The sequence below is a fragment of the Bos grunniens genome, chromosome 14 (genome assembly GCF_055505025.1).
Source record: "Bos grunniens cultivar Pamir isolate PY7600 chromosome 14, Bosgru_T2T1.0, whole genome shotgun sequence".
Taxonomy (NCBI): Eukaryota; Metazoa; Chordata; class Mammalia; order Artiodactyla; family Bovidae; genus Bos; species Bos grunniens.
The window spans coordinates 43,995,715-44,067,803 of record NC_141178.1 but is presented as its reverse complement, the minus strand read 5'-3'; the positions used below and the strand labels follow the sequence as shown (position 1 = coordinate 44,067,803).

Below are 72,089 nucleotides of genomic sequence, written 5' to 3'. Positions count from 1 at the left end.
CATGGTGCTGATTACCAATGGAAAGCAACCAAAGTCATGTAGACTTATGAATCAGTAAGTCATAATTACTGAGTATTCATGAAATGCTAAGACAGAGCTACTTCTGTTTAAGAATATTATATTCTCCCTTAGACAGCCACAGTAGTACACTGACGCCAGGGTTATGCCACAAACTGAGGATCAATAGCAAGGTATATTTTACCAAATTAAATAGCTAAAACAAATTCCAAAAAAAGGATTCTTAATTAAATGCATGTTTAAGATATAAACACTGTTAATATTAACAGTAAAATGAGACTTCACAAAAGAAGCTGACTTTTTATAAGAGACAGCAAAAATGGAATAGTGGATAGAATCATAAAAAGGAAAATGGTGAGAGAAAGGGTATATTGTATAACTTTGAATTATTTTTCTTCATGTTTGCATTCCTTTAATTCTATTCCTATCCTTTGGTTTAACAAAGCAAGCCAAGGACAGACTTAAAACAAACTGTAAGAAGCCAAAAGTGGAACAGGAAACCTGGTTTGATAAAGCAAAGGCAATTTGCTGAACATGTGGGAGCAGTGCTCCATTTTGTTAATAGATGGTCTGTGAGCTGAATTGTTACTAACAGATAAGCTATTAATTTAAAATAGAAATTGAATCTGTCTTATGGGATTTGCAGAAGTAATGGCTTTTCTTACATATGCCTTTCCAGATGTTCTTCTTATAACTACAGGCGATGTTAATTTTCAAATATTCCAAATGTATAATTAAAGTTACAGTTTCACCTCACATTTAAAGTATTAAATCTTGAATAAACTTGGAAAGACTCTGCTTTGGCAAAAGGAGAAACGTGTCTTGAATTCTTCTGATTCCTCCTTCAGCCGTCTTGCCTGCCATCTGGAGAACTGCCATTCTTCACCTCTCAAAACACGCACACCTACTTCTTCCTTCCTGGCACAAACATGACCCTACTTTTCAGAACATAACTTCCTTTATATAATATTGTTGAGGGCAGAAAGCCTTTGTATTTCATTTTCCCTTTTCCAGGATCAAGAAATATGCCTTACTTTGGATTTGAGCCTATACGCTTCCTGTTTTCATTCTTCATTCAAGTGAGTGTATTTTTTTCCATCATCAGACCCTTCCAAACTCAAGAAGCCCACTCAGGATTGAACCAGTCTTTCAAAGTTATTTTTCTATCAGGTACAAAACCATATTTTAAAAATATATACCATTATTATTTCTTAACATATAACATTACCGGGAGTTGACTAAAACAGAAATTTATCTAGCAAATTTTTAAATCAAGAAATTGTTTAGAGAAGTGATACAATTCTTCAAAGAAGGAGCAGTCTTTCATTTTAGATAATTGTAGAACATCATGATACAATCTTTCATCCTTGTTTACTTTTATTGGTTAGATATGCAGATGCCACTACTTATACGTATTTGCTATTAAGACGCAGAAGTCAGCATTTTGTCCAGGCTCACAAAAATGTTCTCAAATATTAAAAGTCACAAATAAGCAAGATTTAGAAACTTCAAAACGCTTGGCACACATGTTCTCTATTAGTTTGCTACTTCTTAACTCCTGTTCCCTACTTCTAATTTTTGCATTTTCTAAAGATTCTTTACCTGCACTGAAAAGAGGATGGAGCAGGGGGGTGGGGGCAGGAGTGGTCCCAGAGAGATGGATATCATGGCAAGCACATCAGCTTTGAGGAAAAGATTTACCATCAAATACTGTGCAGGTCACTTTATTCTGCATTTCAGTAATCTGTACTTCACAGCGTTACTATAATGTTGATATATTACATATAAAAGTATGTATCTGTCAGTCTCTTTCTGTGATAGTTTTGTGAAGCATTCAACATTGAAATCCAGAGGGATATAGAAATACTTATTGGGTGTTCAGGGATCTGACAAGTTGGTTCTGGTCTTGGCTGGCCTCAGCTGAACTAGGCTGGACTCCAGGATTTAGATTGCTTCATATCTACCTACAATAGCAATGGTTACCCAGACATACTCTCCTCATGGAAGAAGGCAGAAACTCCAAGAAGGTGTCTCCAAAAGTCTTAGCTTTCACTCATATTCTTTTGAGCAAAGCAAGTCTCATGGCCAATGTCAAAGTCAACGGCAAGAGAAAGATTTGTGAGCAAACACAGTTGACCCTTGAACAACTTGGGAGTTAAAGCTCCCCCAACTTCAGTCCATGCAGTCAAAACTCCTTTTGTAAATTTCCAGTCAGCCCTTCCAGTCCAGATTCAACCACTCCAATTGGGTGGTACTATAATACTTACTTATTGAAAAATTTCCATGTGTAAGTGGACCCGCACAGCTCAAACTCGTGTTGTTCAGGGTCAACTGTAACGCAATCTAACATTAGCTGGAATATGCGTGGTTTTCAAGGAATACTTTAAAAAATAAGAACCCATTTCTATTTTTGCACCTACACTCTAGAAAGTATATATTAAATTTAATTCTGCTTATTATAAGAGTCTTCTGAATATAGTTTGCTATGTATTTCTTTTATATAAAAGAGTTTATATTTTAAAAATATGAATATCTGGATCACCAGGGTAATTAGCCCTTCCATTTTAAGCATAGTGTCTTCTCAAATCTAAAAAGCATGTTCTTACATTCAACCTTGGCTTTCTTTCCATGTTTTAGGGTTTATGGAAATCTAAGAGTATGGAAAGAAAGCCAAGGTTGAATGTAAAAACATGCTTTTTAGATTTGAGAAGACACTATGCTTAAAATGGAAGGGCTAATTACCCTGGTGATTCAGATATTCATATTTTTAAAATATAAACTCTTTTATATAAAAGAAATACATAGCAAACTATATTCAGAAGACTCTTATAATAAGCAGAATTAAATTTAATACATACTTTCTAGAATATAGGTGCAAAAATAGAAATAGGTTCTTATTTAGATCTAAATAAGCTAGATCGTTTCTATTGTCATTTAGTCACTAAAATGTGTCCAACTCTTTTGCGACCCCAAGAACTGTAGTCCATCAGGCTCCTCTGTCCGTGAAGGATTTCTCAGGCAAGAATACTAGAGCTGGGTTGCCATTTCCTTCTCCAGGGGATCTTCCCAACCCAGGGACTGAAACTTGTGTCTCCTGAATTGGCAGGTGGATTCTTTACCACTGAGTCACCAGGGAAGGCCACTTCTATGTAAGGACAATTAGAACAATGTCATGTGAGAGTTAGGATTTGAGATGAAACCTTGGAAGGAAGGGGCAGAGAGATACATGCAGGAATTGAGGATAATATTATAATTTGGGGAAGAATTTGGGTCAAGGGCACAAAGAAAGAAACATTCAGGAGGCAGTGCAATGTCAAGAGTGGATAGCTCAGTTAAGTGAACAGCATGAGGCAAGACAGGGCAGAAGCAAAAGGCACCTCTATGAATAATGCAGTTACACAGTCCTGAGGTTATGAATGTTTCAGATCTATGTGTGAAAGCTGTTTGTTTAAGTATATTTCCTTTTCAAAGAATTATTGGAGTATAGTTGCTTTCCAATGTTGTGTTAAGTTTCTGCTGTCCAGCAAAGTGAATCAGGTATATGTATACATATATGCCTTTTTTTTTTTTTTCCCTCTCCATCTAGGTCACCAAAGAGCACTGACTAGAGTTCCCTGTGCTATATAGTCAGATCAGATCGGATCAGTCACTCAGTCGTGTCTGACTCTATGCAACCCCATGAATCGCAGCATGCCAGGCCTCCCTGTCCATCACCAACTCCCGGAGTTCACTGAGACTCACGTCCATCGAGTCAGTGATGCCATCCAGCCATCTCATCCTCTGTTGTCCCCTTCTCCTCCTGCCCCCAATCCCTCCCAGCATCAGAGTCTTTTCCAGTGAGTCAACTCTTCGCGTGAGGTGGCCAAAGTACTGGAGTTTCAGCTTCAGCATCATTCCTTCCAAAGAAATCCCAGGGCTGATCTCCTTCAGAATGGACTGGTTGGATCTCCTTGCAGTCCAAGGGACTCTCAAGAGTCTTCTCCAACACCACAGTTCAAAAGCATCAATTCTTCGGCGCTCAGCCTTCTTCACAGCCCAACTCTCACATCCATACATGACCACAGGAAAAACCATAGCCTTAACTAGATGGACCTTTGTTGGCCAAGTAATGTCTCTGCTTTTGAATATGCTATCTAGGTTGGTCGTTCTCATTAGTTACCTTTTTTATAGTATATTTATGGGCTTACCCAGTGACTCAGCAGTAAAGTACCGCCTGCAATGCAGGAGCTGCAGAAGACTCGGTTTTGATCCCCAGTCCAGAAAGATCTTCTGGAGGAAGACATGGCAACCCACTAGAGTATTCTTGCCTGCAGTATCCTGTGGACATAGGATCCTGGAGGGCTACAGCCCATAGGATCACAAAGAGTTGGACATGACTAAAGTGATTTAGCACTCACAGTGTATATATGTCAATCCCAATCTCCTAATGTGTCCCACCCCCGCCCCCCTTTCCTCCCTTACTGTCCATATGTTTCCTATTTGTCCATGTGATAGGGACAGAGTAAAGGGACAAAGTAGGTGACTAAATAGTTAGTCTCACTAGGGGGTTGTAAGTAGACAAAACATGGGAGACCCCTGTAAGTTAATGTTTACTCAAGAAAGCAGGTTTGCTTCACCACAAAACCAAACAAGCATGCTGAGCAACAAAACCATGCTACAGAAGCAAGAGACATGCCCAAAGCAATAAAACAATGGTGACATGAAACCTATGTCCTGCCCAGTGAGCTCAGGAAGTTCATGATTCCTAGGACATGTTATCTGCACACATAAAAAACGGTCATCTACAGACCTAGCTTGACCACATAGGGACAAGAAAACTCCCCTGCCCAACCTGAGGAGGAACAGATGATGGAAGCATGTTTACTCAAGAAAACAAAGAAATTCTTCTCTTCCTCCCCACTTTTCCTTTGATGATAAAACTGTAGCCCACTTCACAAGCAGCCTAGTCTAATAAATCACTTCTTATCTATCACTTTGTCTCTTGCTGAATTCTTTCTGTGCTGAGACAGAAAGGTCTCTGGTACCAGAGCTCTTTGGAGCCCCAGAAACAACATCCAAATAGTTTCACATGTGCTTCGTTTATTGTTTATAAAGTTATTATTTATAAATTATTTGGTAGTTGTTTCATTTTAATTCCAAAGCATTTCTAAAATCTGTTAATTCTTGTGCTTATTCTAGGAGAATACCTGGAGGTAACATATAACAGGTAAAAAGCGTGATTTTTCGTCCATTATTGCAATGTTTCCCTATAACTTATCTAACTAAAGTCAAATTTTCTTTAATCTCTCTCATTATCTAATGAAATATGTTTAACATTCAATGACTACTTACACATATACATGTATGTATGTAATTTTTATATTTTATAATTATATACAAATAATTTAATTATAGATGATATAAATTTTCAGGAAAAACATCAGAGATTTTCATTTTTTTCACTTTTGTTAAATATGCTTCTTTAAAATTGCCATTAAAAGTGGGCTGTGAGGCTTTTGCCAACTATTTCTTCATGGGTTAGTTAATGTTGAGAAAGTTTCCATCTTCCTTTTATTAGGATGAAAAGCCTGTCTCTGACATTAATGCTGTAGATGAAAGAGTACATACTTTTCCTTTTATAATGCGTGCCTTTCAACAGCCCTTCCAGGTAAACCTGAAAGGCAACCTCTAACCCAGGCATACTGTGAAGCACTTCTGCAGATCTAGAAAGAAAAGTGATCATCAAAAGATGAAGCTGCAGCCAGAGTTCTCATGTCACCCTGAATGTACTTCAGAGATACTTCTTCAACTTAAAAAGAGTTTAGCTTTACCTACTGGTGGCTCAGCAGTAAAGAATCCACCTACAAAAGCAAGAGATGCAAGTTCAGTTCCTGGGTTGGACGGATCCTCTGGAGATGGAAATGGCAACACATTTCAGTATTCTTGCCTGGGAAATTGCATGGACAGAGGAACCTGGCCACGGGGTCTTAAAAGAGTTGGATACGACTTAGCAACTAGACAACAATAACAGGAACTATTATGGATATTTTGATTTAAAGAAATTAAAATGCAGTGTTTCAACCACGATGGTCAGTTATATCTTTTCCGTTTTGCATCTACAGTTCCTGCTATGATCTGCAAGTTGCAGATGCTAACAATACATAGGTGCCAGATTGTCATAAAGAGGCTGACAGAATATAAGCCATCAATAGATAAAAGTGACAAAGCAGAACATGAATCGAGTAGTGTAATGCTCTCAAAAATACTGTTGGACAAATGTCTAACTTCTTTTTACTTTAGGAAATATCACTTTCCTATGAATTTAAAAATGATAAATTGAAAAGAATAAGTGGTTTAGAAGTGGGTTACATTTTTTAAAAAAATGTTCACACAAAAATTTTGTCAATAAATGGTGTAAGGCTGTACTCAAAGTCTCCACTGAAAAATCGTTAATGGTAATGGGCCTGGAGATATTGTAGAAAACACTTATGCCATGCCTGGTTTTCATTTTTAAATGAATCTGAATTGCCTGTCTACTTCTGAGATCATTTATGACATAAATGGCAAATGTTTTTTTCAATATTAGATACTTTCCCTCCAAAGAAAAGTCCCTAGGTGATGTTCATCTCTAGCATGATGTGGAGTTTTGTTTATTTTGTGGATTTTTGTGCTCCTGTCCACAAGTTTGTACATCTGGGCACACGGGTGCACTTTTCTGGGCAATATGGAATATTCCAGAAGTCCAAATTCAGTTGTTCATTTAACATATATTATCATATGTCATATGTATATATATATATATATATATGTATATGTTAGTATAAGTAACACAAAAGTCACATAAACATGATCTCTTTTCTCAAGGAGCTTTTAGCATTGTTGGAGAGATAAGGAAATATATGAATAGTTATAATTTATATAACTGAAATTGATAAGATTCAGAGGAAAATAGAAGAGAGAAAATGATTGACTGCATCAGTGAGAAAGTCTTTGTGGAGAAGAATGGTTAGAGTACGAATATGCAGAAAAGACTTTAACCAGTAAGAACTATGCCAAGAAAGGTACGAAAGCATATACAGAAGTTACGAACATTTTTTTTTCAAATGCATAGAGGTAGTATTGGTGGTAGTAGATAACTTAAAAATGAATCACTGCATTTAGTGATTGCAGAGCAAACTTTAAATGGATGACAAAAAAATAGATCCTCTGCAAATCTAAAAAGAAGCTTAAAATAATTACTTTCCTGACATCAGGAGACAGATTAAGGACTTTTCAGGTTATGGCATCAACATGGATCTCAGCATTTACATTTCTAAATAATCTGATTAAAGCATCATAACTCTGGATTAAAGAACAAAGACATTTATCTATCTCTTAATTCTGAAATTTATATTCTTTCCAGAACAAATTCATAGAGTTTTACAGTGATGCTTATAAGATATGCAGGCTTTTAATTTAATCACTCAAATATTTCTTTACAAATTCAATTACTTCCTGGTCATAACATAAAAGTCCATTCCAGATGGATCAAAGACCTGATTGTAAAATGTGAAATAATAAAGCTAGAAGATAACATAGAAGATTTTTCTTTATCACTTTGAGATAAGCAAATATTTATCCTATAGGTCACACATATCACTAACCATAAAGGAAAAGATTGAAAATTTGGACTTCATTAAAATTCAGACATTCTACTCATCAAGTTCTACTCTGAGCTATACAGCCAATAAAAAAAAGTGTGAATATGTGTTCAAAAGGCATGTACAGGAATGTCTTTAGCAGAATTATTTTAAAAGCCTAAACTGGACTATTAACATTCAGCAACCTAACCGGACCTCAGCCCGAGGTCCGGCTGAGCCACCCTCCAAGGAGACCCCAGGGGTGTCCTGGCTGGGCTGACTTGGAAGGACTCACCCGCTTCTGGAAGGTGCTTTGACAATGAGCCTTCTTGAAACAGGTCCGGGTGGAGAGCAGTACGCTCTTGGGGGCAGGGGACCACATGAACTATTCCATTACCGTTGGGTATTTTTATATATCTGTTCTGAGGTCTGCTTGTGGAACTGAACTGTTGAGACTGGAATTAAAGGCCGTTTTGCAAATTTAAAAAATTAGGGTTAGGGTTAGGGTTAGGGTTAGGGTTAGAATGGGTTTTAAAAAATGTAGAATCAAAATGCTTATCAAAAAAAAAAAAAAGAACAAAGTGTTGCTACATACAACAAAATGGATAAATCTTGCAGACATACTGAATAAAAGAAAAAGGACACAAAAGAAGCCAGACAATAAAATTGTCTACTACATGATTCCATGCATGAAAAGATGCAAAAAACAGGCAAAACTAATTTTGAATGAGAGATTAGAATATTACTTACCTTTGGGGAGAATGCACCAGGAAAAGGCACCAAGAAAGCTTTTGGGAGATGGCTATATTCTTCATCTAGATCTGAGTGGTTTTCATGTTGTGTGTTCAGTTCAGTTCAGTCGCTCAGTTGTGTCCGACTCTTTGCGACCCCATGAACTGCAGTGCGCCAGGCCTCCCTGTCCATCACCAACTCCCGGAGTCCACCCAAACCCAAGTACATTGAGTCGGTGAGGCCGTCATACCATCTCATCCTCTGTAGTCCCCTTCTCCTCCTGCCCTCAATCTTTCCCAGTATCAGGGTCTTTTCAAATGAGTCTCTGTAAAATTTCCTTGAGCTGTACACTTAAGATTTTTTACACTTCAATGCATGTATGTTACATTTAAAAAAATAAGGTTTAAATAATTAATTTCACATTTGTAGTTAGAGTAGAAAGACATATATGTAACTATCTTGAGATGGAGACAAGTTGCTACTTTGGATAAAAATGGGAACTGTGTCCTACCATAAACAGAACAGGATCCTTTATAACTTGTGAGAGGAAAATCCATGAGCATTGCCAGAGACACTACAGATAGTTTTCATCATGTTTATGACCAGTTATTTCAATCTTCTACTTAAAAATTAATCTCCTACATGGCACAGTACTTTGATTAAAGCCCAATGAGTTTATAAAATAGCAACTATAAATCCTCTACTTTAGTTCTTATAATAACAATAATATTTATCTTTTATTGAGCACTCTCTATGCATCTGTTTCAAGTGCTTCCATGTATTAATTCATTTTAATACACAAAGTGACAAAGTGAGATAGCTACCGTTATTTCTTCTCTTAAAGGGAAAAGGATCCAAGGCTGGTAGAGGCCAAGTAGCATAAACAAGTTCCAAGGACCCAGTGACACTTCATGAAACTAACTCAGGTATCTTAATTTAAAATTGTGTGTGTGTGTATGCGTGTGTTCGGGGAAGGCAATGGCACCCCACCCCAGTACTCTTGCCTGGAAAATCCCATGGACGGAGGAGCCTGGTAGGCTCCAGTCCATGGGGTTGCTAAGAGTCGGACACGGCTAAGCGACTTCACTTTGACTTTTCACTTTCATGCATTGGAGAAGGAAATGGCAACCCACTCCAGTATTCTTGCCTGGAGAATCCCAGGGACAGAGGAGCCTAGTGGGCTGCTGTCTATGAGATCGCACAGAGTTGGACACGACTGAAGCGACTTAGCAGCAGCATGTGTGTGTTACTCGCTCAGTCGTGTCTAACTCTTTGCGACCCCATGGACGTTAGCCTGCCAGGCTCTTCGGTCCATGGAATTCTCCAGGCAAGAATACTGGAGTAGGTAGCCATTTCCTTCTCCAGGGGATCTTCCCGACCCAGGGATTAAACCTGAGTCTCCTGCACTGCAGGCAGATTCTTTACCATCTGAGCCACTAGGGAAGCCAAATTTAAAACTACATGTTTTAAAACATTGACTACATTGATTCCATCTCCCAAAACACACCACAAATTCTATTCCATCTCCCCAGAGGAGGATGGACTTACTAACAATATGGTGATGAAACAGCCAGTGTGCCTGTTTGAGGTTGAGGTTTGGGGCCATGAAACTATGCAGTGGGTTAAATACCTAGAGATGAACATATACCCAATTTTGAAACATGGGGATAGAAAAGCCATATAAGAATACACTTAAGATAATTCCTAAGTATGCAGGTGAGCAGAACATAGCAGCAGCACAGAGAAAATACAACATTGTCAAAGGAAGGTATGCTCTTTGTAGAAATATATTTGCTAGAATGCTCTGAGCTGCAAGTAACTGAATTCCTAAATCGGTGTGGCTTAAACAATACATTTCCTGTCTTGCAGGGTTAGTAAAACAGAGGCTAGGTATTCAGTGACTTCTCAGTGGCAGGGAGACTCAAGCACTGTCTGTCTTTCTACTCAGCCAAGATGATAAGCCTGTCTTTAGGCTTGTCCCTCTTTGTATGATCAGATCAGATCAGATCAGATCAGTTGCTCAGTCGTGTCCAACTCTTTGCAACCCCATGAGTCGCAGCACGCCAGGCCTCCCTGTCCATCACCAACTCCCGGAGTTCACTCAGACTCATGTCCATCGAGTCAGTGATGCCATCCAGCCATCTCATCCTCTGTCATCCCCTTCTCCTCCTGCCCCCAATCCCTCCCAGCATCAGAGTCTTTTCCAATGAGTCAACTCTTCGCATGAGGTGGCCAAAGCACTGGAGTTTCAGCTTTAGCATCATTCCTTCCAAAGAAATCCCAGGGCTGATCTCCTTCAGAATGGACTGGTTGGATCTCCTTGCAGTCCAAGGGACTCTCAAGAGTCTTCTCCAACACCACAGTTCAAAAGCATCAATTCTTCGGCGCTCAGCCTTCTTCACAGTCCAACTCTCACATCTATACATGACCACAGGAAAAACCATAGCCTTGACTAGACAGACCTTTGTTGGCAAAGTAATGTCTCTGCTTTTGAATATGCTATCTAGGTTGGTCATAACTTTCCTTCCAAGGAGTAAGCGTCTTTTAATTTCATGGCTGCAGTCACCATCTGCAGTGATTTTGGAGCCCAGAAAAATAAAGTCTGACACTGTTTCCACTGTTTCCCCATCTATTTCCCATGAAGTGGTGGGACCGGATGCCATGATCTTCATTTTCTCAATGTTGAGCTTTAAGCCAACTTTTTCACTCTCCTTTTTCACTTTCATCAAGAGGCTTTTTAGTTCCTCTTCACTTTCTGCCATAAGGGTGGTGTCATCTGCATATCTGAGGTTATTGATATTTCTCCCAGCAATCTTGATTCCAGCTTGTGTTTCTTCCAGTCCAGCGTTTCTCATGATGTACTCTGCATAGAAGTTAAATAAACAGGGTGACAATATACAGCCTTGATGTACTCCTTTTCCTATTTGGAACCAGTCTGTTGTTCCATGTCCAGTTCTAACTGTTGCTTCCTGACCTGCATACAAATTTCTCAAGAGGCAGATCAGGTGGTCTGGTATTCCCATCTCTTTCAGAATTTTCCACAGTTTATTGTGATCCACACAGTCAAAGGCTTTGGCATAGTCAATAAAGCAGAAATAGATACTTTTCTGGAACTCTCTTGCTTTTTCCATGATCCAGCAGATGTTGGCAATTTGATCCCTGGTTCCTCTGCTTTTTCTAAAACCAGCTTGAACATCAGGAAGTTCACGGTTCATGTATTGCTGAAGCCTGGCTTGGAGAATTTTGAGCATTACTTTACTAGCGTGTGAGATGAGTGCAATTGTGCGGTAGTTTGAGCATTCTTTGGCATTGCCTTTCTTTGGGATTGGAATGAAAACTGACCTTTTCCAGTCCTGTGGCCACTGCTGAGTTTCCCAAATTTTCTGGCATATTGAGTGCAACACTTTCACAGCATCATCTTTCAGGATTTGGAATAGCTCAACTGGAATTCCATCACCTCCACTAGCTTTGTTCCTAGTGATGCTTTCTAAGGCCTGCTGGACTTCACATTCCAGGATGTCTGGCTCTAGGTCAGTGATCACACCATTGTGATTATCTGGGTCGTGAAGATCTTTTTTGTACAGTTCTTCTGTGTATTCTTGCCGTCTCTTCTTAGTATCTTCTGCTTCTGCTAGGTCCATACCATTTCTGTCCTTTATTGAGCCCATCTTTGCATGAAATGTTCCTTTGGTATCTGATTTTCTTGAAGAGATCCCTAGTCTTTCTCATTCTGTTGTTTTCCTCTATTTCTTTGCATTGATTGCTGAGGAAGGCTTTCTTATCTCTTCTTGCTAGTCTTTGGAACTCTGCATTCAGATGTTTATATCTTTCCTTTTCTCCTTTGCTTTTCGCTTCTCTTCTTTTCACAGCTATTTGTAAGGCCTCCGCAGACAGCCATTTTGCTTTTTTGCATTTCTTTTCTATGGGGATGGTCTTGATCCCTGTCTCCTGTACAATGTCACGAACCTCATTCCATAGTTCATCAGGCACTCTATCTATCAGATCTAGGCCCTTAAATCTATTTCTCCCTTCCACTGTATAATCATAAGGGATTTGATTTAGGTCATACCTGAATGGTCTAGTGGTTTTCCCTACTTTCTTCAATTTAAGTCTGAATTTGGCAATAAGGAGCTCATGGTCTGAGCCACAGTCAGCTCCTGGTCTTGTTTTTGCTGACTATATAGAGCTTCTCCATCTTTGGCTGCAAAGAATATAATCAATCTGATTTCAGTGTTGACCATCTGGTGATGTCCATGTATAGCTTCTCTTGTGTTGTTGGAAGAGGGTGTTTGTTATGACCAGTGCATTTTCTTGGCAAAACTCTATTAGTCTTTGCCCTGCTTCATTCCGTATTCCAAGGCCAAATTTGCCTGTTACTCTACGTGTTTCTTGACTTCCTACTTTTGCATTCCAGTCCCCTATAATGAAAAGGACATCTTTTTTGGGTGTTACTTCTAAAAGGTCTTGTAGGTCTTCATAGAACCATTCAACTTCAGCTTCTTCAGTGTTACTGGTTGGGGCATAGACTTGGATTACTGTGATATTGAATGGTTTGCCTTGGAAACGAACAGAGATCATTCTGTCGTTTTTGAGATTGCATCCAAGTACTGCATTTTGGACTCTTTTCTTGACCATGATGGCCACTCCATTTCTTCTCAGGGATTCCTGCCCGCAGTAGTAGATATAATGGTCATCTGAGTTAAATTTACCCATTCCGGTCCATTTCAGTTCGCTGATTCCTAGAATGTCGACTTCACTCTTGCCATCTCTTGTTTGACCACTTTGTATGATAACAGGTGCATATTTAAATTTCACAAACTTATATATTAGCACCTGAGGGACATTTTCTCTTTTTGCATCTCCTTTTATTACAAAATAAAACCCTTGCCCACCTTTGTCTTCACCCAAGCAGATATCTTCCTTCCTTTCAGGATCCAGGGTTCCAAGTCATATACAGGCTAAGTCAATTACTGGTAGTTAAATCAAGTACTGATAGAGTGTGAAGATTGCCTTTCACTAGTCAACATTCATCTCCTGAAGACAGTTTGACAGAATGTGAGCTAGTGAACACCCCCAGTAAATTGGCAGCTATGGGCTTCGAAGAAAAGGGGTGGAAGGCTGGTTTTAGGTTAGGCGACCACAGTGTCTGCTACAAGAAGTAGCAATGCTAAAAACAACCGTGGCTTTACAAGTATCAGTCTCAGCCACAAACCAAAGTGCACTTTATACATGAATTCTGGGACATTTTCTTTAGTCTCCACATAGATTTCCCAACAAAAAATTAAAAAGTGAACAGTATCATTTTAGAGTATTCCAGAACATTGTGTTTGATTATTCTTTAAAATGACATTCCCAGCATATATATTAAATCAGATATGACATATTATCAAAGTGTTAATGCTTAATATTGCTAATGTTTAAATCATTGCCTTTATATAAAAATATGACCTGCAGAAGCAGATTGGAAGCCAATAGAAACACTAAGACAAGGAATACAAACTTTCATTTTTTTTGCCTGGAGAAAGTTTGGGAATTAAAATCTTAAAACCAAAATTAATTTTCTTTAATGTAAGCCTTTAGGTGTGTGATCTGTGTATTTTGTGGAAAGTTTTATGATGGAAACATTCAAGAGTCAATGCATTTAACTTCATTTTTAGCATCTTAATTTGGTTTTTCCCAACTTAAATTCTCTTTGAAAATGTTTCAAGTAATGTTATTACTCTTAACTGTTTTTTATTTGATAGTATATTTTTCAACAGGGCTTCCCAGGTGGCTCAAGTGGTAAAGAATCTGTCTGCCAATGCAGGAGACACAGGTTTGATCCCTGTGTAGGGAAGATCCCCTGGAGGAGGAAATGGTAACCTGCTTCAGTGTTCTTGCCTGGAAAATTCAATGGAGAGAGGAGCCTGGTGGGCTGCAATCCATGGGGTCGCAAGACTCAAACACTACTGAGCGACTGGGGCACACATACATATAATTTCCAGTACACTAAAATTGCAGTATATAAAAGTGTTCTTCATCTAATATGACAAATGAAAATTCTTGTATCACAGACTTTGGGGTCTTTCACCAGTTTCCAAGAGGGAAAACCAATGCAAAAATTTATAAATATTTGAAAAGTGCAAGTGTTATAAGTTGCTAAAAATGACACCTTCTATGAAACTGGTTATGTGCATTGAGCTTTTCACCTTCTGTGTTCTGCTAGGCCATGTTTCCCTTTTGTTTCTTTTCTGTATTTGAGAGGAAGCAAGGTCTCATGTTCACCAGAGGCATAGATTTGAATTTTTTTGGTTTGATAAAGTAATTGGGTGGTGGAATTTGGGAATTACTTTCCGAGTTTTACTTTATTTGATCATATGCTATAGACTGTAGCTTCCCTGGTGGCTCAGGTGGTAAAGAATCTGCCCACAACGCAGGAGTGAAGTTGCTCAGTCGTCGGAATCTTTGCGACCTCATAGGCTGTAGCCCACCAGGTTCCTCTGGCCATGGCATTCTCCATGCAAGAATAATGGAATAGGTTGCCATTTCATTCTTTAGAGGATCTTCCCAATCCAGGGATTTAACCTGAGTCTCTGGACTTACAGGAAGATTCTTTACCATCTGAGCCACAAGGAAAGCCCACAGAGGGAAAGTAAAGGTAAATAAATTAAATAAATGCTTAATAAAATAATGTACCTGTAGCACCACATTAATTATGGTGAGCCTTTATGAACTTAAAATTAGTAATTTTCCTACTTGGAATTTTAGCATGAACATCTAGGAGACTGACTCTCATTTCACTATCACTTCTAGGTTTGGGTATTGAATTCCTGTCAAGGTAGCTCTGATAAATTGAGGCTACTCTTTGTATCAACTCCATAAATGTCTACATCATTAGAAAGAAAAAAAAAGTGCTGCTGTCACTTTAGGAAGCGAATGCAACATATTTTAAGGATGAAGTGGGGCTCTCAACTGTCAGGCAACCCTGAGTCACAGATCATCCATCACTCTATGAAATCCTTGTCCCATTTGTTCATCATTATCATCAATGTTCTAACGCAGCAAAAAAGAACAACTTTCTAATTCTAGACAGCCGGTCTTGGTAATGGAAGTGATTCCCTGGAGAAAATAAAAGGACTAGACTTCCGTTCCCCTACCCTACGCTCCCCTGCCCCAGTTACCTTTCCCAGTTTCCAAAGTGTTAACCCCACTCCACCGGCTACGCGCGCTCTCTGGGACAGCTCCTTGTTTAGCATCGAATCAGGAAGGAACTAGGAGACGGCTCTCGGAAAGTTGGCGGAACTGCGAGGGGGCGTTGGGAGTTTGATCCTCCTTGCACACGGCCTCTCACGAGGTCCAGACCTTCCACTTTCTGGTCCCTGAAGCCCAAGCTACCGCCACAAAGGCCAGGCGTCCTGACGGCGCTGGGCCGGAGGGCGGGGTGCGGGGATGGTGAAGCGGGTGGTGAGAAGCCGGGCGGCCTCTCCTCGCTCCCGCCGCGGGCACGCGTCCAGGGCTGGGCAGAGGTGGGGGTGGGCGAGCAGGGGCGCTCACGTCACGTGCGCGCGCGCGGGGACCGCAATAAATGCCCGGGCGCTCAGGGGAGCGGCGGAAGCGCTCTGCGCCTGGCTCTGCGCGCGGCGACTGCACTGAGCGGGAGCGCGGGGTCGCCTGCAGCCTTCGCCGCCCAGCCTGACCCGAGTCCCCGCCCCTCTCGCTCCTGCAGCTTCTGCTCCGAGACGCTCGGGCGCCCACCCTGCAGAGCTAACCAGGCCGCTGCCGTTCCACCCCAGCCTCGGGCTCCCAACTTCGCCGCGCTTTGCCCAGCTCCGGCTTTCAGGTCCGAGGGGAGCGGCCGAGGCCGAGGATAGCAATCCTACTGCAGGTAGCGCCGGAGGACGTGCGAGGCCCGGGTCCTCCCGAACCGGGCCGTCTGTGTGCAGGCTGCAGGCGGCTGGGGAGGCCGGCCGTCTGGTTCGGCTGATCCATCTTAGGGAACTTCACACTGGAGAGGTAAGTCGTCAAGCTCCCACCCTCTTCTACTTTTTTCTTCTTAAACTCAACTTAAAAAAAAAAAAAAATCCACTTGCAGAGAACGGTCGATCACGGAGGGGTGGGTGTGTACTCGGAAAGCAGCCACGATGGAGAACTCTGGGCGCTCCTGCTTCTCAGTGAGTTTGTGAGTTTCACCTCCTTTGGTTTGGGTGAACCGTGTGCGCCTGCGGCGTGTGGCCGGAGAGGCTCCGAAACCGCCCGTGGGCTGTTGTGTTCATCGGGTGCAGGCTACAGGTTAGGCACACGCTTTCTAGGAAATAATGAATTTTTCTTCTTGACCTGGGCCTGTATGCGAAGATACTTACCCCAGTGACCTTAACTGTTCACTTGCATTAATTCACTGGTCCCTTTAGAAATCTCCATGGACATATGTATGCGTAAAATGTTGTACTTCTTTAAAGCATTCGCCCTCGATTTCATAATTTTGTTGACATTCTGAATGTTTGAACCAGAGATGGGGCACTGAGATAAAATAATACCTTGAAACAGAGAGAGAAACCTGGACCTCTGGATTGCCTGATAAAACATTCTAGGATAAAACATTCTAAAACCCTTTGCAGGCTGTGTGCCATAAATAGCCATTTAAAGATTTGTAATTCAGACATCGCTTTCAAGCTTTAACTCTTCTGGGTTGCTTTTGCCATGTTTTTGGCATCATGTACATTATCTTGGAAAATACAGTTTTCTGTTTTGTGGGAAAGGTGCACTGTGAAAAGTCCTCTGGAGTAAAAATGGATTGGAGAAAATTTATTTCAAAATTTATTCCGTTTGCTGGAATTAAGTACACAAATCAAACTGGCTCCATCCCTTTGTGACTGTTGTATTATTTTTGTTGTTAGAAAATTTATGTGTGCCGGGATTTTCACCCTAATTGCACTACATGTCCTTATAGCCAAAAGGAGTGGAAGAGCCGGTGTTGGAGATTTTCCCGGGGAAATCCTGAGAGCATTCATTATGAAGTGTACCGTGCGGGAGTGGTTCAGGGTAACCACGGTGCTCCTCATGGCCCCAGCGATTCCAGCCATGGTGGTTCCTAATGCCACTTTATTGGAAAAACTTTTGGAAAAGTACATGGATGAGGATGGTGTGTGGTGGATAGCCAAGCAAAGAGGGAAAAGGGCCATCACAGACAATGACATGCAGAGTATCTTGGACCTTCATAATAAGTTGCGAAGTCAGGTATATCCTACAGCTTCTAATATGGAGTATATGGTAAGAACATTTTTCAAATGGTATGTACATAGAAATGTTTAATGATGCTTTTAGCTTCTGTGGTTAAAATCCATCCTGCTGGTATTTAATCTTTTATCATTTGTCTTGTATAAAACTTTTAAAAAAGGTTTTCTTCAAGAGTATTTTCTTCTGCATATTCTTTTTTTTTCATTTTTTAAAGTTTTATTGGAGTGTAGTTGCATTACAATGTTGTTAGTTTGTGCTGAATAGCAAAGTGAATCAGTTATATATGTAGCTGTTCTTTTTTAGATTCCTTTCCCATATAGGTCATTATAGAGTATTGAGTCAAGTTCTCTGGTACCACCACTTTTTTTTTTTATCCATCTTTGATTAAATCCATCTTTGCAATTTTCCAATCTTGTTATTACACACAAGCAGTGGTCTAGTCCTGTATATTCTTTTTTTTTTTTTTTTTTGACTATGCCACAAGGATTGTAGGATCTTGGCTCCCTGACCAGGGATTAAACCTAGGCCCTGGACAGGAAAAGCATGGAGTTCTAACCACTGGACCACCAGGGAATTCCCAGGTCCTATGTATTCTTCTACATATTCTTTATTAGTGTTCATTTCATTTTAATAGCTCTTTATATTTCAGAGTAAAATAAATACCTTCAGATCTAATGTTCCAACTAAGTGCTTTAAATTCTGCTCTTAGGAGAAAGATTCCTGTCCCGAAAATGCTGAACAGTTGATGTATTTGCTTTTAAATGACTTAGTAGAAGAATTGTTTCCTAATTCCTAACTGGTGGAATCTTATGAATGGTGGACCTGAAAAAAATCAAGGATGAATAATTTGAAGACACTTTCCAGATGACTGATGTGTGTACACACACACACACACACACACACACACACACGTATGTGTGTGTAGACAGATGACAGATAGATAGGTATAGGGTCTCCCAGGTGGTGCAGTGGTAAAGAATCCACCTGCTAATGTAGGAAACACAGAGTCGCAGGTTTGATCCCTGGGTCGGGAAGATCCCCTGGCTGAGGAAATGGTAACCCACCCCAGGATTCTTGCCTGGAAAATCCCATGGACAGAGGAGCCTGGTGGAGCTACAGCCTATGGGGTCACAAAGAGTCAGATGTGACTGGGCATGCACGCATGTTCATAAAGTATATATATATATGTAGTTTCTAATGGGCCATTGTTTCTTAGAAGTGTGTAAATGACATGTTGTAAAGTATACATTTCTGTGGTTGCTTTGTGTTAAGGAATACTTTGGCAATAACTTTTTACCCTCTGGATTTATTTGTGAACTTCGAAGTGTGAAAATACGTTTGGGTAAAGGATTCAATAAAAATACATGATATCCTTAACCTTATATGAATTCTGAGAGTAAATTAGCAAGTTTGAGAAACAAAATTACTTTTTAAAGACTGTTAAATATTACTTTTTCAAGACTGTAACTCATTAATATTAGGATACTTCATACCCTAAATATATAGAAAAGTTTTCAAAAATCTTACTCCTTGCATGAATTAGGAATGCACTAGCAAAGACCGATGATCTTCATTGATGACAGCAAACTTAATGAACATTGATGCTAACATTTCTCCTTTGGACACATTACAGGGTCCCATTAATTTTAATATATTCTAGTTTTTCCTTTTTTTTTCCACTTACATTAGTTTGGATAGGTATTCTCTATTTAGGTAACTTTGATGAAACATGGAAATTCTAAGTTCACATTATATATTACAAAATATTTCCTTATATTATTTTAACTTTTACTAGAAAAATATTTTAACCTAAAGAAAGTAGGTAGCATGCAAGAGAAGTCATCAGAGATAAGGAATCAGTCCCAGCCATCAGGCTGTAGTGGTTTAAATTCTGGCACTGATACCCACTTCTGGCTTCCCAAGTGGCTCTAGGAGAAAAGGACCCTCCCCCAAATGTAGAAGATATAAGAGATACGGGTTCAATCCCTGGGTTGAGAAGATCCCCTGGAGAAGGACATGACAACCCACTCCAATATTCTTGCCTGGAGAATCCCATGAACAGAGGAGCCTAGTGGGCTATGGTTCATAGGGTTACACAGAGTCAGACGTGACTGAAGCGACTGAGCATGTACGCACGCACCCACTGGCTGTGTGACTTTGGGCAAATCATAAGTTGCCCTCTACTTTAGTTTCCTCATGTCTAACACGTGTGCTCACCTCAGAGGGGTGTTGTGAAGATTATGTGAGAAATGAGATGACCTGTGTAAAGTTTAGCTTATTATCAACCATACTGCAATTACAGGGTCCCTGTAAGTATTACTAAGACATAAAACCAATATTATATTTCCTTAATACCATTTAAATAGCTCATCTGAAATTTGTTTGCTCTTTTCAAAATTCTGTGCCATGCATGATATGACATCAGTAATGTCTCCCATTTTCTGACTATTTGAAAATGTTTGTTCAAAGTACAGGATTCTCTGACTTCTTCATCTGTGAGCTTTCAAACAGAAAGAGCCAGTTAATTATGGAGTTTTTCCAAGTAGGCCACCCTGTGCTTATTCCATGTTGATAGGTACTCATTGCATTTTATTCAAAATAAGGAAGAACTTGGGAGTTCAAATGTGCAAAAAGAAATCTGAGAATATTTGTGTGTGTGTTTTAAGTAATATGGAAATAATGAAAGAACAGTTCTGTGATTCGTTTTCTATGTCTGACTTCCAAAGAAAATAAGTGCCTATTGTATGATGTCTGGTCTAGAATGTTTATATGCGTTTCTTTTCAGTCACTGCTTTCGTTCTATCCTTGAAATGTAGATTCAGAAACCAGCCAAGGTTTATGTTGTGTTGCCCTTAGATACTATGAACACTAGAACTATGTCTTGGCTAATAACTGGGCTGCAGAGTTTATTTCCCGATGGTAACACAGGAACACATTTTCTAGAATACACATGGAAGGGGAAGTCTAAAAGAACGATACTGCTTTATTTGAAACACTGTTGAAACACTATATAAAATATAGTTGTTGAAACACTATATTTTATATAGTTATTACTTTATATAAATATATAGTAATATATATAGTAAATATATAGTAATAACTATATATTTATGTATATGTAAGTACAGATGTTGATCGACCCATGGAAAGAAAATTGGTTCAAATAGTTGACTGAAGTGTATTTTTGAGGGAGAATGGATACATGTACATTATATGAATGAGTCCCTTCACTGTTCACCTGAGGCTATCACAGCATTGTTAATTGGCTATGAAGTGAAGTGAAGTGAAAGTCGCTCAGTCGTGTCCGGTTCTTTGCAACCCCATGGACTATGCAGTCCTTCGAATTCTCCAGGCCAGAATACTTTAGCCTTTCCCTTCTCCAGGGGATCTTCCCAACCCAGGAGTGGAACCCAGGTCTCCCACATTGCTGGTGGATTCTTTACCAACTGAGCTATCAGGGATATCCCAATAAAAAATAAAAAGATTAAAAAAAATTCTTTCAGGGGACTTCCCTGATGGTCCAGTGGCTAGGGCTTCATGCTTCCAATGCAGGAGGCCTGGGTTCAATCTCTGGTCAAGGAACTAGATACCACATACCTCAATTAAAGATTCTACATGCTGCAACCAAATAAATATTTTTTTTCTTTTTTTTTAAATTTTATTTTATTTTTAAACTTTACATAATTGTATTAGTTTTGCCAAATATCAAAATGAATCCGCCAAAGGGTCTTTTGATAAAATGAAAAGCTAAAGAGCCACTTCCTAGAGAATCTGCAGTGCCATGTGATAAGTGCCACTGCTTTTGGCCACTTACACTCCCCTTCTCCAGGGTTCCATCCTGATGCAGGGATGGAACCCGGGTCTCCTGCATGGCAGGCAGAATCTTTACCATCTGAGCTATCACAGAAGTCCTATACTCTGTTATACTGCATTAAAAGTTTGAATAGCCAGTTACTTTATGTACATTTGGTGCTTATTTTAGTCTGTTTTTTGTGTTTGAATACCGCAGCCAAGCCACATTCATGTTTATTAACATCATAACCCTGCCCCCACTCTAAGGCTCATTAATTAATAGGGTTAAAAATGACCTCCGGAAGGTCACATCTTCACTGGAAGAGCTTATAGGCTGATTGAGAAGAAAGAATAGACACATTTGAAAATTTTGAAGTACGCAGGGACACAAAATTCTTCGTTCACATGTATGATTGATGCCAGGGGATCACAGAATACTGGAATATTCCTACAGGAGAGTTAATCAATGGGGAAGATGACGTTTATGTTGTTTCTGGCAGATGGTCAGGACCACAAGCTGTGGCCAAGAGTGAAGGGCATGTCTCAGCTGGAAGAGGAACCAACATGCGGAATCTAAAAAGCAATGATACAGAGTAACTTATTTACAAAACAGAAACACACTCAGAGACTTAGAGAATGAACTTACTGGTTGCCAGTGGGGAAGGATGGTGGGGAGGGATACCTGGGGAGTTTGGGATCACATGTACACACTGCTATATTTAAAATGGATAACACACAAGGACCTACTGTACAGCACAAGGAACTCTGCTCAGTGTTATGTGGCAGCCTGGATGGGAGGGGAATTTGGGGGAGAATGGATACATGTATATGTCTGGCTGAGTCCCTCTGCTGTCCACTGAAACTATAACAACATTGTTAATTGGCTGTATTCTAATGAAGTTAAAAAAAAAAAGGAATCAACAAAGTGGAGTGGCTGACTGTTTTTGTAGGAAACCAGAAGCAGAGTAGGTTGATGAAATCAAAGCCCTGTGGTAGAATCAGGGAGAGGAGAAATGCATTATTAATTATAGAAACCAGTAACCTAAGCAGAGGGATTACCAGTGTTTAATTCAGGATACATTGAAAAACTGAAGCTTTTAGGTCATCAAATGAAGCTGTAACTGAAGAGGCAGTGGATATTTGAGGAGGAAACATTGCCTTTAGACCTGTGTTGTCTCCGCTGCTTGCTGGTATATGAAGTCTGACAACAACGATTTGGGGCATTGTTTTTGTCATTGGTAGACTTGGTATAGGGATACCAATTCTATACCAGCCCATGGGCTATATATTCCTATGTATGTAGATTTAGGAATATATAGCCCACGGGCTGCAGTGAGATAAGAGATTTGATCCTGTTGAGCATACTGCTATTTTTCTTCAAGCCTGTCCTTTTTGTGGGTATTAACCCCATCACTTGGTTCTTTTATTTATTTATTTATTTTGGTTATTTCTTCATCATGTTGTTGTTGTTGTTCAGTCGCTAAGTCGTGTCTTATTTTTGTGACCCTATGGACTGCAGCACGAGAGGCTTCCCTATCCCTCTGTATTTCCTGGAGGTTGCTGAAGTTCATGTCCATTAAGTCGGTGATGCTATCTAAGCATCTCATCCTCTGCCACCCTCCTCTCCTTTTGCTTTCAATCTTTTCCAGCATCAGGGTCTTTTCCAAGAGTCTTGCTCATCTCTTCAAACTTTCCTTTTGGCCCCCATGGTTTTACTTTTGGTCTTCTCCCTTCCTGGGGAATTTTATCTACTCATTTGACTTTAAATACCTTCTGTCTGTTGATGGCTCCGTGCTGACACTCCATCCGACAGTCTTCTTTGAGCATTGTTTTCATGTTTCCCACTGCCCACTGGGTCATCTCTTGAATCCTCAAGTAATATTGTAACATTGCTTCAAGTTTAAGATGTCTAAAAAGAAAATGAGCTGCTTTTGTTCCACTCTTGCCCGTGGTCCTCCTTCCTTCCCTGGATTCTTTCTCAGGGAATGTCATCGACATCTGCTAAGTCCTGTCCAAACAAAAACAGATCATCAGGGACATCAGCTCTTGCCTTGCTTTCATTCCCTCTGTCCACTTCCATGTAATATGTACACACAAATACACAGTTACTCGCCAGAGTCTTAGATTCTGTCTTAGAAATGTTTGAATCCATCTGTTCTGTTTCATCCAAACCTGTGTTCTTTGTCTCCCCGAGACAGGCATCACAGCTTCCCCTGCAGAAGATTATACTATCTAGTCTTACTTTATTTCTACTTTAATCTACCTTCATCACTGCTACACAATCTGTCTTTTCCCTCAAACAAATCTCTGACGCTTACTCAACTGTCTAAAGCTCCTGTTAACTTCTGGCTGCTCACAAGTTAAAGCCCATCTTGAAGAACTTACAAATGGAGGCAGATCTAGTCCAATAAGCCCCATAGCCCTTATTGTTGTTGTTCAAATTCATGTCCATTGAGTTGGTGATGCCATCCAACCATCACATCCTCCATCTTCCCCTTCTCCTCCTGCCCTCAGTCTTTCCTGGCATCAGGGTCTTTTCCAATGATTTGGCTCTTTGTGTCAGGTGGCCAAAGTATTGGAGCTTCAGCTTCAGCATCAGTCCTTCCAGTGAACATTCAGGGTTGATTTTCTTTAGGATTGACTAGTTTAATCTCCTTGCTGTCCAAGGGATCCTCAAGAGTCTTCTCCAGCACCACAGTTTGAAAGCTCAACTCCCTTGTATATAGTTGAATCTGTGTTCATATTAAACTATACACTGTTCTTTCTTTTTTTTTTTTTAATTTAAAATTCATTTGGCTGTGCTGGGTCTTTCTTGCTGTGCGTGTGCTGTGCTTAATTGCTCAGTTGTGTCTGACTCTGTGACCCCATGGACTGTAGCCCACCAGGCTCCTCTGTCCATGGGATTCTCCAGGCAAGAATACTGGAGTGGGTTGCCATGCCCTCCTCCAGGGGATCTTTCCAACCCAGGGATCGAACCCGCATCTCTTACGTCTCCTGCATCAGCAGGTGGGTTCTTTACCACTAGCGCAACATGAGAAGCCAAAGTATTTTATTTAAGCCTGTTTATAGTATTGAAGTTTTGTTGCAATTAAATATATACATGTTCATTTTCCTTTCAAGACTGAATTTCCTGGAAGGATAAGGATGTACTTACTTTTATAACTGTGTGCCTGATGCATAGATGTACTCAGTAAATATTAATATTTGTTGATTGAATACTGTTGAATGTTCAGTAAATATGTGTTGAATAAAGGCATGGATGGAAAATAGATAAAATTATATGAGATAAATATAAAGGACAAGAAGGAGGAATTAAAATAAAAAAAGTTCTATAAGTAGGATATCATCAACACCAGAGATAAGTTGGAAATATCAGAGATGAAGAATAAATCAAATAATTCAGAATTATTTTTTCTGTTTTTAAAAATATTCATGGTGTACTAAAAATTGTCCTATAGTATAGAGCTGCTGATCAGTGGTAAAGATGTTCAGATGCTCTGGAATTTAAATAATAAATTAATGCATATTTATCTCTTGTAACAACTCTTTAACAAGTGTCTTAAATTATAGATTGGCTAAAATCCAAAACAGCTCACTGTGATAGAAAGTGTATCTAAGTCTAGAATGTCCTTTAGCAACTTTAGGACATATTCCCTAAAAATTTTATATGTGTCATTTGCCTTTGTAAATGCTCAGTCATGTCCGACTCTGTGACCCCCACGGACTGTAGCCTGCCAAGCTCCTCTGTCCATGAGTATTTTCCAGGCGAGGATACTGGACTGGGTTGCTGTTTCCTTCTCCAGGGAATCTTCCTAACCCAAAGATCGTGTCTCACAATGACAATTATACAAGCTATTCCCACTATTATAACTATTTCCGTGCCAGTCGCAGAACAGTTGACAGATACTCTGCTGGGAGGGTTGATGGCTGTACCTGCTTGCTGTTACTTCACATATGATGAGACTAGGGACAGAAGTTTTGCACAGCATTTTTCCAAATGTAGAACAAAATAAATCTAGCTACCTGTCCTTCCACTGGGCAACCAGAGGGTCCAAGCCAACAGCCAGTCATACTCCTGGTCCGTGGTACATGTTTTGATACAAACAATGGCTTAGTACCAGATTGTCACTTAAATTCTTTATATGGCCATGCTTAACACTGGAAATGAAGTGATTTTTCTTCTGTGCAGATCTTTCTTCTGTACAGCAGATAACTGCAGCAACTGGTCAAGGGACAATGTAGCCCCCAACCCAGGGTGATGTTAGTCTGGGCTCTGCCCTATTTCTGACTAGCTGTAGCCCTGAGTCCAAGCCTAAAAAAAGTTAATTTTAGCTTGTGAGTTGCTCTCACAAAGCAACTCTTATAAATGTACATTTTCTGACATTATCTGCCACCAGTGACATATATCATTGTCACTGAATAAAATAATATATGGATATTGTATTATCCATATAATACCCTGATGCTGGGAAAGATTGAAGGCAGGAGGAGAAGGGGAGGACAGAGGATAAGATGGTTGGATGGCATCACCGACTCGATGGACATGAGTTTGAGCAAGCTCTGGGAGTTAGTGATGGACAGGGAGGCCTGGCAGCTGCAGTCCATGGGGTCACAAAGAGTCAGACACAACTGAGAGACTGAAATGAACTGATACAATATACAGAATAAATTGATGGCCTCATAACTTATTTACCCAGAACTTAATGTTGACAAATTTCTTACCTTGCTAAAAGTGGCAGGAATTCACTGCAAGTAAGGTTTTATTTCAACTCTTAATTCCTAAAATGATTATTTTTCTGTGTACTGGCACTTGCCTGGTAGTTTTCAAAGTTAAATATTTGCGTCTTTTAAGGGTATGCAGTGTAATCTATATGCACTTAAAGGTTCATGAAATATCTTGACTCAAAGAATGTTAGTCTTATTTAAAGTTTTTAAAGTTTCTTTCTTCTTGATTTACAATAACATTTAATTTTCTTAAACAGTTTTTATTTTACTTCACTAATATTATTTAGATATAATAAAGCTTTTTTTTTTTGTTTTAGTTAATTTGTCTACAGAATTGAAAAGTTTTTAAAACCTTAATTTGGATACATAGCATTTTTTTTTTTAGCATTGACATTTCAAATTAATGTAATTTTCTTTTTGAAAGTTGCACTTGTAGATGGCAATACCTGTAGGAAGAGAGTGATATTACAGCTCAGTTCTGTTGAATTTGTTAGCTACCCTGTAATTCTGGAAGATTAAAGATTCCTCATTAAATGAAAGCAGCAGATCTAGGATCTTAGAAAGGCAAGACATGAGAAGCAGTTTCATCAGGAGTGTGCAATACCCAGAGCCAGAAAAGTGTCACAAAATTTTGAAATTGTTTATTGTTGTTTATTTCTTCATTTGACAAGTATTAGTTTACCAAATACCGGGCACCGTTGAGGGCTCAGCTGTAAATACAACAAACTTTCTAACTTGCCTAGAATAGGTATAAAAACCCTAACTCTCCCAACTCAGCAAGTGGCCCGTGTGGCTGACACGAGTGTGAAAGTCATGTAGAAAATGAGGTCCCAGCTTTCACTGAGGAGAACAGATACAAGTTGTGTCTGACTCTTTGCAAGAATACTGGAGTGTGTTGCCATACCCTCCTCCAGGGCATCTTCCCAACCCAGGGATCGAACCCAGGTCTCCTGCCCTGCAGGCTGATTCTTTACCGTCTGAGCCACCGTAGAAGGAAGAGATAGTCACAGAGTGAGCCCACGACCTACTTAACAGTGTAGAGTTAGGGAAGGAGAGGAGGAACATCAAATGGAGTTGAGAATTAGGAAAAAAAACAGGGAAGTAAGATGTCTTGAAGTCAAATGAAGAAAGGCAGAAAGGATGATCAACTCTGTTAAATGTTGCTTATAAAGATCAAGTAAAATGAGGACCCTTGAATTCTGAGATATGAAGGCTATACCGGAGGTCTCATAAAACAGTTTGGGTATCATCATAGTAGTCCAGGGATGGTTCAGGGAAGAATGGATGGGAGAAATGATCAAGCTTGTTTACCCACTCATTCATCAAACATGAACTATCTCCTCTGGGCCAGGTGATATCTGCAGCCTTAACTCTTTTTTAATCCAAAGTTTTCAGCTTAGTTTTAGAAGAGGTAAGTCAGTTTGGGAACATACCCCAAATTTATAATTATAGTCTGTAGGGAAATACAGTTTCTTTGCTTAATTGTTTTTTAGTTACCTTTAGCGGCTGCCTTCATTAAAAGCAACATGGTCATTTATAATCATTTATAATCACAATTAAGAATGACATTTAGTTCAATAACATTCTTTGCTATTGTTTAGCTGTGTTCTCTCACATACTTATCTTGGGAATTTATACAACCAAGTAATTACACAGGATTTAAAACTTAAATTTTCATCTTTTTAATGATTTTTACTAATTGCATTTAAGTTTATAAAACTAGCATTTTATAGTTTTATATGTTGTCATGTATAATATATACATTGTTGTTGTTAAGTCGCTAAGTTGTGTCTGACTCCTTTCGAGAACCCCGTGAACATAATATATGCATATGTTACATAGAATATTTAGTTCATTGGAAGAAAATGTGAAAATTCAAGTGGTAATGAATTGTCTGGTGAAGGTGAAACAGTAAGTATGTTTAAGTAACCCTTTCTTTATTTTCCTAAGTATCTGTTGCTGTCATAATTTTAAGAAGGTACAGAAAGGCATTTGTAATTGATTAAAACAATTTTTATTCTAATTGATAAATTTGTGATTTACAAAGAATTTAATTCAACAAATACTGATTGAGCATTTTTGTACCAAGCACTGTTTTTGAAAAAAGTTCAACAAGTTAATGAAAATAAACAAAGTGAGATGATGGAGCATGACAGACGTGGGGGCTTCCGAGGTGGCGCTAGCAGTAAAGAACCCACCTGCCAATGCAGGAGACATAAGAAGACATAGGTTCGATCCCTAGGTCGGGAAACTCCCCTAGAGGAGGCCATGGCAACACACTCTAGTATTCTTGCCTGGAGAATCACATGGATAGAGGAGCCTGGCAGGCTACAGTCTGTAGGGTTGCATAGAATTGGACACGACTGAAGTGACTTAGCATGCATGCATGATAGAGGTGGAGCTAACATACTGAGTAGCTGGGGAAGACCTCTCTAAAATAATGACTTTTGAGCTGAGAGCTGAATTAGAATAATGAGTCAACTAAACAAAGCTATAGAAATCTAGGCAGCAGGAATATCAGGTAAAAGGTCTTTAAGTCAAAAATGAGGTGGGATTCTTCAGGGACCACAAAGAAGGCTAGGACTGACCTTTGGTCTTACTTCCAGTTTTATATAATTACTCTGTGCCTTGGGGAATGGGTTGCAGGAAGATTCACAGTGAAAGCACAGAGAGATAGGTAGGAAGCCGTTGGTATATTCTAATGAGAGATAATGATAGCTGGGGCCAGGGTGACAGTGGTAAAGATGGAAGAGGTGGGTGGTTTCAGGTCTGTTTAAATAGCATTGCTGATGGGTTTTTGATAAATTTAATATGAAGGGTGAAAGATAAGGAGGACGACTTTTTTAAGATTTTTACTTAAGCATAAAACTGAAAGTGAAAGTTGCTCAGTCGTGTCCCACTCTTTGTGACCCCATGGACTATATAGTCTCTAGGCCAGAATTCTGGAGTGAGTATCCTTTCCCTTCCTCCAGGGGATCTTCCCAACCCAGGGATGGAACCCAGGTCTCCTGCATTGCAGGCAGATTCTTTACCAGCTGAGCCACAAGAGAAGCCCAAGAATGCTGGAGTGGGCAGCCTATCCCTTCTCCCCGGATCTTCCCAACCTGGAATCGAACTGGGGTCTCCTGCATTGCAGGTGGATTCTTTACCAACTGAGCTATCAGGGAAGCCCAATATGCTTATTTAAGCATATTGATAGATAATTGAAGCATTTACTGAGACAGGAAGAGAAACAAGAGAAGGTAAGGATGAAATCAGGGGTTTCCTTTAGACAAAGCTTATTTTGCATTGCCTTGTTGTCCTCAGCTGAGTTTAATGGCCAGTGGAGAAGTGGGACTTGAGATAAAAGTGTGGAAATGATGTATGGATGCTGTTAAGAACCATCTTAACTGACTGAATAAAACCATCCAAGATTTTTATGGATGAAGGTTGAATGCTTTAAATTGAGCCGTGACCCAGCAATATGTAGAGGTGGAGCAGAAAGGAGAAATAAGCAAAGAAAGCTGAGAACAATTTGAGAAATGGAATTAGCTAGCACTACATGGGTATATGGCAATGTTTTTGGTTTTGTTTTTTAAAGAGTGTGCTTGGAAGTTGATGGAAATGCACAACTTGTAAAAGCACTTGACATGGGAGGGAGAAAATATAACTGCAGAGTCAGTTTTTTTCTTCTGACAGGAAGGGCTGAGGCTGTGGGTATATTTGGTGTATTTAGTGGAAAAAGAGAAGTTTCATATGAATAATTCTGTTTTTTCCAATGAAGTATGGAGCAAGATTGTCAGCTGAGATTGAGAGGGCAGGAATGGAGTGGTGTGAGGATGGGATATTATGAAAAGGTATTTTGGGGGTTATTACATAAAGATCTCTGTGGAGTCAAATGCATGAGATGTTTTGAGGTACTTTGTATTCATTTATTTCACTATGCTTTAAGTTACAAAATCTGATAGGGAAGTTTACTACAGTACGTATTCCTATCATATGTAGTGGTCAAGTATTTCCAAAAAGCAGGAAGATTTAAAGTAATAATTTCTCTAGTTTGCCGTAGGTCACACCACTCTTTACAGCCATTTCATGTGGTATCACCTGCTTGAGGGCATTTGACTCGGCAGCTCTTGGAGATGTGAATGAGATTCAAGTCATGTTGGCCAGGGTGGGAGAAGGGGGTTGATTTTAAAGGTGTTCAGATATTCTGTAATACAAATCAAGTACAGATACAGACCACGTAATGTGTTTGAGGTTCAAATTGCAGACTGGAGGTTAAATACAACTAATTGTATGGGAACTCCAAAAAATAAATTATGGGAATGACCCAGATATGTGACTTGGATTAGTGGGTTATTAAACTGGTGAGTTTAATATAAGAACCTAGAACTATAAGCCAATGAATCTTACTTTTTCTTTTCTCTTTTGCTTTTAACTGATTAACAGAAACAATAAAATGCAATTAAGTTAACTAAGTCAACTTTTTCTTGATAGCTTATTACGAAAAAGGCAACAGATTTTCTTTATTAGAAGCTCATCAACCACAAAGGCAAAATATGAACATGGACATTATTTAATAGGCTAAACAGGTTTTAAGTTTTAAGTGTTTAATCAAAGAAAATTTTCAATCACCAGAAAATTAAGGGTAGAAAAAATGTTTTTCATGAAAAAGCAGCTAGGTATGATTTGGGGAATAGAAATCAGGGTGCTTTAGTCCAGGGTCACTCAGGCTTTACTGTGCATATGAATTCCCTGGGAATCTTGTTAACATGCAGATTATGACTCAGGAGGTCTGGGTGGCCCCCAGTATTCTGCATTCCTACCAAGCTCCCAGGTGATGTGGCAGCCACTGTGGCAGTCCCGCAGCCACTGGGAATGGAACTCTGAGTAGAAAGCTTGAGGCTGTCCAGAGGAAGTGAAGTCTAAAAAGAGACATTAAAAATTGACTCTAGGATCCAGATCCTTTTTCACCTCAACTCTCACATTCACTTTCTCCTTTTTCTAAGGGAGCACCTCTTAATTATTAGTGCAGGAAAATAAAAATCACTCCCTTTCATGAAGTGCTTAGAAACCAAAAAGAGAAGCTTAAACAATAAGATTTCCCAAGACCCACTGTTTAAATCTATCTACTTGGAGGAGTGGTGGAAAATGGAATCTCAAAATTAGTTAATGGCACAATTCTGTGGGATAGTGAAAACAGAGGTTCAGTGAATGACAGGATAAACTGAAAAAGCCACATGAATGAGAAGGAAGGAAGTAGAATTCAGAAGTGAGCAAGAACAGAGGTGAGGGCTGGGGAAGGGGTGGGAGTGTAGAAAAAGTCAGCTAGATCAGATAATGAGCTATTAGATAAGACCCAAGAATGAGCATGGGAGTTACTTTTTATAACTCTCCCCTTTGTGTTGCTGTTGCAACTCAAATAGTTCAGGTAACCTTATCTAAACAGGAGACAATCCAATAAATGTGCTAGGAATAAAATATGAAACTGTATCTTGTGTTTGTTCAAGACGTGGCAAATCCAAATCTGAAATATTGAATGATTGACTGATGGGCTCAAAAAAACCTATAGTGAGATCAGGTGTCCAGAGACAGGAAACTAAAGCCAAGAAAGAAAGAGGTTGGGGAGGGGAGGCTTTTGACTGAAGATGAAGAAAGAACCTCAGAACTCCTGTCTAGAAAGAAAAGGCTGAGAGAAGAGTTTTTGTTGCTTGAGTTCGGTGAATGCAGTGAATACATCTAAACAAATGAAAAGCAGTGCTCTTTCATAAAATCACCTGCATCGTTATTCCATATACCTTGGGCTTTTTAGGCTGTAGGCATCTTGCCAACCTGCTGCTTTTGCAGATGCTGGAATGATTTATGTGCATCTTGTTTTCTCTCCAGTGAATTTCTCCTCTTCCTTCAAGACTCACCTAAAGACTAATCTGCTTTTTTGTCTAAACCCCCTTGTCCAAAGTTCAGTTCAGTTCAGTTGTTCAGTTGTGTCCGACTCTTTGCGACCCCATGAATCGCAGCACGCCAGGCCTCCCTACCCATCACCAACTACCGGAGTTCACTCAGACTCACATCCATCGAGTCAGTGATGCCATCCAGCCATCTCATCCTCTGTCATCCCCTTCTCCTCCTGCCCCCAATCCCTCCCAGCATCAGAGTCTTTTCCAATGAGTCAACTCTTTGCATGAGGTGGCCAAAGTACTGGAGTTTCAGCTTCAGCATCATTCCCTCTAAAGAAATCTCAGGGCTGATCTCCTTCAGAATGGACTGGTTGGATCTCCTTGCAGTCCAAGGGACTCTCGAGTCTTCTCCAACACCACAGTTCAAAAGCATCAATTCTTCAATGCTCAGCCTTCTTCACAGTCCAACTCTCACGCCCATACATGACCACAGGAAAAACCATAGCCTTGACTAGATGGACCTTTGTTGGCCAAGTAATGTCTCTGCTTTTGAATATGCTATCTAGGTTGGTCATAACTTTCCTTCCAAGGAGTAAGCGTCTTTTAATTTCATGGCTGCAGTCACCATCTGCAGTGATTTTAGGTACACTCTAACCCCAGTTCCTTGGCTTCTACAGCATTTCATACCTGTCTCTGCCTCTGTTATTTATATCCTTGTCTCTTTCTCTTGCCTTACCTTCCTTTGTGGGAAGGAACTGTGCTTTAGTAGTTTCTGCATTTCCTCAGCTGAGAGGCTGACACATACTCTAAGCTCCATTTATATTAATTGGAAGGGGAAAAATGGAATAAAAAAAGTAAAAGGATGACAAGATTTTCAGCAGTGATTCTAAAATGGAAGGAATGAAAAAGGATTTGATTAATTCTGTTTCAACAAGGAAATGCTCTTAGTTTTAATATGCTTTCTAGGTTGGTCATAACTTTTCTTCCAAGGAGCAAGCGTCTTTTAATTTCATGGCTATAGTCATCATCTGCAGTGATTTTGGAATATTAATAGGTCAAGACTTAGAGAACTGATAGATGGTATTGTACTTTGTCAATACTAAAGAATTTCCTTAAATACTGAGGTCTCTTAAATATAGTCTTAAAGATTAACAACTTCTCTCCTAAATGGCAACAAAAACAATGAAAGCATTGTAGTCTTGAATTTATCACAAAGTCAGTAAAAAGATATGGCCTTTACAAAAATAATCCATGTTCAACTATTCAAAAGTTTATCTTTAGCCTAGCCTAGGTATGTCATGAGTTGGGCTTCCCTGGTGGCTCAGTGATAGAGAATCCACCTGCCAATGCAGAAGAGACAAGTTTGCTCACTGGATGGGAAGATCCCCTGGAGAAAGAAATGGCAGTCCAGTTCAATTCTTGCCTGGGAAATCCCATGACAGAGGAGCCTAGAGGGCTACAGTACAGGGGATTGCAAAATTAGCTAATAGCTAAGACAAGACTTAGCTAATAAACAACAGCAGCACCATGAATACCCTTTCACCTGATTCTATAGCACACTAGTATGTTTGATGCAGGGTATTTAGGTTCCATATTTGTGATCCAAGTTATTGCCCAGGCCAGGCCAGCTGAGGCTAGAGAAAATCGATGAGTACATATTGGTAATATATTGTATGTCAAGTTTTATATTAGGCGACATGGAAAACACAGAAATGGTATGAGACAGTTTTTGATTTAAAATTCTGCTTTGAGAATTAAAATCCAAAGTAGAAGCAGAGGTTGGAGAACACATAGTGATTGCTGGGTTTAATAAGACGATTCAGAGAAGGGTGAGATAAATAGAATACATAGTGTGGTTGAAATGACTTCTGAGAGGAGAGAGACTGTTAACAGGACTTTGGTGAAAGGATAATGTTTAAGTAACCAAGGAGGGGAGGAAAGAAAGAACAGTCTCGTAGGGGAAAATTTCTGATGGCTTCCGTGGCCGAGAAATGTGAACGGACAGGTACTGGAACCTTGCTTCTTGAAGTATGGTTATTCAGTGTATGCTTCTGTTAGAAATGTCATAACTTGGATTTCTCTCCTGACCTACTGAGTCAGAATCTGAGTTTTAACAAGATCTCCTGATGATGTTCAGGCATTTTAATGTTCCAGTAGAGTCAGCTCAGGTTGAGAAGGGGTGGATGGCAAGTGAGGTAGGTAAGTAAGTTATAGCCAGATTTGGGAGGGCCTAGGCAAGGAGATGAGATGCGAATGAGCAGACATTCTGGAGAAAGGTAAGGATTTTGTTGATTTCACGGCTCTGAGGCGTCACAAGGACAGTTTGCCTTACATCATGCGTTCAGTCTGTCTGTATAATATCAAAACAGTGGGTGTAACTAAAATGATCTTGTGAGTTCACCCACACATGAAATTTTCATTCCAAAAATTATTTTAATTTTAGTAAACTGAAGAGGCAGTTTCCTCAATCATTAAGTCGCTCCTTTGCTAAGACTTCCAAGGCTTTGTTTTGAAGTAGATTTTAGGTAAAACACTGCCACATCTGCCTCACATCTCTGTCATTTCCAGGAGACCCTCATATGTGCCTTGCCCTGGGGTGATGCTGCTATTTTCTCAGTACCTGGCAAAGCCTCTCTGTCCAGAAACACAGGTGTTCCCTTTGAAATCTGAGCCTCGTGCATTTTCCCTGGGACTACAAAGTCTTTTCAAAGCAGGTGAAGCACAGGAATTAAAACACCTGAGGTAATTTCCGAGTTGTAAGGAATGTACTGTTTTCCAGTGCTTTTTGTACCAGATGACTTGGTCACAAAAACCTCATAGGCTCTTTTAGCATAGATTGATTGATTGATCTCCTTGATGTCTGGCTCTTCATTGTAGTTCTGATAATACCACCATCAGGGTGAAAAGAAGGTGGCTAAGATTTTATAACGAGGCATTATTTTTGAAATTTGAAGCTGAAGCATTGTGAACTGTCACCTGTGTTACTTCCATTGAGAAACAGGTTCTTTCCTAGAGCTCCAGTTAATTGCTATTGAGCAGATCACATTGACAACTTATTCCATCAGATTTGGGGATCGCACTTTCTGATGTAAATAGAAAACACAACAGTGGTTTGAGAAGGATTTATGTTTTGACATATGATGGATATTTATAAACCTGTTGTTCCAGAAGGGCTGGCAGGATAAGAATTATCTTTTAAAGGTGGCGTTTAGAAAGAGATAGCTCTATGTGTTTTTGATTTTCTTCAACTGCTTGTACATTCATGAGCTGCCTAGAAAATCCTGATCATCCTTTTAGCTGTGTAGAAAAATTACATGTGAAAGTCTGTGCCTTACTTTGAAGATTTATCATTGGGTTTTCAGGACTAAGCTTGAAGAGATACCTCGTGTTAACTATTTATTGAGAATAACTTCTTGTCTTAGTTACGCTGAAGTTTTACTGGGAAGTTTTATTGAAGGTTTTCAGTTGTATTTCTCTGTTTGGCACAGTATTAAAACTTTATCCAATAGGGATGATTCAGAAACAGTTCTCTAGAATCATAATTAGGCTTCCCTGGAGGCTCACATGGTAGAGAATCTGCCTACAGTGCAGGAGACCCATGTTTGATCCCTGGGTTGGGCAGATCCCCTGGAGAAGGGCATGGCACCCCACTATAGTATTCTTGCTTGTTGAATCCCAGGGAGAGAGGAGCCTAGTGAGCTATAGTCTATGGGATCACAAAGAGTCAGACCTCACTGAGCAACTAACACTTTGGCTTTGCAGTCTTGAAAGTCACAAATCAACTTTTGTTTCTTAGTTAAGAAATAGCTTCTGTTGTCATCAGAACACTGGAGTGGGCTGCCATTTCCTTCCCCAATGCATGAAAGGTGAAAGTGAAGCTGCTCAATCGTGTCCGACTCTTCGCGACCCCATGGACTGCAGCCCTACCAGGCTTCCCCGTCCATGGGATTTTCTAGGCAAGAGTACTGGAGTGGGGTGCCATCGCCTTCTCCGTCTGTATGCAGATATATACATCTAAAAAAGACAGATGTTCATGGAATTCATTTTCAAATTTTATAGTTTCATTGTAATTTATAGTTTTCAGTAGGAATATAAGACCAGAGGTTTCAGCCAAGATCTAGATGTCCAGCGTAATTGCATTTTCAAACACTATTGTGCTTTGATATTGTTACTTTGCCAGACAGCAATGCATATTTTAAAAGTCCAGTAAGATAGTCAAGGACCATTTCTTTTTGCATTTATCTTGAAAACCCAGTAAAGCTGTTTCAATTTTGCCAAAAGTTATAATGAACTTAAACATTATTTCTAGATTATTTAGATACTCTTTTGAATAGAAAATTACAAAATTGCTTGCTATTTTAAAATATTTTTGAGTAAAAGTTTATGTTAACTATTTAAAGCTATTTTTCAAAGCATGTGTGCTCAGTTGTGTCCGACTCTTCAGGCCCAGTGGACTATAGCTCACCAGGCTCCTCTGTCCATGGACTTTCCAGGCAAGAATGTCTTCGAAAAGACTTACATCTTTTCACGTCTCAGCATATCTTCGAAAAGACTTATCATAGCTTAAGCCACTTAGATGGGGTTTTGTAGAATGGTAGAAAATCTTGCAGTCATATTTCTCCCTCTTTAGAATGACATTAAACAGTTACTAAATTATGTGAGAGTTTCCAGTCAGTAGATTATTTCTGTGTGCATTTAAATGTGTCAGATCATGCTGGTCAATTTCCTATTAAAATTTATTTGTTTACTCATAATGTTTTTTTAATTGGTGAATCTAAACTATTGAGTTGCCAAAAAGTTTGTTTGGATTTTTTTCTGCAGCATCTTATGGAAAAACCTGAACAAACTTTTTGGCCAACCCAATATATGAAATAAACTATTTACATCTTCAGTGTCATTTAGAATATTTCCTTCAGTAGACTAATTATCATGGTACCTTCACCAGGAAGTGCTCATCAGTATCTTTGTGGATAAAGAGACATTTGTCATTTCCATCCCTACCACTCATCCTTTTTTTAAAAAATTTATTTATATATTTTAATTGGAGGCTAATTACAGTATTGTGGTAGTTTGTGCCGTACATTGACATGAATCAGCCACAGGTGTGTCTCCCATCCTGAACCCCATGGGCTGTGTCTCCCATCCTGAACCCCTCCTCCCACCTCCCTCCCCACCTCATCCCTCAGGGTCATCCTGGTGCACCTGCTTTGAGTGCCCTGTTTCACGCATCAAACTTGGACTGGTGATCTATTTCACATATGGTAATGTATGTTTCAATGCTCTACTCTGAAATCATCCCACCCTCACCTTCTCCCACAGAGTCCAAAAGTCTGTTCTTTGTATCTCTTTTGCTGTCTCACATATAGGGTCATCATTACCATCTTTCTAAATTCTATATATGTGTTAATATCCTGTATTGGTGTTTTTCTTTCTGACTTACTTCACTCTGTATAATAGGCTCCAGTTTCATCCACCTCATTAGGACTGATTCAAATGTGTTCTTTTTAATAGCTGAGTGATATTCCACTATGTATGTGCACCACAGCTTTCTTATCCATTTGTCTGCTGATGGACATCTAGCTTGCTTCCATGTCCTGGCTATTGTAAACAGTGCTGCGATGAGCAGTGGGGTACATGTGTCTCTTTCAATTCTGATTTCCTTGGCCTACCATTCATCTTTGAGGGTTTATGTGTGAAGAGTCTAAGTACAGAAATCAAGCAGATAATATCACAAAACTTTACTCCATATGCTTTAATACAATCTTTAGTACTAATACTTAATTAAAAAGTTCAAATTAATGTTTGACTTTTATTTGAAAAATAGTCTACTATTCTCTTTAGTTTTTGTACTAATAATTTTGAAGCCTCAATTATAAGAAAACGCTCTTCAGGCAGATTCCTAGTGACTAATTAACATTGAGTTCAACTCTGGTTTAATGTACTGCAACAATAATTTTGACACTGCAAAATGACAGTGATTTCCAGGACAAGAATTTTAAGGTTATGTAAATGGACTTCCCAGGTGGCTCAGTGGTAAAGAATCTGCATGTCAATCATGGAGATGCTGGTTTGATACCTGGGTTGGGAAGATCCGCTAAAAAAAAGGAAATGGCTACTCACTTCAGTATTCTTGCCTGGAGAATCCCATGGACAGAGGAGCCTGGTGGTCTATAGCCCATGGGGTTGTAAAAGTTGGACACAACTTAGTGACTATAAATGTACAATAGTATAGAAAATATATTTGAAAATCTTCATTGGAATAAAAACTGTGACCAGCCTAGACAGCATGTATTAAAAAGCAGAGACATTACTTTGCTGACAAAGGTCCATCTAGTCAATGCTGTGGTTTTTCCAGTAGTCATATATGGATGTGAGAGTTGGACTATATAAAGAAAGCTGAGCGATGGAGATTTGATGCTTTTGAACTGTGGTGTTGGAGAAGACTCTTGAGAGTCCCTTGGACTGCAAGGAGATCAAACCAGTCAATCCTAAAGGAAATCAGACCTGAGAATTCATTGGAAGGACTGATGCTGAAGCTGAAACTTCAGTACTTTGGCCACTTGATGCAAAGAATTGACTCATTGGAAAAGACCCTGATGCTGGGAAAGATTGAAGGCAGGAGGAGAAGGGGACGACAGAGGATGAGATGGTTGGATGGCATTACCAACTTGATGAACATGAGTTTGAGCAAGCTCTGGGAGTTGGTGATGGACAGGGAAGCCTGGCGTGCTGCAGTCCATGGGGTTGCAAAGAGTCCAACGCAGCTGAGGAACTGAACTGAATCTTTTTTAAGAGAGGAACTATTCTCAGTATCAGAGAGAAAGAGTTATGTTACTAATGACTGTCTTTGCCTCATGTATAGGGATACAACCTCTGGTAAGCCAGCAATATTAACTCTATTAAAAACTCCACTCCTCAATGATTTGCAGCTGTCATTGACTGTTATTATAACAGCGTAACAGGTATTCTGGTAGGAGTATGAATTGTGTATGCTCACCACATTTCACAAAGAAGAGCAGTCAATGGAATTTTCTGTATATGTCTAGATAGCTACATAATTTTCAGATTTTACAACACATTGTTTTAGTACTAAAGTGAAGTGAAGTGAAAGTTGCTCGGTTGTATCCGACTTATCCTACTCTTTGCAGCCCCATGGACTGGAGCCTGCCAGGCTCCTCTGTCCATGGAATTTTCCAGGCAAGAATCATGGAGTGGGTAGTCATTTCCTTCTCCAGGGGATCTTCGCAACCCAGGGATTGAACTCAGGTCTCCCGCATTGCAGGCAAATTCTTTACTGTCTGAGCCACCAAGGAAGCCCTTTTAGTGCTAAAACTACTATAAATGTCAAGGTTTACTTTTAAAAGTCCTTTGTCAAGGTTTAAGGTTTCTCATATACACACACACAGGAAATGATAGAGCCACTATGTTCAACTGGTTGAAAAATGACCCAGGAGACAAAGTATGTTAATAATATTCTAAATGTTTCTTTTAGTAATAAAACTTAAACTGAAGACTTTACTATGTTCTCAGAAGGAACAGCTTATTCGTGTAGCTGGAAAATAGAGTGGTTTTTATTTCTGCACACCTCAAGTACCCGTTCTATAAAGAAATGGTAATTTTAAGTGTGGCTTGGCTTTAAATTAGTCCTGGGTGAATAGTTCAGAGAGAAAAAATGAAGCTGGTTAGGCCATCTTGATTTAATTTACAATCCTGAATTTAAATAGAAATGTATGGAGAGTAACCTGCATTTAAATGGGATGGGTATGAATTATTGCCTGTCTTCAAACCTGAAATATTATGTTGTAGCATAAAAATATATATTGCGTGCTGTTGTCATGTTATATGATAGTATTCCTTCCAGGACAGCTATATTTTCAGTGATTTTTTTTTTAAAGAATGTTCTTGACTCCTATTATTGAACTTATCCTAAATAGCCGTGCTTGATTAGATTCTTCAACTGATTACTTTCAAAATTGTCACTAATATTTATTAAATATTGATAGCAAATTTTAGCTGCATGCTTTTTGCCTCAGTTCTGGGATTAAAATAATGTTTGTCCCTGTTTTAGCATTATCATAGTTAATTTGATATGCTCCACTCCCTGTTTTATTATTTTTAATGAGTGTTATTTATTTTTATTTTTGGCCACATCCTGCAGCATGTGGGGTCTTAGTTTCCCAACCAGGGATCAAACCCACACCCCTTGCATTGGAAGGTGGTATCTGACTACTGGACCACCAGGGGTGTCCCCCACCCCCATTTTTAATGGATTAAATAGAAGAGAAGTCATGCTGTAAAAACAACTTGTCCATAATATATAGTCAACAATTGAATTTTAGTCCTTAAAGGAGCCTGAATTGTCTTCTATCTCAACTGACATATTTTACAAATAAGAAAACATAGCCTGAATCATTCGAATGATATGTTGTAGATTTTATTCCAGTTTCTACGCAACAGATATATAAACAAACTTTGGATATACAACATATTTGTGAACTTGGAAATATGGGTGTATCTTCTCTAGAAAGAATCCATCAATTTTGTAGGAAAAACTGATGTCTAAGGTTGTAGAATTGTGTGTAACACAAGAGTAAATTGACCCTGAATAAGGGCCTTAAGAACTCCCTTAGCTGGGTGGTTCTTCTTTGGGGTCTCTGACTTGTTTGTAGTGACCTGGACAGGCAAACTTACAAGTCTGATGTCTGGGCCAGGAAAACACAAACAGAAGGGACTCTTCTTGCATCTCTCTGTCTGTTTCTGTGTGGTCTCTCCATCTTATTTTTTTAGCTACCTCTTCTGGGTAGCTGAAATCCTAATTTGTTGATTCAGGTCTTTTAAGATATGTGCCTCAAAAGAGAAAGAATCAGATAGAGGCTTTATTTCCTAACCTAGCTGGGGAAATCTCACAAGGCTATTCTGTTTGTTAGAAGGGAGCCACTATCTAACTCAACTTGAAGGAAAGGGGAGGGAATTCAACTCCACCCTTCGTGGGAAGAGTGTTTTAAAACCATTCCAATGGTTTCAAGGCCTTTTTTTTTTTCCTTCCCCATCTAGGAATGTTTGTGTTTTTCTTCTGGTGCCTGGCTGCTCTTTGTGAGGTTGCTTTGTTGCTAGATTAGAAACCTATGGATAAATATATTTTCACTGTGGTGGTGGTTAGGCGCTAAGTCGTGTCCGATTCTTTTGCGACCACGTGGACTGTAGCCCGCCAGGCTTCTCTGTCCAAGGGATTTTCCAGGCAAGAATACCTGAGTGGGTTGCCATTTCCTCCTCCAGGGTCTCTTCCTGACCCAGGGGTTGAACCCGAGTCTCTGCATTGGCAGGTGGATTCTTTACCACTGAGCCATGAGTATGACTAAAATATTATGCAAGAACCTGATTTTCAAGATTGAAGGCAAAAATTTGTTTGTCTCTTAAGGACAACCTACTTACCAGGGAACTCTACCTAGAAATAAGCTTGCTTTTGAGCAATGACTGTCTCTGACCATCTGGATACAAAAGGAAATCAGCATCTTGCTCATTTTTGGGGACTTCAGCCAAATTCTTTGTTTCTTACCTAATTTGTTTGGGTAAATAATGACAGTAATTTGAATTATGCCTTTGCATCTTACATAAAATATAATTATAAAATTAGGTCTAATATAAGTAATGAATTTAATTAATAGTATGTTCACATTTGGCAAAGTGTTTACCCGATACTTACTGATAGCATACGTTTCTGATGTCTATACCACAAAACCAGTCGTCTTGAACATTAGATACTAATTCAAAGTGAAATTCAAGTTTTTATGAAATCCAGATACTTTTATGCTGTTAATTTTTTAGTGGCATGTAAATATTCTTTTTTTGTGTCTTTTTGGTAGATAATAAAGATGTAGTATTATCCTAATTTTGTATACTGTTTTTTTCTGGCTTTGAAAGCATGATTTTATGTATTTCAGATCCACAGTTGAATTAGCAAGAATGTTTGTTGCAAGATTATATGGAGACTATACATAGAATGAAGAAACTTCCCTTCTTCACACATACTTTTTTTTCCTTTTGTTTTGTTTTCTAGTATCTTGTCCTTTTGAACCTCTAATCATGGTTAGGTTTCTTCCATCCGTTAAAAGGACTTCCCTGGTGGCTCAGGTGGTAAAGAATCTGCCTGCAATGCAGGAGACCCAGGTTCAATCACTGGGCGGGGAAGATTGCCTGGAAAAGGGAATAGCAACCTACTCCAGTATTCTTGCCAGGAGAATTCCAAGCACAGAGGAACCTGGCAGGCTACAGTCCATGGGGTTGCAAAGAGTGGGACACGACTGTGTGACTGACTGAGTGACTAACACTTTGATGTGAATTCTCAGCTCTCTGGCCAAGGATCAGACCCATCTCCTCTGCATTGCAAGGTGGATTCTTAAACACTGAACCGGCAGGGAAATCCCTTAAATTGCTCTTAGTAATGAATTAATACTGAGCGGACCTCATCTTCTTTGACTTCTCTGTAACATTTGAGCTTAATTGCCCACTCTCTACTCCTGGAATCTCTTGTCCTGTGCCTTTTAAAATTTAATCCTCTTTCAGTTTTCCCTTAGCCTTTCTGATTCTGCTTTTCCTTGTTCATTTTACTTAAACATTTTTTTTCTCCTCTTCAATTATAATAACCCCAGAGTTTGCTTTACATATTTTCTCATTCTGTATCATCTTCCTGAAGTAATTCATCTCTGAGTGAATAACTTGAAAATTCATGTCTTTGGAGTATATTTCTTTCCCCAGAACCCCAATCATCTATCTCCACTCTCCACTTGACGTATATACTGTGTGTATCACAGACACGTCACCCATCAGCCTTGAAATATGCATTGAAGTGCAGAGACATACACTTCTATTACAACAATCTATTTCTCTTTCTGTTTTTCTTTCTGACAGTTTGGTAATCTCATCAGTCTTCACCTTTTTTTTTTTCTTTCCATCACTGCCTGCCTTTAGTCATCCATCAACTTCTAGGAATTTAAATTCCCAAAGATTATTTCAGTCTGTCTGCTTTTCTCCAGTTTCACTGCTTTCACCTTAGGTTGTGTCCTCATTTTCTAGTTCCAGGCCTATTTTTCTATCCTCCTAACATGCCCAGAATCCTGTAATTGTGCCAGTATTGAACCCAGTATTGGAAAATTCTTTGTTTTTACCACCCCATTCACTATGCTGCCTGATTTTCAAATTAACAAACTGAATATTAAACTCTGGACATACGAAATTATTTTGGTAATGATTTTGTAATTGTAAATGTTTCTTTACCAAGTATTTTTAAAGTGTGAGTTAGTCACTCTTGTTGGATTTTTTGCGTACAAAAATACATTTCTATTTTATGGAATTCAGATTCATTAACCATTCATTTATTCAGCAGACATTTACTGACCACCTTGTCCATATGACAGACATAGATAACAAGCTGCGGTTACAAACATGAGTTAAACAACTGTCCCCAAGCCACTCACAGGCCCGTGACAGAGACATACGGATGAACACTAGCATCTCAGTGCCGTGCTGAGTCTCTTCAGTCATGTCCAGCTCTTTTCGACCCCATGGACTATAGCCCACCAGGCCCTACTGTCCGTGAGACTCTCCAGGCAGGAATACTGGAGTGGGTTGCCATTCCCTTCTCCGGGGGCTCTTCCCGACCCTGGGATTGAACCCATGTCTCTTAAGTCTCCTGCGTCGGCGGGCGGGTTGTTTACCACAAGCGCCACATGGCAAAGAGTGTAACAAAGCTTCAGAGTCCAAAGGAGGAAATGGCTTACGTTTCAGAGAAATGAAAATGTGTCAAGAATGTATTATATAAAGTTGGATCATGATACGAGTAAGGATCTGTCTGACAAATAATTGGGACAAGGATGTGTTCTGCAGAGGAAACAGTGCTAGCAAAAGCAAGGAATAACGGTTTTATGACAGGGAATATTGCGAGCGAGGATTTGGACTTTATGTGTACAGGGATTTGTTCAATGTGATTAGACAGAGGAATCACTTAAGTGTATTTGTGTCCACTTAGGCAATTCTTATGGAGAAGGCACTGGCACCCCACTCCAGTACTCTTGCCTGGAAAATCCCACGGACAGAGGAGCCTGGTAGGCTGCAGTCCATGGGGTCGCTGGGAGTCGGACATGACTGAGCGACTTCACTTTCACTTTTCACTTTCATGCATTGGAGAAGGAAATGTCAACCCACTCCAGTGTTCTTGCCTGGAGAATCCCAGTGATGGGGGAGCCTGGCGGGCTGTAGTCTATGGGGTCGCACAGAGTCGGACACGACTGAAGCGACTTAGCAGCAGTAGCAGCAGCAGGCAATTCTTAACACTAATAGAGCAGATTGGAGAGATGTGGGATGGATGAAAGGAGATTCATTAGGAGGCTAGTGCAAAAATCTAGGTGAGAGATGATGAGAACCCAGATTAAGATGCTGACTTTGCAAAGAAGTCAGAAAGAAGAAAACGTAACTAACTGTATATTCTAAAGAAATGTCCAAACTCTCTATATACATTATCCTTTCATGTCTGTATTTTGTTTTTGTTTTGAATCGTAGACATGGGATGTAGAACTGGAACGGTCTGCAGAATCCTGGGCTGAAACTTGTTTGTGGGAACATGGACCTGCGAACTTGCTTCCGTCAATTGGACAGAATTTGGGAGCCCACTGGGGAAGGTAGCTTAAAATATAACTTTTTGTTTCTGAAAACAGAAGAGTTTGAAATGAAATACTTACTAATTCATCATTGTAAGTTTTCAAAGGCTTAGTGCCTAAAAGGAAAACAAGCAGTCACACCAAGACAAATAAGAAAAAAATAAATATTATAGCAGAATGATCAGCAGTACCCTAGACATGTTTTTGTTTCAAGTAATTGATATATTAGTGACGTAATAGGCAAAAGTGTTTAATATGAGTAAATTCCACAGAACTGCCTCTCTACCACATTTTATCAGTGCTTTCAGCAATGTTTAGTTTTCTCCAGCCTTACTTGATCTTTGTGGTTATTTTCTTTCAAAAAGATACAGGCCCCCAACATTTCATGTGCAAGCATGGTATGATGAAGTAAGAGACTTTAGCTACCCGTATGAACATGAATGTAACCCGTATTGTCCATTCAGATGCTCTGGTCCTGTATGTACTCATTATACACAGGTATGTCTGGGGTATATTATACTTTATTCCTCTGAATTTGTGAAACTAACAAAGTTTTCTTTGTTTGTTTTTTGTAGGAGAACTTATAGAGTACTGAACATTTGTCTTCCTTATATCATTTAATATGGCTGTTACAAATCTATAGATGCATGTAGAACAAGCTTATAAATTTTTATAAACAATAGTGGAGAAATGTATAGACATTTCCTTAAACATATTATTTCAGTGATTTTACGTTTAAAATACTTTAATATAGCCCCAATAAATGCAGATGGGAGGAAATTTACCATCTTTATATTCAGATGTCTTTATTTTTTATTTTCCAAAAATAAAAATATGGTTTTATTTACCATGACATTCAGTATATTTGATGCATGCAGCATTTATCTTTTTAGAAAAATTCTCAGTGTTCCCATTGGATATGTCCTAAACTACTAAATCAGCCAATTAATGGCAGAGTTGAATAGATAAAACTCACCACAGATCTGAGTTTCTAGACTTTTTATGACTGATTATTACTGAATATAAAGCATACTTCTGTATACCTTAGCATGTCCAAGATTAAGATCAGCAGGAGGTTCCCTAATAGGCAGTGACACATTAAAATGTGAGAAATTTGAACACCTAAACTTTTGCTCCAGTACTTTCTGTTTTAAGATGAGAATTTCTCTTCCTTTGTTAGGTAGGTTTCTTCATTAAAAAAATTAATATGCCATTTAGGCTTGTGAAGGTGTGTAACATTTGAATTATTTAGTAACAAATAAGATTTTTATGTTTTATATATTAAAATTGGATAAGGGAATGGCTACCCACTCCAATATTCTTGTGGAGAATCCCCATGGACAGAGGAGCCTGGTGGGCTACAGTCCATGGGGTCACAAAGAGTCAGACTCGACTAAGCACCTAACACTTTCACTTTCAGAGTTATTATGTATCTCTCTCTCTCTCTTTTTTTAAGTTAAATTAAGGACTTCCTAAAATCTCTAGAAAAATATCCTTTTGGACATTGCCTCATTTCATTTTGAATGGTAACAGCTGGTTCTCGAGTTCACTTCTATACATTTTCTCTCAGATACGTTGTTGTCTTATTTCATCTCAACCTGCTTTCTCTGAGGCTTTTTTCCCCTCTGATGTAGGTGGTGTGGGCAACAAGTAGCAGAATAGGCTGTGCCATTAATTTGTGCCACAACATGAACATCTGGGGGCAAATATGGCCCAAAGCTGTTTACCTGGTGTGCAATTATTCCCCAAAGTGAGTAGACGAAACACTGTTTTATATGTAAATATTTCTTAACAATGTAGATATAACTTTATATTCTTGACTTTTTTTTCTCATTTTCAGTGTGTGTTATGAAGTAAAGTGCACTGGTTTTACTCACTTTACTTAATATGGCAACAGTTATGGTTGCCCGATGCATAATATTGGTGCTTAAAAGGAATGTGAAAATTTAAACTATGATCTTTGTAAAGATAAGAATCATATTTTTAGGCCTTCAGTTTTACTTATTGTACTATTATATTGTTTAAATATTTAATAATTTGGGTTTATTAGAGATGAGAAACTATAGACTGAGAAATGTATTTTCATCTGTGTAAAGACCCTTCAAATAATTACATTGAAAATATTACACAACTAAACTTCAGTCAAATGTAAGTCAAAAATCTATTTTTATTAAGACAAATGGAATATAGATGAATATCCCATAGCAAAAGTTAGTGTTTTGAAGAAGTTTGGTTTTGTAATTCTTAACAATACATATAGCACATTATTTAGAATATTTTCAAAAGAATGGGATAGCAATGTATGTCTAAACTTAGTAACAATGAGATGTCATTTCACATTTGTCAGAAATACTATTATTAAAAAGAATACAAATAACAAATGTTGGTGAGGATGTAGAGAAAAGAGGACCCTTGTACATTGGTGCTGGGAATGTAAATTAGTGCAGCCACTGTGGAAAACAGTATAAAGATTTCTCAAAAATAGGAAAAATAAACTACCATTTAATGGAGTGAATTATTTTTTTAAGGGGAAACTGGTGGGGCCATGCCCCCTACAAACATGGCCGGCCCTGTTCTGCTTGCCCACCAAGTTTTGGAGGAGGCTGTAGAGAAAATCTGTGCTACAAAGGTATGTGCTATTGTAACATTCAGTTTGATTTATATTTTAATCCAACTTCCACATTAATTTGTGTTTAAAAAGCCAGAAGGCACATTTAATTATTACATGAAAAGTTTTCAGAACTCTATTTCAAATATTCTGAAAAATCGTTTAAAATATTTTAAGAATATTTATAACATTAATAAGTCTATTACACTAATTTGTATTTAAAGGAAAGTTGCATGATTGCTTCAGATGACCACTTAATTCTACTTTGAAATTATCCTAGAGTGATGAGTATATTTACAGTCTTAAAAACCATCTTGATATAGTGTTGGCTAGAATTATTTCCATGAATGTCAGTTTTTTTGAAGAATTTAGTAATTTAACACAATTTATTTTAAGTGCTTTAAAAATTTTTGCCTAAATACCTATCCATGACTCTTATTGAACCATGCCCAATGAATTATACTAATTCTCTGCTTCTTACTGCAAAAGTATATAATTTCTCATGCCAAAATAACAATGTATGTGCATATATATACACACATAAAATATATTATAAAACTGTTGCAAAAAGTGCTGTCTCGCATACATTGGATGTCCTCAAAAGTAAATGTAAAGTAAATGAAATGCATGGTGTCTTATTTGTAGCACATGAAGATAAAATTTACCTGATAAAACTATGTGAAGGTCATCCCCTTATTGGGTATCCAAGTGAACATTTTACTCTCTTGTACTACTTTATTCTTAATGATGACTAAATGAAGATTAATGCAGACCAAGTGTATTAGAAAATATGTGTAAATGAAGCCACTTTTCAGTACTCAGAGATCTTTTTTCCCTTAATGATTGAGTGCTCATTAGGTATAATAAGTAGACAAGAAGTAACCATATATTTCACTCTGTTATATGAGCCATTTTTAATTCCTAAAAATATTCTTCTTTGTGTGCGAGTCTGTTTTCCATCCGTTCTACCCCCAAACCTCCAACCTGCCTGCTCCATTGTCAGTGACCACAATGTTTTTTAAAGCTGACTTTCCTCTGAATTCATACTTCCTTTTTTTAGGTTCTGAATTCTTGGACATACATGAAAATAACCACATTTTCAAAATGTGCCCATCAAGCCCTTGATATAAGCCAGCCTGGAAAAAAATATTAAATTCAATGTTTGCATATTTTCCGTTGTTAAATTTAAATTTCTGCACATTGAATTTCTTTCTGCACATTGAATTTCCTTCTACAATAGAAACTTTTCCATGGGAACTGATATTGTGATAAATAACAAGGAAATGTCAATTCTTCTTAGGCTGAATTTCCTTTCAGGAGAATTTTAAATGTGATTCTTTTGAAAATTTTGAGTGTTATCCTCCTGAAAAGATGGTTTCATTTGAGAAAAGAAATGAAAAGTCATAAGCCTCAACTTCATTTAGATCACTGTATAGTTTTCATGGTGTCATTATGAAAGTGAATCATTGATTTCACTTTAAAATATAAGGAAAGCTTAGAAATGATTCCATTTGATATTAGCCAAATGGTAGCATAAATGAATCAAGGGCTCAAAAGTTTATGCACCTGCTTTATTTATTCCAATGCAGTATGTAAGATCACTACTGTAAGCCAAAACGTGTACCAATATACAGTATGGATTTTTCTAGTAGTATCAAATGTTAGACAGGCATATAAAGATGTGTCATATATACAGTATGGATTTTTCTAGTAGTATCAAATGTTAGACAGGCATATAAAGATGTGTCATTCTTGATAATTTGTGCACATTTAAGAAGAACTCGTATTTCTTAAATCCTTTTCTCTGACAGAAGGATCAGATAGTTACTATCCCGCTCAAGAAGAAGAAACAAATGAAATTGAACGGCAGCAGTCACAAGTCCACGACACCCACGTCCGGACAGTAGCCGATGATAGTAACAGAAACGAAGTCATAAGCACGCAGCAAATGTGTAAGACCTCTGCATTATTTACAGAAATTGTAAAGTCTACATTGCTGACATAGTCAACTATATTTTATTAATCTTGAACATTTTTAGAATGGCAAAAACTTGGCATTAGACTGTATGGATGAATCAGAGCAGCTGTACATCAACTAAATTATTATTATCTTTTAAATTTTAGCTCAAATTGTTTCTTGTGAAGTAAGATTAAGAGATCAGTGCAAAGGAACAACCTGTAATAGGTAATATTTATGATTGCACTCATAATTAATTGACAAGATACAAAAATACTTTCATTTTATACAGATATTCAGAGAGGCTAAATTTTGTTTCCTGTTTCTTTCATTTAGATATGAATGCCCTGCTGGCTGTTTGGATAGTAAAGCTAAAGTTATTGGCAGTGTACATTATGAAATGGTAAGTATTATAAGTTTGAGGATAGACTCCTTTCAAATAATATTTGATTTTTAATGGAAAAAATAGTTTATGTATTTATAGATATTTTGCTAAGAAATGTTTAAAGCCATAAATAGTAATGAGTGGTATCCCATGCAGAATTCTTATTTTCACCATCTTTTCTCTCTCTTTCTTTTCTCCCAGCAATCCAGTATCTGTAGGGCTGCAATTCATTACGGGATAATAGACAATGATGGTGGTTGGGTGGATATCACTAGACAAGGAAGGAAACATTATTTTATCAAATCCAATAGAAATGGTGTTCAAACAATTGGGTAAGTACCTGAATAATCCTGTGACCAGAGATTTTAAGTTGCAACAATGAGTTACTTTCTTTTAGAACAAAGCACAGAAGAATTTAATTTATAAAGAGAGAGGATAGAAAGGCTTATTTCAGCTACATAATATCCATGGGCAAAAAGAAGGAAAAGTCTCTGAATTCAGTTGAACCCTTTTGCTTATACATGCTAAGTAAGTTGCTTCAGTCGTGTCTGGCTCTTTGCAGACTCTGTGGACTGTAACCCACCAGGCTTCTCTGTCCATGGAATTCTCCAGGCAGTACTGGAGTGGGTTACCATTGCCTTTTCGAGGGGCTCTTCCTGACCCAGGGATCAAATCTGTGTCTCCTGCATTGTAAGCGGATTCTTAACATTGAGCCAACTTATGCAGATAATGCTAAAACTCTAAATTTTAAATTTTGTGTCATTCAGTTCAGTCGCTCAGTCGTGTCCGACTCTTTGCCACCCTATGAATCGCAGCACGCTAGGCCTCCCTGTCCATCACCAACTCCCAGAGTTCACTCAGACTCACCTCCATCGAGTCAGTGATGCCATCCCGCCATCTCATCCTCTGTCATCCCCTTCTCCTCCTGCCCCTAATCCCTCCCAGCATCAGAGTCTTTTCCAATGAGTCAACTTTTCGCATGAGGTGGCCAAAGTACTGGAGTTTCAGCTTTAGCATCATTCCTTCCAAAGAAATCCCAGGACTGATCTCCTTCAGAATGGACTGGTTGGATCTCCTTGCAGTCCAAGGGACTCTCAAGAGTCTTCTCCAAAACCATAGTTCAAAAGCATCAATTCTTCGATGCTCAGCCTTCTTCACAGTCCAACTCTCACGCCCATACATGACCACAGGAAAAACCATAGCCTTGACTAGATGGACCTTTGTTGGCCAAGTATTGTCTCTGCTTTTCAATATGTTATCTAGGTTGGTCATAACTTTCCTTCCAAGGAGTAAGCGTCTTTTAATTTCATGGCTGCAGTCACCATCTGTAGTGATTTTGGAGCCCAAAATCTGACACTGTTTCCACTGTTTCCCCATCTATTTCCCATAAAGTGGTGGGACCGGATGCCATGATCTTCGTTTTTTGAATGTTGAGCTTTAAGCCAACTTTTTCACTCTCCACTTTCACTTTCATCAAGAGGCTTTTTAGTTCCTCTTCACTTTCTGCCATAAGTGTGGTGTCATCTGCATATTGTGTCATTAAGAATGTATAAATTTATAGTTTTTCCTATTGTGAAACAATACATATTTCACCTGTGACAGAAAATGCCCAAGAAGACTAATTGATTCGCATATTCTTCCTTTCTTGTTTAAAGACATTTATTTTATGCAACACTGACTTTGCCAATAAGATAAATTAAGTACTAGATAAAAGAGCATTTTGAAAAGTCTCTAAATATGTAATGTATCATGTCACCTTTCTTCTCCTTAAAATGTAATTTGACTCAGCATAAAATAATTCCCTGGTGACTTCCCTGGTGACTCAATGGTAAAGAATCTGCCTGCCAGTGCTGGAGACATGGGTTCTATCCTTGGGTCAGGAAGGTCCCTTGGAGAAGGACAATGACAACCCACTCCAGTATTCTTGCCTAGGAAATCCCATGGACAGAGGAACTTGGTGGGCACTATAAGCCATGGAGTCACAAAGAGTTGAACACGATTTAATGACTGAACAACAACAAAAGCATTGATTAACTTTTGAAATGTTTGTCACATTAAACATAGTAAATATATTATTCTAAAACAAAATATTTTCATATGGTCTCTGTAGAAAATAGAAAAATATAGACTTTTGAAATGTAGGCTTTGTAGTTTGTCCTGTGTAAAATGATAAACAATATTGAATCTCATTTTGGGATGCCTTTTCTTAGGAAATATGACATAGTCGCCCTTTTTTTGTAACTCTACAATTGCAAAAAACTCCACAGTAGGGAATTCACAATGATTAGAAAGAATTTTTTTATATTAAAGATCCTTAAAAACTGGTGGGATGATGTGGTATATATACAGTTTTGTTCAAAGGCTTGATGTGTGTTTTTCAGACATTAGCAATTATTCTCTTAAGTAACAGTTTTATAGAAACACTTATTTATTAACTTATTCACTCAACAGATATTTATTAATTACCATCAATAAGTAATCAGTGTTAAGTATTCACTTTAGGAAGGCAAACACTGGGTGTTGCATTAAAGAACATTTATCCTATTATTTACTTTTTTTCTTTTAAGTTGTTTTTTATTATTTATTTTAGAAACTCTCTTGAAATTTGTAGAGTGTGTCAAAGTACCATCGCAAATAAGCATTACCTTTTGCAATAGATGTTTTTCTGAAAATCTGGTATAGATAAACCAATTAAAAATTTCATATATAATGGTATGCGTTTTCTTTTATTCATGCTTTAATAATGCATATAAGGAGTACTAGAGGGAACAAAAAATGAATAATGCACAGTCCTTTAAGGTACTTATTATTTAGCAGTCTTTTTACAGTGCCTAGTATTGACTTTTTCAAAAGAATAAATTGGTTCTGTGATGACAGAGCATGAGTATATTGAAAATTTTAATTTTAATAAGAAACAAATATATAGATACAAATGTGTATTGTTTCATGCTGTTACCTATAAGTTTTTGAGATTGATAATGAAAAGAAGTCATTCTCTGATATCAAGAATGGTATCGACAAGGTCATATGGGTTTGGCATAAAATAGACGATTAATTCTAATACTACTTCTTATCTAGATATTTAAATAAAATGTTTAAGATGAAATCAAATTTCACAGACTTAAAAAATGTAAGAATTTATGTTGATGTCAATGCATGTAAGATGTTGATGATTGAAATTTTTATATTTTTATCTTTAGCAAATATCAGTCTGCCAATTCCTTCACAGTCTCTAAAGTAACAGGTTAGCACTGTTTTTTCATCTTATTTTCTTATCACTCTGTTGCATATTATTGTTTCTAAAGGATTCACTTATTTTTTTGTGTTTGAATACTTCAGTTCAGGCTGTCACTTGTGAAACAACTGTGGAACAGCTCTGTCCTTTCCATAAGCCTGCTTCGCATTGCCCGAGGTACTGTGTTTTAGATTTTCTTCATTTTTAACCAGTGAATGGGGGACTTTTACCCTGGACAGCTGCTTTTGCCTGAGATCCTGGTGTCTCTAGGACTCAAGGGTGTTTGGTCTTGAACTGCTAGCAGTAGGAGCAATGGACACCACACACTGCATGCACTCCAAGCATTCTTAGTGTCCTTTCTCCAAAAAATGTAGGTTTTTGAAATTTTTTTTGTCTTTGTCTCTATGAAAAATATTTTGTTTTCACATTGGAAAAAAAAGACCCATATATTCATTCCAACAGCTTTACGGAGGCTTGGCCACCCAGTGAGTGACAAGTTACACACATCAGTCACTTGTCAGGTCATTGCATGACTCTTTCACAGATCCAGATCACATCAGGGCCAAACATCTTTCCTTAAGATTAGATGTAAAAGGAGGTACTGTTGAAATGTGTCAGCATTTTTATTCAAGCTTAATGGAAGTTGTAGTCAAAGGAAAGAAATACTAGATCACTGTCTACATTCTTGCAAGTGTATATAATAACAAGGTGTTAAAACCGGAGATTGGAACACGAACAAGCAAAAAGCTCCTACATTCTTGCTTTGAACTGAACTTACCTAAGTAGAAACTAACTCAGTTTGAACTGTGTTTGACCTCGGTCTTCCACAAACCAAGTGCTAAGTATGGTCAAGGCGGAGCCTGCACAGCCTGGTCCTAAGGGCAGAGCAGGTGGTTTTGCCCCTGTAGGGTGGGCAGGGAATGCCCAACAGGTCTCAAATACAAAAACAATTTTGTTGTCAGTGGGGATACCCTTCCTCCAAAAGAAGGCATCTTTTATTAAAATCAACCCTTTAATTCAGTTATAAAAACTCAGATTCACATATTACTTATATTTAGATGGCTCTGGTTTAGATGCTACAGGAAGTATATACACTCTGGAGTCATACAGACTTTAGGAACATGAAATTTAAATAAGAATTGTAGCCATTTATTAAAAACTGCCTTGCAGAAGACCTGCTTTAATTGGTAAAGATAGTTGCAATTGAAATACTTTTTACAATACTTTTAGGAAAATAATTGATACTTTCATCAAATAATGATTTTCATAGGGTCATTTTGCTGAGCCTTGGAGGAGGGCATGGCAACCCACGATAGTATTCTTGCCTGGAGAATCCTATGGACAGAGGAGCATAGCGGGCTTCAGTCCATGAGGTTGCAAAGAGTTGGGCATGACTGAGCGCATGTGCATGTATTTTGTTGAGACTCTGATTTACTATGTAGAATGAATTATGTTTTTTTTTTCCAGTCTTAGCTCTGATTTTCTTTTAGTTTATGTGTGTGTGTGTGAATGAATTCTGAAGAGCCAATCAATTTTAAAAAGTGCCACTTGAAAGTTTCTTAATTTCTGGGAGTGGATTTTTTTTAATGTCATGTGACTGATTGAACACTGATAATTGAACTCTATGTTTAAATCAAAAACCTTTTGGAAACTTTGAAAAAATGAGCTAAGGTATTAGTAAGTGAGTAGGATATCTGGAGAAAGAACATTCCATATAGAGGGAAAGATAAGCACAATGACCCAGAAGATAAGATTATTCCATATGTTTGAAGAATAACCATTAGGCCAGTGTGACTGGAGCTGGGTGAGAAAGTGGAAGGAGGGGTAGGATATAAAGTCAGAGAGGTAATGAGAAGACAATATTCAGGGCTTATTGGTCATTGTAAGGATATTGTCCTTTATTCTGAATCAGATGGAAAGCCACTAGAATATTTGAAGCAGAGAAATGATATGATTGGACTTGTATTCTTCAGTATAAGTGTGTGGGGAAAGTAGATTGGAAGGGGCAAGATTGGAAGCAGAGAGAGCATAGGAGAGCTTATTGTAGTGAGCTGGGTGTCAGATGATAGAGTCCAGAGTCACAGTGATCATGGTACTTCAGGATGCTCAGAGTTTATTTCAATGTACACCCAATAGAAATTGCTGGTGGGTTGAATATAAGGTTGAGGTAAGGAGGGAGATTAAGCCTAGAATAAAGGTTTTGGCTTGTGCAACCAAATAATGGAGTTGACATTTATTGTAGGAAGCCTAAAGAAGGAAGATTTGGGGGACTGGAGGAGGAGATTAGGAATTTGGTTTCAAACATGCTGAATTTGAGATGTTTATTAGGCCTAAGTGGAGATAAAATCAACGTGGATGGTGACTGCAGCCACTAAATTAAAAGATGCTTGCTCCTTGGAAGAACAGTTATGTCAAGCCTAGACAGTATTTTAAAAAGCAGAGACATTACTTTGCCGGCAAAGGTCCATATTGTCAAAGCTATGGTTTTTCCAGTAGTCATGTATGGATGTGAGAGTTGGACCATAAGGAAGGTTGAGCACTGAAGAATGGATGCTTTCAAACTGTGGGGCTGGAGAAGACTCTTGACAGTCCCTTGGACAGCAAGGAGATTAAACCAGTCAATCCTAAAGGAAATCAACCCTGAATATTCTTTGGAAGAACCGATGCTGAAGCTGAAGCTCCATATTTGGGCCACCTGATGTGAAGAGCTGACTCATTGGAAAAGGCCCTGGTGCTGGGAAAAATTGAAAGCAGGAGGAAAAGGGGGCAACAAAGGATGAGATGGTTGGATCACATCACCGACTCAATGGACATGAGTTTGAGGAAACTCAGAGAGATAGTGATGGACAGAGAAGCCTGGCATGTTGCAGTTCATGGGGTTGCAAAGAACTGGACATGACTTAGCAACTGAACAACAACAAAAACAAGTGGAGATATTGAATAAACAACAGGATATATAAATACAGATTTAGAATTAAGAGATAAGATCCCAACTAGAGATGTAAATTTGGAAATCAGCAGTTTATAGATGACAGTGAAATTGTCATGAAAAGCATGAAACTGGATGAGATACCAAAGATAGGATCATAGAGAAAAGAAACTATGAGATATATGTGGCAGACAGTGGTTCAGTTTTTCCAAGTTATATATTTGTTAATTTCTGCACCCACATTAGTTACCAAATTTCTAGATGCTAAGAGAACAGTACTTCCTGATGTATCTTTCTGCTTTGAAGTCACAAATTAGAAAGCTTTCTGGCTAAATTTCTTTTGAAAGAAAGTGAGGGAAAAAAAGAAACACATTTGTGCCAAAAGCTGGGGTGGATAAGTAAGTAGAAGCAGTTGTGTCTGCTGCCTGGCTTCTACAATTGACCTATTTCAGAAGAAAAAAACTATTCAGCTATAAAAAAGAATAAAAATTTGCCGTTTGCAACTACATGGATGGACTCTGAGGGCATTATGCTAAGTTTAATAAGTCATACAGAGAAGGACAAATACAGTATGATATCACTTATATGTGAAATCTAAAAAATACAGTAAAGTAGTGAATATGGCAAAAAAAGAAAACGACTCATAGATACAGAGAAGAAACTAGTGGCTACCAATGGGGAGAGGGAAGTGGGTGAGTAATACAGAGGCAGGGCATTAAAAGGCACAAACTATTATGTATGAAATGAACTACAAGGATGTATTGTATAACACAGTGAATATAACCAATATTTTGTAGTAACTATAAATGGATATAACCTATAAGAATTCTGTATCACCCTATTCTATACCCTATAACATACTTTATACACCATCGATACTTCAGTAAAAAGATGAGTACGGTTTAGAATTCTGAGCTCTTATGTATGGATATCTATGGTTTTACTACTAAGAAAGACTAAAATAACTAGCTACTTAGTATTTGTAAATATGTCTTTATTTTTCAGAGTATACTGTCCTCGTAACTGTATGCAGGCAAATCCACATTATGCTCGTGTAATTGGAACTCGAATTTATTCTGATGTAAGTATCCTAATTTATGTAGGTCTTGGTATTTATATATCTGGGCTTCCCAGGTGGCACAGTGGTGAAGAATCCACCTGCCAATGCAGGAGACACAGTTTTGATCCCTCGGTCGGGAAGATCCCCTAGAGTAGGAAATGGCAAGAATATTATTCTTGCCTAGAAAATTCCATGGACAGAGGAGCCTGGCAAGCTACAGTCCATGGGGTTGCAAAGAGTCAGACAGGAGTAAGCCTGCAAGCACTAATTTATCTATCCATCCAAATATACTCACATATATATTTAAATGTATATATTTTCATTTGTATACAAAAAAAAAGAACAGACTCTTGTGTTGATATACATATTCTCAAAAGAGTCAGTCATGAATAGCAGTGAAAATAAATATCCATATGCAAATATGCGTGCATAATTTATGTTGACTAAATTTTTTTTGCATATTGTATTCTATATCAGACACTAAAATAGCTTGGATGCATCCTTGAGAAGAATAAAGCATTTTGCTTTTCTTTAATCTTCCTTTGCCTTTTTGATTTTTGAAGTATAAACTGGATAGTTAAGAGTTTGTCAAATTTATAAACAGTTTCTCCACTGCCAAATGGGTATTTAAAAAGTAGCATAGTATCAAAAACAGGTAATCGTTAAAAGACACACAAAAGCAAACCAGTTGATGGTGTATTGTAATGGATGCCAGCACTGGGGCGGACCAGGAGGAGTAGCTGTCATGGCTTCAGTGTGGATAAATGGTGCTTTCCAATCCAGGTTTCAGGTGAGTTGGTAAAGAGGAGTAGTGCACATTCTAGGTGGGGCGGAAGACTTCTCCAGAGACATGGAGGTGAGAGCAAGAGAGCTGAAAGTGGGCATGGCACATTTACCTGGGAAATCCCATGGACAGAAGAACCTGGTAGACGGCAGTACATGGGTTCCAAGAGAGTTGGATACGAATTAGCAACTGAACAACAGCAACAAAGCCTGTCTTATTTACAGCTTGGCACACATCAAATTGTGTGGGCATGGCAAAATCTCAAATGGTCATAGCAGGTTTGCTTATATTTGAGCTGGTGAGAATTAGAACTAAAAGTAGCTACAGCCAGTTTAGTGTGAGGGATGAAGGGAGAGAGCCAGCTTTTGAAGCATGTAATTGGAGAATCTGAATATTAATCCATGCTGATAAGTTTAGATTTTAGGTGGCAGATGGGTTGGGAAGATCCCCTGGAGAAGGGAAAGGCTACCCACTTCAGTATTCTGGCCTGGAGAATTCCATGGATGACGGTCCATAGGGTCGCAAAGAGTCGGACACGACTGAGTGACTTTCACTTTCACCAATATCTCATTCAAAGAGTTACAAAAACAAATTTAAGAAGTATATTCTTGATGCACTTATTCAATAGAATACTGTGGGAATATGATTGGAAAAAGAGGCCTGAAATGTGTGTATTACACCTGTATTTCCCTTGGTGAATTTATTTATGTTCAGGTTGGTTGGTTTGTTTTTCCCTAGTTCACCTTTATCCCTGAAATTATTCTCCAAATCTAAGTCTCTCTCCAGCTCCGAGTTTGCAGTCATCTTAGTAGTAGTAGTGAAAGTCGCTCAGTCATTTCCCACTCTTTGCAATCCCATGGAGTAACCCACTAGGCAACTCTGTCCATGGGGTTCTCTAGGCAAGAATACTGGAGTGGGTTGCCATTCCCTTCTCCAGGGGATCTTCCTGACCCAGGGATCGAATTCTGGTCTCTTGCATTGTGGGCAGATTCTTTACCATCTGAGCCACCAGGGAAGAATTGCAGTCTTCTTATCTGCAACTTAAATCCTGCTGGTGTCTTAATTCAGTGGTCCTCACTGTTTGTGCTTAGATTCTTGTTTCTGTTTGTAAACATCCTTTCTCTGATTTTTCTGTCAAAATCATGGTCATGGTCATTCTTTACATCCTAAATTACTGCCACTTTCTCTGTAAAGAAGCTAAGTATAATGTTGCTTTTCTTTAACCCTATTAGTTTTGTTTTTTTCCTTTTTATTTAGCAATTAACAGGTTCTAATAGGTATTATAAAGTGGGTTGTCATTTCCTTCTCCAGGGATCTTCCCAACCCAGTGATCGAATCTGTGGCTCCTACTTCTTGCTTTAACAAAACTTAGAACATTCAGTGATTCAGCAAACACCTTGCACAGAAAAGTTTGTTAAAAAAATAATAGATATATGAATGGGCAAATATAAAACCATGAGACATTTCTAAAGAAATCATTGTTCCCAAATTATCCCTTTAAGTAAAAGAATTTAATTTTATTCATGTCTAGTGAAAATCTTTCAAAATATCCTATATGGTTTTATTCCTATAAGCCATCTCTTTGATAGAGTTAAGGGTTTGTTAGCTTGAGATTATTTTTATCTTATTTCAGTGAAATGGGGTAAAATATTGTGTATTATTATGCAGAGTAAGTTAGAAATATAAATATTTTATGTGTTAAGTACAGAATCAACCATTAATGAAATAATTTTCACACTCCCCCTGCAAAATACATTATCTCTTTAAAGATACAAGATATGGACAAATGAGAAACGATCTCCCAACTTCTTTCCCTTCCCCATCTTTTTCTCTCTCTCTCTCTTTCCATTTATAGAGTTACAACTTGTACACCCTCTTTCTTTGAGCTTTTATTTCTCATTTGTTAGAGGTGAAGTGAATTTCTGCATTCATTAAAAACGTTCCACTGATTTCACAGAGAAATTTTTTTCTTTTTGTGATATATTAGTTTTTATAAAGTGTGACCAGGAAAAGAAAATCTCCTCTGACCTTTGAACTCAAATTGGAATGCCTGCTGACTGCAGAGTTATGGGCAAAACAATAGTTTCAAACCATATTAAGTGCTTGGATTTAGTGAATGTTATATCTAAGCACTTTTATTGCCTTGGGAAAAATGCTGATAATACCCTTTTAACAGAACAGGATAAGTACTGAAATGTGTACAGAGTTACTTTTAATTCCATCTGTTATGAACCCTATTGGACATAAATATTAATTCAGTTAGGGACTTTAAATGGTGAATAAAATGATTCTTCAGAGTAAGGATTCAAGGTTTTAGATGTATGGTATTTTGTGATATAGCGAAAACACGAAAAGGATTAAACAGCTTGGCATTCGGTCTCTCTGATCTAATAAATACTGACTGATGCCGCAGAGTTCAGAGCACAGTAATAAAGCAAGGTCACGTAAGATGCACATGCCTATGTGAACTTAAAAAAGCACATTAAGTCACTCATATGTGCATAGAGATAAGAAAAGAGCACACCAGTGGGTTCAGAAAAGACCCTTGGGGCTATGGCATAGATTGCTTTATACTGAAACAGTTTAAGTGTTTCGTTTTTGTGGGATTTCCTCAGGATCTACTCAGCTATTGACAAATTTTGGTAGAACATTTGGATGAAAGCAGATATTAAAATCTACAGAAGACTTTATTTGGTCAAAAGAAAAACATTGACTTCTAGAATTAAGTTGTGTAAAAAATGGCAGTGTTTGTTGGGCCTGAAACAATTCTCTCCTTTATAGAAATTTCATTCAATTCTGATTATATAACTGGTAGAATGCGAATATAGAACTTTCCTGGTGCTTCATGTCAGAATGTTCAAAACAGTGATAGACCTTGCGCATCTACGTAGAAGCTGTGATTGTTACTTCATATTTTTCTTCTTGGGGTTGTTATTTTGGGCAGGTTTTCTCTGCATAGATTTTATTGTCTAATAGGAAAAGCCACCCCACTTTTAATACATGCTTATATGTTGGAAAAGGGACTGTAGAGATATCCATAACTATGTGTGAGTTGTTTAAAGTCAAAACTGAATATAAATGGGGTGCAGATAATCCAGCCTGGGAACATTTGGTCAGTGACTGGAATGGGGACTAGCAAAGACTCAATTTTTTAAAAATATTTATTGATTGATTTGGCGATGTCAGTTCCTAGTTGTGGCACGTGGGACCCCTCTCTGCAGTACACAGATTCTCTAGTTGTGACGTGGAGTCTAGTTGTGGGGCATAGGTTTAGTTGCCTGTGACATGTAGGATCTTAGCTCCTAGACTAGGGATAGAATCTGTGTCCCCCAACACTGCAAGGTGGATTCTTAAACACTGGACCACCAGAGAAGTCCCAAAGGCTAAAATTTAAGAATAATAAATAGGCCCTTGAAGAGATAAAAGGAGCTAATTTGTATTTTATTGCTTGGACAATAGTGTTAAAGTTTGCTGTTTGGATGGTTAGCTGGTGAAGGGATCTTATCCATGCAGTCACCCTAAAGATTGGCCTTCAGATCTCCACTTGCTCAGCATTGGCTTTTCTTTATTTTCTGCTTTAACCTGAAATAATTTTGTTGATATCTGAATTGCTTTCAATAGGACATTTGCTTTAAACCACAAGATATCTCCAAGTGGATTTGTTGTTGTTCAGTCACTAAGTTGTGTCCGACTCCTTGTGACCCCATGGACTGTAGCACACCAGGCTCCCCTGTCCTTCATTACCTCCCGGAGTTTGCTTAGATTCATGTCCAGTGAGTTGGTGATGCCATCCAGCAATCTCGTCCTCTGTCACCCCCTTCTCTTGCCTTCAATCTTTCCCAGCATCAGGGTCTTTTCCAGTGAGTCGGCTCTTCAAATTCAGGTGTGTGAAGTATTGGAGCTTCAGCTTCAGCATCAGCCCTTCCAATGAATCTTCAGGGTTGATTTCCAAATCTACCTGGATTGTCAGAGTACAAAATACCTTCCTTTTGCCCACCCGCAACCAAAACAAACAAACAAAACCCCAAACCCACAACTTAGCTTCAAATAAGTTTTAAAGAAATGCGGATTCATTTCGATATATGGCAGAACCAATACAATATTGTAAGTTTAAAAATAAAATAAAAAAAGAAATGAGACTCTAAATATTTATATATGGGTCAAGAAATAAATCACACTGTTTACAAAAATACACAAACCAAGTCTTAGATCAAAATTGGCTTTAACTTTGTGAATTTGAATGAGCTTCCCTGGTGCCTCAAGATGTTAAAGGATCTGCCTGGTGTGCTGGAAAACCTGGGTTCAATTCCTGGGTCAGGAAAAACCCCTGGAGAAGGGAATGGCTACCCACTCCATGGGTAGGACAGAGGAGCCTGGTGGGCTACAGTTCATGGGGTCACAAAGAGTCGGACACGACTCATCGACTAACACTTTGTGACTTTTGAAAGATTCCTTTATGCACAAAACATCATCTTGTAGTTGCTTACTGGGAATCTGTAGAGAGATGGATGTCAGTGACCTTGTGTCCAATTGAAGAGAAGACTGGACAAATTCAGCAAGCATTTGCTAATGATGGTGGTTTTTTCCTTGCTTCCTCAGCTGTCCAGTATCTGCAGAGCCGCTATACACGCTGGCGTGGTTCAGAATCAGGGGGGTTATGTTGATGTGATGCCTGTGGACAAAAGAAAGACTTACACTGCTTCTTTTCAGAATGGAATCTTCTCAGAAAGGTAAATTAATATATGTGTACATATATATTTATTTAATATGTATTTTTTTATATATCATCTCTCCCTTTATGCTGGCTTTACAGCCAACCTGCATGGCTTTGAGGTTTCGTGACTAAGCCAGTGTGCTTCCTTTGCAGGCTGTAGAATAGTGGGTCTTCCAGGGATGGGAGGAGTCGTAGTACCAGAGGTGCCTGTCTCCTGCAGGCTTATAAAAATCAACATGAAAATCGGATTACGAGTCAGAACCATTCTTTTGTTAACTGATCTTATAAAAAGGAAATTTCTTTCATCCTCTTTCGGATTTTCTAGATTAGTATTTATATGTAATTCTTTCTAGGTGAGCAAGGCACTGAATATTTCTCTAATCCAGTTATCTGACAAAGTATTTGACAAAAACAATGAGTCCAATTTTCTCTGGAACCAAATTCTCTGTTTGCTTGGAAGTCGGATGCCTAGCATGGTATAAATGAACCCTTTCAGGTTATCTTATATTTGGCTCGTTAGTATTACATATTTCAGTGGTTTGAGAAAAATGCATGTAACTTACTTTATCAAGTAATAATAAAAGTTAAGAGAAAAAAACAAAAACCCTGTAGTAATTTTTCAAATCATTGGTACTTATGGAAGTAGAATTAAGTCTGTGCATTTTGTGTAGATACAGGAAAATTCCTGACTTTTAAACATTTACTGAGTTCTTCAAGGGTTTGTTTGCACATATGGTAAAGTTTTTCTAAAGAACACCAAAGGATGCGCCATGCAGGTTATCTGGATTGCCTTCACATAAGCATCTGGGTGCCATTCTTCATCAAATGACAACTTTGTATTTAGCATCTAGTTTCCAATGAGACTGTATCATCAAGAGGCTATTGTTAAGAAGTTGACTTCTCAACAACCTGGCTTATCTGGCTGGCCCTAGAGCACTAACTTACTGTTTCTTAAATCTGAACAAAATTGAAATTGTATTGCCATCGTACTTACTAATATATTTAACATTTATGGTTTCAAGAGGAGAAGGCAATGGCACCCCACTCCAGTATTCTTGCCTGGAGAATCCCATGGATGGAGGAGCCTGGAAGGCTGCAGTCCACGGGGTCGCTGAGGGTCGGACACAACTGAGCAATTTCACTTTCACTTTTCACTTTCATGCATTGGAGAAGGAAATGGCAACCCACTCCAGTGTTATTGCCTGGAGAATCCCAGGGATGGGGTAGCCTGGTGGGCTGCCGTCTATGGGGTCACACAGAGTCGGACACAACTGAAGTGACTTAGCAGCAGTAGCATGGTTTCAAGAAAAAATTTCATGAGGAAATTTAATGGTCAAACATGGAATATCCTAAGAATTTCTTCAATAAAAGGTCAACAGGCTCATTCCCTACACCCTTCCCCCATCTGTCACCCTCTCTCTTTACTTTATATATCATATCATATAATACACACACACACACACATATATATATTTATTTATGTATATATATATATATGTTATATAAAGTACATTAGGGCTTCCCTGGTGGCTTAGATGGTAAAGCATATGCCTGCAATATGGGTGACCCAGGTTTGGGAAGATCCCCTGGAGAAGGGAATGGCCACCCACTCCAGTATTCTTGCCTGGAGAGTCTCATGGATAGAGGATCCTGGTGGGCTATAGTCCTTGAGGTCACAAAGAGTTGGACATGACTAAGTGACTTTCACTTCACTTCAAAGGAGATTGAGTTAAAGAGAATGATAATGCAGTTTTATATGCTAAATTGAGTAATGTGGTCTCATTTACCTATCATATTTTAAAATAAGATAGATGATATCCTAAGAAAACTGAGACTATTTTTGAACACCTACCATGAATTTTCAGATGCTGTTGGCCCTTTAAGTATATGAACTTGGCTCCACCAGTACCCTTATAAAGTTGGTTTTATAAACTCTGATTTACAGATATGTTAATTGAGGCTCAGAGAGGTTAAATGATATGCCCAAGGTCATATAACTAATCAGTCTCAGAAATCAGATTCAGCACTAGTTCTGTAAGTTCAGAAATAACACATTTTTCCAGTGTATCAGTGTGTACAAAGACACTTTCTAGGGTATTTTGTCAATTTGTTTCCTACAAATAAAAATGCCTTCCAATTAGCCATATGCTTGTATGCAAAACCTGCTGTGTGTGTGTGTTACTGTGTAATGTGGTATGTGCACACTTCTAACATTCTTTTCTTCATTTTAAAATTCTCCCCTTTTGTAGTACATGAATACATACATAAAATAAATTGCATTTTGTATCCCCATAGCATTTATTGTATTTATCTCTAAAAGCTTTTTTGTATTGTTTAGAAAATAAACTTTTGTGCAGAAGTATAGACTTCAAAAGTTTAAATTTGATTAGAATAAATGATGATTAATGGTTTAAATTTGAGGCATTTAAGCAAAACATACCCTGATTAATATTGTCAAAGAGCGTATAAATAATTTATTAAACAGTAAAAGGAATGATTCTGCATTGCTTTGAAGTTCTGTTTTAGAATATTTCTGAAAAGAGATTGAGTGATTTGTTTTTGTGTTCATGTTTCCATTTTGGTGAAGAAATACTTAGAACCTTCCAGACTTGACCATTAAATTTCCTAAGATTTGTTTTAAACCACATACGTTAAAAATATTAATAAGTATGCCAGCTACATAGGGCTTCCCAGGTGGCTCAGTGGTAAAGAATCTGCCTGCCTAATTCAGGAGACACAGGAAATGCAGGTTTGATCCCTGGGTCGGGAAGAACCCCAGGAGACCCACTCCAGTATTCTTGCCTGGGAAATCCCATGACAGAGGAGCCTGGCGGGCTATAGTCCATGGGGTCCCAAAGAGTCAAACACAACTGAGTGGCTGAACACCAACACCACAAACTTATAACCATGCCAGTCAGTTGTAAACCTGGATCTTTGTATTTCCCTAGTAGAATGGCATAAGAACTGCTTAACTCTACTTTATTGGAACTAAAGGTGGTAATGTATGAAAACATGACCTGGAATCTTTGAAGTTTAATATAAAGTACCAATATTACTTCTGTGCACCTTAAATTTCTTTAGTAAACTTGTAGCCAGCATATGATTTAAAGAATTATGTCATCCCCACTCAAGCTTTCCAAGAACTATAAACTATAGTAGTCTTGAGAAAGATGACCATCTGGATTCACAGAGCTGTTTTATTGACTGTCATAAGAAAGCATGATTTGTTTGAAGGATTATGCATGGAGATGACATCAATGTACTTTGTGTATTTTTTTTTTTTTTTTTTTGCAGCTTACAGAATCCTCCAGGAGGAAAGGCTTTCAGAGTATTTGCTGTTATGTGAAATGGAACAGTTGGAAGAGGATTGTAAAGACTGTTCCAAATACCATGTTTCTTAAGTTTGTATAAAACTGTAACATTACTGTACAGAAGATATCAGCTATTTTCAGTCCCCCAAAAGGGTCAAATGCATATAAATCTTGATAGACTACATCTGTAAAATAAAACATGGGACATTATTAGCTTTGGGAAAAATAATGAATATGTAATGGTTTTAGAAATCCTGTGTTAAATATTGCTATATTTTCTTAGCAGTTATTTCTACAGTATTACATAGTCATAATTATTCTACATTTCATATATTATGTTATATGGTGCTTTGTACATGCCACTAGTAACATGAAAATAAACATTGAATGTGAATGGTCCTCAGAAGATCACCTGGTGCATTTAAAAACAGTAATAAAAACAGTAACTCTAAGGATGAAAAAGACTTTATTTTCCCAGGTTCAGTGCTATGATTACCTACTTCACATAATATCAGATAATTTTCAATGAAATACCTGTATAGTTTTTCTCTTCTATTAAGTTTAGGTATATAGAATATTAAATCCTGATGTTGCACTTATTTTGTATAAAATAATTTCTTAATATCCAAGTGAATCTGTTAAACTGTTTGATTCCTTGGGAATGACCTTAATAGTAAATGGAATTATGTCAGAGTAGTGGTACGAAATCATTTCTAGTGACCCTATAATAGATTAGGATTAAGCATGGGCAACCAGAGCCTTCTATGTATTGTTCAAACTGAGGTCACACATTTATAGTGTTATCCTGGCAAATACTCCTGCAGGCCAGGAAGTATAATAGCAAAAAATTTAACAAAGATGAACTAATGTATTGTATCACCATTGCCACTGATTTTCTTACTGGCAAATGGCCTTGTGTATAAATGTTGCCATATTATTGTATCTGTAATGGTGATATATTTGTTTGTATGGAAAATGTATTGTGCTTTAAGACTAAAAAACTGTAAAATGTTAATTTTGGTAATTGTTTTTCTGCTGGTGAATCTACTCTTTCCCTGTAAACATATTAAAATTAATCATGTTTCAAAGTATTTTCTTTAGTCCATTTTGTATCCTTATTTTGATTTAGAAATTATCTTCAGTTGGCAAAATTATGTGAATCTTTTAAATAACATTAATCTAAGCAACACCCCTCATACCAGCTGTCCTCAAAGTCACTGTGATTATTTAGGTATTTGTGAAAGAGAAGATAGACGATCGTATATCATATATTTAGAAGCATTATATCATGGGAAAATTTTGGAAAAAAAATATAAGGGTTGTAAGTCAAAAGGAAAGACTTCAAAAGATACAAAGTGTTTACAAAAAATTGACAACAAATACTTCAAATATTTTTAGAAAGGAAATGAGTAGGCATTTAGGAACAGATAAAAGAGAGATAAATTACATGCTGGGATCAGAGAAAGCAAGAGAGCTGGACAATACCAAAAATGGAAAGAAAAGAAGGGCTCATATAAATAGCTGCTGAAGAGCGAATGATGAAGAAACTAACATCATGATCAGTTTTCAAATATTGGCTGTGAATTGGTTCAAAATATAGGGAATCAAGAAGTATCCATTTATTAAGATTTTTAAAGCAAATTGTATAGGATCATCTTTTATCTGAAAGACACATACACCTTCTTAAATACTGTGATTAAAATGTAAACTTCAGTCAGATTCAGCTTCTGTTCCTCACTCCTTCCCCCAAGCAGGGACACTGCATCAATTCTGTCAGTGTAAAAATTGTTATATTTGACTCTGGTTTAGCTACTCATCATCAGTTTTCTGTACCATTGCAGTATTTCCACGAGGAGCCTTTTCATTTGGTTCCTCTCCATTCTTTTTCAGTACATCATTAATTTTTTACTGTAACTTCTCTCTTCCATAGACTCCATTATTTAAGAAAACCAAATCATCTTATTGAAGCATTTAATCCCCTTCATAGTCTTGCTGCCTATCTGTGCTCTTCTACACAGGGTGTGGCCTGGAGTAAGTTATACCCCTTTTTATGCTTCAATATCAGCTTCCCTGATAGCTCAGTTGGTAAAGAATCCACCTGCAATGCAGGAGGTCCCAGTTCAATTCCTGGGTCAGGAAGATATGCTGGAGAAGGGACAGGCTACCCACTCCTGGATTCTTGTGTAGAGAATTACGTGGACTGTATAGTCCATGGGGTCGCAAAGAATAACACATGACTGAGTGACTTTCACTTCACTTTCATGCTTCAATTACCTCACTTGAAAAATGGGACAAATAATACCTCATAAGGATTGCTCTAAGAATTAATTGAGATATCATGTACAACCTACTTAAAAACATTAAACAATATGTGGTCAATATGTTAGTTGACTAACATATGTTAACAATAAGTTAGTTTTTATCACTAGTATTTTTCTAATAGTATTTGTTGTTATTTAGCTTGGGGAAACTATGCATCTGTCATAATATAGTACTGATCCTTCAGCACTTAACTAAATGTGAAATACTCCAGGAATTTTTCTGGAGTCTTGGTAAGGATAAAATGATGCTCTCTAATAGGACTTTTTAATTTGACCATATTAATTTTAAAATTTTGCCTTATATTTAGTTCTTTAAATTTTAGGATAATTTCCTTGAAAATGGTGATACTCTTAACCTGTCTCTCTACTCCAGAAACAGTATATATCCTCTATAAACAGTCAGTATTATTGAATAAATATTTTAACAATTCCAAATTTAATTCTTGATGATGTAAGTAGACATTGTGCATGTTAGCTGAGCAGCAGATAAAATATTAAAGCTAATTAAAATAGTTTATTGATAAAACATTCTAAATGTGGACTTAAAACAGAGGTAATGCTTATGGTAGTATTAACATCTTTATTTTAGCTTTCAAAATTTACCAGACCACATGTTAACTATTACTTTAATATTCTTCATCTGATAAAAAACATTCGTGCATTTCAAGTGGAATAAAGTAGTCAAATTTTTTTTTCTCTCCTAAATATGTTGACAAATTATATGTTTTATGTTTTTCTATTTCACTATTGTAATTTGAAGTCTTGACTTTAGCATTTCTACAATGTTCTTAGAAGAAATATAAACTCTTTTGAAGAACATGGTGAACTAAGCAAAAAAACACATCTATAATTTTTACAAATATACCAACTTCTTATTTGGGGTTTCAGCTAATTTATTGAGCACAGAATTACACTGTATATGTTGATTTAAAACCCTTATCTGATGAGGTATTTCATCCCTGGCACCATAATATTTAGGAGCTGAAGAAATAGTTTAGTGAAATTATCTGAACCTCCTTCACATTTCACTGGAATTAAAGGCTAAATTATATGCTTGAGATTTTTAAAAGACAAACTTTTTAGAAATCTATTTTGCTTAGCAGTTAGATATTCTCTTTTCTTCTTATTCTCCAATCCCTGCCATAGTCTGCAAAATACTCAGAGTGTAAAACAATGCTGATAAGCAAATATCTTTGTACTAGATCATTTGTGAAAACTAATTTTTCAACAATTGCTGAAAATATATTCTAATTGAAACTCTAATTGTCAACTGTATTTATGACTACACTGATGAAGATGAAAACAGAGGGCCTACCCAAGACAGCATCTAATAAGCTCACTTTTAGAAAGAGAAATGCATGTAAGATGAAATAGAAATCAGAAATAAATATTTAAAACTGTATGGGTTGATGTAAAATAACTTTAAAAATGTTAAGTCCCAGCCTGTCTGAGGTCTTTTGTGGTTGTTCAGTTGCTGAGTTGTGTCTGACTCTGCAACTCAATGGACTGCAGCATGCCAGGCTCCTCTGACTTCCACTATCTCCCAGAGCTTGCTCAAATTCATGTCCACTGATGCTATCTAATCATCTCACTCTCTGCCACCCCCTTCTCCAGCCTTCAATCTTTCCCAGCATCAGAATCTTTTCCAATGAGTTAATTCTCCGCATCAGGTGGCCAAAGTATTGGAGATTCAGCTTCAGCATCAGTCCTTCCATTCAGGGTTAATTTCCTTTAGGATTGATTGGTTTGATCTTGCTGTCCAAGGGACTCTGAAGAGTCTTCTCCAGCACCACAGTTTGAAAGCATCAATTCTTCAGGGCTCAACCTTCTTTATGTCCAGCGCTCACATCCATACATGACTACTGGAAAAACCATAGCTTTTACTATAAAGACCTTTGTCAGCAAAGTGATGTCTCTGCTTTTTAATATGCTGTCTAGGTTTGTCATAGCTTTTCTTCCAAGTAGCAAACATCTTGTAATTTCATGGCTAGGGTCACTTATGCTAAAACAATTTTTTTTAAGTCATATGAAAACAACTTCATTAGTAACAATACAATGAAAAACAGAGATAAATAAACAGAACAAAAAATAGCACCCCTCCCCACCTAGCCCCTGGGAAGCTTTCTGCTTTCATTCATTCCAGGGGAAGGAATAAAATGTATTGAGCTCCAGAGGAGCCTAGTGGGCTGCCGTCTATGGGGTTGCACAGAGTCGGACACAACTGAAGCGCCTTAGCAGCAGCAGCAGCAGCATATTAGAAATACTGCTTTACATTTCATATACATTATTTGATTCTCACAACAAACTTGTGAGGCAAGATTACTTTCCCAAATTTGTGCATTAGAATGCAGATTCTAAAAGATTATATAACTTACCTCCATGTGAACTCTCCAGTTACAAGGACTTTATTTCAGATATTAATGAACTAGATTCAATCATTTTAAATCAAATTTATTGAGGTGTAATTACATTTAAGAAAATGTTTGCACTTATTGACAGCTTCCCAGGTGGTGCTAGTGGTAAAGAACCTGCCTGCGATTGCAGGAGATGTAAGAGGCGTGGGTTCGATCCATGGGTCGAGAAGATCCCCCCGGAGGAGGAAATAGCAAAACACTTCAGTATTTTTTTTTCTTTTCTTTATCTTTTTTATTGAAGGATAATTGCTTTACAGAATTTTGTTGTTTTCTGTCAAACCTCAGTATGAATCAGCCATAGGTATACATATATCCCCTCCCTTTTGAACCTCCCTCCCATCTCCCTCCCCATCCCACCCATCTAGGTTGATACAGAACCCCTGTTTGAGTTTCCTGAGCCATACAGCAAATTCCCATTGGCTATTTATTGAACACATGGTAATGTAAGTTTCCATGTTACTCTTTCCATACATCTCACCCTTTCCTCCCCTCTCTCCATGTTCATATGTCCATTCTCTGTGTCTGTTTCTCCCTTGCCACCCTGTAAATAAATTCTTCAGTGCCATTTTTCTAGATTCCGTATATGTGCATTAGAATACAATATTTATCTTTCTCTTTCTGACTCACTTTACTCTGTATAATAAATTCTAGGTTCATCCACCTCATCAGAACTGACTCAAATGTGTTTCTTTTTATGGCTGAGTAATATTCCATTGTGTATATGTACCACAACTTCTTTATCCATTCATCTGTTGATGGGCATCTAGGTTGCTTCCATCTTCTAGCTATTGTAAATAGTGCTGCAATCAACAATTGCATACATGTGTCTTTTTCAACCCTTGTTTCCTCAGGGTATATGCCTAGGAGTGAGATTGCTGGGTCATATGGTGGTTTTATTCCTAGCATTTTTCATAGAACTAGAACAAAAAATTTCACAATTCATGTGGAAACACAAAAGACCCCGAACAGCCACAAAAGTCTTGAGAAAGAAGAATGGAGCTGGAGGAATCAACCTTCCTGACTTCAGGTTATACTACAAAGCTACAGTCATCAAGACAGTATGGTACTGGCACAAAAACAGAAATATAGACCAAAGGAACAAGATAGAAAGAGCAGAAATAAACCCATGCACTTATGGGTACCTTATTTTTTTACAAAAAAGGCAAAAATATACAATGAGGCAAAGACAGCCTCTTTAATAAATGGTGCTGGGAAAACTGGACAGCTACATGTAAAAGAATGAAATTAGAACACTTCCTAATATCAGACACAAAGATAAATTCAAAATGGCTTAAAGACCTAAATGTAAGACCAGAAACTGTAAAACTCTTAAAGGGAAAGAGACACGTGTACCCCAATGTTCATCGCAGCACTGTTTATAATAGCCAGGACATGGAAGCAACCTAGATGTCCATCAGCAGATGAATGGATAAGAAAGCTGTGGTACATATACACAATGGAGTATTACTCAGCCATTAAAAAGAATACATTTGAATCAGTTCTAATGAGGTGGATGAAACTGGAGCCTATTATACAGAGTGAAGTAAGCCAGAAGGAAAAACACCAATACAGTATACTAACGCATATATATGGAATTTAGAAAGATGGTAACGATAACCCTGTATACGAGACAGCAAAAGAGACACCGATGTATAGAACAGGCTTATGGACTCTGTGGGAGAGGGAGGGGGTGGGAGGATTTGGGAGAATGGCATTGAAACATGTGAAATGTCATGTATGAAACGAGATGCCAGTCCAGGTTCA

General features: G+C 38.1%; 1 protein-coding gene across 3 annotated transcripts; it reads left to right on the top strand.

Annotated features, from left to right (window-relative positions):
• Positions 1-15,542: 15,542 nt before the first annotated feature.
• Positions 15,543-66,681, top strand: CRISPLD1 (cysteine rich secretory protein LCCL domain containing 1). Of its 3 annotated transcripts, XM_086336427.1 has the most exons (16): positions 15,543-15,681; positions 16,054-16,340; positions 17,275-17,594; positions 44,510-44,628; positions 44,973-45,105; positions 46,242-46,357; positions 47,136-47,236; positions 49,027-49,167; positions 49,340-49,400; positions 49,509-49,575; positions 49,759-49,889; positions 52,758-52,801; positions 52,897-52,969; positions 56,727-56,802; positions 62,165-62,295; positions 65,574-66,681. In XM_086336427.1, the coding sequence occupies exons 3-16, from the start codon at positions 17,337-17,339 to the stop codon at positions 65,623-65,625; spliced, it is 1,503 nt and encodes a 500-aa protein (XP_086192553.1). In that variant the 5' UTR covers positions 15,543-15,681; positions 16,054-16,340; positions 17,275-17,336; the 3' UTR covers positions 65,626-66,681. The 3 variants fall into 3 exon arrangements, with proteins under 3 accessions (XP_086192553.1, XP_086192552.1, XP_086192551.1); XM_086336426.1 differs by lacking the exon at positions 15,543-15,681 and having other exon boundaries at positions 15,695-16,340; XM_086336425.1 differs by lacking the exons at positions 15,543-15,681; positions 16,054-16,340 and having other exon boundaries at positions 17,229-17,594.
• Positions 66,682-72,089: the final 5,408 nt, after the last annotated feature.

Coding starts and splice junctions, on each gene's coding strand:
- CRISPLD1 (XM_086336425.1), top strand. CDS start 17,229: ATGTGTGCCGGGATTTTCACCCTAATTGCACTACATGTCCTTATAGCC. Junction 52,970..56,726: donor CCTGCTTCGCATTGCCCGAG/GTACTGTGTTTT, acceptor TTTATTTTTCAG/AGTATACTGTCCTCGTAACT. Junction 56,803..62,164: donor GAACTCGAATTTATTCTGAT/GTAAGTATCCTA, acceptor TTGCTTCCTCAG/CTGTCCAGTATCTGCAGAGC.